This window comes from Pelecanus crispus, chromosome 3 (genome assembly GCF_030463565.1).
Source record: "Pelecanus crispus isolate bPelCri1 chromosome 3, bPelCri1.pri, whole genome shotgun sequence".
NCBI classification, from domain to species: Eukaryota; Metazoa; Chordata; class Aves; order Pelecaniformes; family Pelecanidae; genus Pelecanus; species Pelecanus crispus.
The window spans coordinates 50720404-50778336 of record NC_134645.1 but is presented as its reverse complement, the minus strand read 5'-3'; the positions used below and the strand labels follow the sequence as shown (position 1 = coordinate 50778336).

Genomic DNA, 57933 nt, shown 5'->3' with positions numbered 1-57933 from the left:
TTGATGCCCATTTTCTTTTCCAGTTTTGAAAGTTTCACCTTTTACCCCATTTTCTGAGCTACTCACTGCATTTCTGTACAATGTGCATTTAAAAAAATATTGCTAGAACTTCCCCCCTCCTTTCTTTTTTAACCAAATTTGTATTGTAGTTCAAGTACAAAATATTCAAGTAAATAATTACTAACCTGATGAAAGGTCTCATTCGAACTGCCACTTTCACACTGTCAACATTTGGCATTTTTTTAAGCTTTCATTCAGTCATGAATACTCCCAAGGAAAAAACTATCCAAGTGCATGCAACTGCTTCTCTAGAATGACCTGTTCTGAGACAGAAAAATCATGGCCCCAGAAGAAACTTCTTTTACAAGCTTAGTCTGTTATTAATACATTCATCCATTATGTACAAGGTATTAGTTAACCAATAAATTATTTCTTAGAGTAACCATAGTAGTTTTTACTAATTGAAAAGTTTAATGTCAGGTTCCACCATTCTGTAGTCTGCAAAGTTGCATCCATATATAAATTAACATACATAAAAATAACCCATTGTCTATAAGACTGCACATCAAAATAGTACTTCCATGTCTGCTTTTAAAAGAATAGGTTTTTTAATTTATTTTTACAAATTGAAGCTTTATAGGGACATTTACTCCATAACCCAAGATTATTAATGAAATAATTATTCAAAAACATGGTTTGTAACTAAGAATTCTGTACATTTCTGTACCTTTTTCAGCCTATTATGTTAGCTTTACCATCCGGTTTTCAGTGCTGTGATATGCAGGCTTCAAATATTGCAAAATATGTTTACAGACAGTAATTATTTCAATTACAGTAGCATTCCTGTTAACCTTATGAAAATAATTTTGGCTCAAATTTCAAAGTATGTGGGTAATACCCCTTTAAATTTGATATGCTATTGTAGCCATCACACCCTCTATAGAGTTAATTTTTTTGCTGACAACAAATTGTAAAAAATAGTGAAACATCTGAGGTGTGATCTAGTTTTATGCACTAAAGAGCAGCTTTGCCGAAGTTTAAGACAAATACAAAAAAAAATATTGCACAGCTTAATACACAATTGTTTACATTCTGACTTCAATACAGTACAACTTAACCATGAATGTAAGGAATTACCAGTTTGTATTGTGAGCCCAATTATTTGTGCCAGAAGGTCAAACATCATTTATAAAATTTAAACTAGTATGTTTTAGATGTTTACTTCTTATAGGAGTTCTAAGCAAACTTTTAAAAAGCTTAAAAAGCTCCTGGCCTCACTTTTCAGGGTCAGCAACTCTTGCAAACCAACGTTAAAATTTCTGAGTGATACAGGCCATTCAACCCACTATTCCCTCAAAAAGCTATCAGACAGTAAGCATATTGTGAAGTATCCATTTTTATTTAACATTCCTAAAATAAGCTGTATTTACATATTATATAAACGTATGAAGTCTTAATATAAAATAGAAAACTGCATTGACTGAGGAAATCACACTCCATATGGAGTTACTTATTGAAGACCATTTGTTTATGAAATTTTACAATAATTTATATAAATTATCTCTTCCAAATTAGATGATTTTTTCTTTTTACTAATCCACATAATTTCGATGACTTTACAAACAGTGGTGTACATTATAAACTTAGAAAACAGTTACAGCATCTTCCGGCACACAACTGGCTTTGGAAAATTAGACAGTCTTTTTTTGTTCTTTCGTAGAGTCTTCTCTGCCACATCTGCAGTTTCTTTCTGTTTGCTCTTTGTTCCATCCACCGGACTTCCAAAAGGAGAGATTAATTTTATTTCCACTGGTGGAGGTGACCAAGAACCTTCTTTTCTTGTGGTCCTGAAAAGAAAGGGAAGTATAAATTTTTTTTTTTTTTTTTTACCAGCAGTATTTAGTAGAGGGGAAAAAAAACCCCCATGTAATTACAAAATCAATGCCAAAGAATTATTTATGGGCTTTCTTTTTTCTTTTGCACCCTCAGCAAGTTTCCAGATGACACCAAGCTGAGTGGTGCCGTTGACACACCAGGAGGACAAGATGTCATCCAAAGGGACCTGGACAAGCTGGAGAGGTGGGCCTGTGTGAACCTCATGAGGTTCAACAAGGCCAAGTGCAAGGTCCTGCACCGGGGACGGGGCAACCCCCAGTATCAGTACAGGCTGGGGAATGAAGAGATTGAGAGCAGCCCTGCAGAGAAGGACTTGGGGGTACTGGTGGATGAAAAGCTGGACATGAGCCGGCAACGTGTGCTCGCAGCCCAGAAAGCCAACCGTATCCTGGGCTGCATCAAAAGCAGCGTGGCCAGCAGGTCGAGGGAGGTGATTCTGCCCCTCTGCTCTGCTCTGGTGAGACCCCACCTGGAGCACTGCGTCCAGCTCTGGGGCCCTCAGCACAAGAAGGACATGGACCTGCTGGAGCGGTCCAGAAGAGGGCCACCAAAATGATCCGAGGGCTGGAACACCTCTCCTATGACGACAGGCTGAGAGAGTTAGGGTTGTTCAGCCTGGAAAAGAGAAGGCTGCAAGGAGACCTTATTGCAACCTTCCAATACTTAAAGGGGGCCTACAGGAAAGATGGGGAGAATCTTTTTAGCAAGGCCTGTTGTGACAGGACAAGGAATAACGGATTTAAACTAAAGAAGAATAGATTAGAATAGACATTAGAAAGAAATTTTTTACAATGAGGGTGGTCAAGCACTGGAACAGGCTGCCCAGAGAGGTGGTAGAGGCCCCATCCCCGGCAACATTCAAGGTCAGGCTGGATGGGGCTCTGAGCAACCTGATCCGCTTAAAGCTGTCCCTGCTCCCTGCAGGGGGGTTGGGCTAGATGACCTCTAAAGGTCCGTTCCAACCCAAAGCATTCTATGATTCTATGATTCTTTGTAGACAGGATCAAGGCAGAAAAGGTACATAAATAATCTTCCTTTTACTTTCATTCCTTTCCAGACTGTCCCAAGCATTCTCAGTCACTATTCATATGAGGTTTTAGAACCCCCCAACCCCACCTTTTCAGAGGCAAATGTCCTCAGTTTTCCAGAAGGAACCAGAAAACATGTCCAGAAACAAGCAGCTCTCTTTACTCATTGTCTGACCCCCTCCTGCCTTGTATGGGGAACTAAAGACCATAAGGGTGTGATTTCATAAGGTGGAATAAGACAATATAAGAGCACGCCATCACTGCGAAGAGTAGTATCCACTTGCCCTTTTCTATCCACTCCCCCTTCTGTTTCCATTAGAAAACTAAACCATTAAGTGGGGAAAAGGGTGCCTATTAGGCCCGCAAGCTGGACAGGCTCGTAAAGCCAGAGCAGAACTGCACAGCCAAGTGCAGAAGAGGAATTTAGGTGGCTAACAGCTGAATCACTGCCACAATAAAGGAATGCGAATAAGTGTTCAAAAAGAACTTCATACTTGCTTGCTTTCTTCGTTTTTGATTTTGCAGTTCTACCTCTCTTCAATTTTTGCCTTCCCACAGACTCTATGGATTTGGCATCCTCTTCCTCTTTAGTTGGAAGCTCCTATGTTAAGGAAACAAAAATGTTACTCATGCACAAGTTCTTACACTTCTACAGAATACAAATGAAGGTTTCTTTTATGAAGACATCATGACAAAGTTATTTCCAAAAGCATTACAATTTCTCTCTGCAAAAACAAACCTTCCATCTCAAATTATTGTACCATCCTAAAAGTTCAAATTCTGAAATTAACAAATAACACACTGAGTAAGTTTAAAGAAAGCCACTCTGCCTTTTGTTAAAGGTAAAGCAATACTTATTAATTCTTGACTTACATAGATTCAAAATTGATTTTTGTAGCTAGTTTTTGTGAAGAAAAAAAATTCTTTAGCTGATTAATTTAAAGCTCTCTTTTTAGACATACTTTCCAGGAAAAAGGCAAAGCATTGCAAAGTATGATTTGAAAAAGCGGTACAGAGCAAAAATCAAGAACATGAGACAACTAGAGTTTTTACTTACTGGCTCTTTCACAATTCGGGAAATGCTAGATACATTTTTTCTCCTTGACCTCAAAAGAGGGGGTGAAAAGACAAATTGAGAAGACAAGTCTGGGTCTAAATCCTTAAGCTGCACAGGACTGTCTGCTTTTCCAGCTAAAAAGACAATGTATTGTTAACATGCACGTATATCATACATAAAGGACGGTGACATTAAATTACAGCTGATAATCAAGAGCACAGTAGCTTCCTGAAATAAAAGGTCAAATCAGGTTTATAAACATTCAATGTCGAGGTATTTTTCCCCTAATAACTGTCTCTTGGAATCCATTCTTTTACAGTAAATTGTGAAACAAAAATAAGCCAGTGTAGCGATTTTACCTGCACTTACATAATCAAAGATAATATTCTCAAGAGGCATTACCTGTCCTTCAACATCCAAAAAAAATTATCATGTAGTCTAATAAAAAGAACCCTATGTGCAGCAACTTCACTAACAAAGCATATGCCCACGAAAAACAATCACATAATTAAACAGCCATATAGTGTGTTGCAAGATGCAGCTCCTTTTAAGTTAAAAACTGAACAGAATTGGGAAGCATGCCTCCTTTATTTCTCCACTGTGGGGAAGGGATGGCAATCACATTATTAACAGATACCCTCCAGTTTTCCAAATTGATAGAAATTAAGCTTACGACAAAAATTCAGATTAAATTTCATTTCACTCTACTCAAATCAGCCTCCTCATCTGCTTCTACCAAAACTAGTGAGCCACTCATGTAGAGTTCAGAAAAAAAGATTAACTGCCTCTTTCCAAATTTTTTATTTTGCATGGTTACGTTCTTTAAAATACTTCAAGCCATCCTTGCAGCCTGGTTCACGTAGTTTACAAGACAGCAATAGGCCCTGTTTTGTGCATGAACACAAAGCACCTACCTTTGAATCCCTTTGTCAGCTTTGTGAGAGGAGGAGAGAAAAGGAAGGACTCACTTTCCTCAACAGACAATTTCTGATGGATGGCAGTTTTGCGGGATCTGGTTCTTGTAATTCGATCTGTTAAAGTTCTTGATATTTCCTCAGGTCCTGGTGTGTTTTTGTCTTCAAGCAGCAAAGGACTGCCACCAGGCCCTTGGGGGAAGGCCTCCTCCCCTGTGCTCTCCTCCAATACTGATCGTCTCTTTCTGCCCCGACGCCCTGTCCTTACTGTAGTCCTGGGGGTGGTTGGTTCCTCAGTTGGCTGTACAGGTGTTTGCTCACGAGTATCCATTTTTTCTGGTTTACCATGTGGAACTCTTCTTGTTCTTCTCCTAGGAGTATCAAGGATTTCCACCTTCCCACCTGAAGGTATGTCTTCCTGAGTAGAGGTAGATCCTGTGTCTGCTGAGACATGTTGTGCCCCCTTCCTAGCACTTCTTCTAGGAGTGACAGGAAGTTTAAATTCTGTTTGAGGAAGCGATGACTTACACAGATCAAGGTCAGAACTTTCAGAAACTTCTGATGAACTCATCTTTCTTCTTCTGCCTCTTTTAGTTGGCGTGGCTAACAGGACTTGGTCACTAGGCTGCACCTCTTGATCCTTGACAGTATTTTCACTGAATTGTAAATTAATGCTTTTCAGTCTTCTTGCACTTCTGCTGGGACTGACTGCCAGTTTTATCTTAGGATCACTGTCAGGCTGGCCCGTTTCCTCATCTCCTGCTGAACTTTTTCCTCCTCTAGTCCTTTTGCAAGCACCAGAAGCAATAATGCTACCTTCAGCAAGAGAAGTTTCCTCACTAGCCCCTTCCAAGAGTTCAGATGCAGCTTCCTTTGCTCTCCTTAATCCTCCTCTTCTTGGAGTAACGGCTATGGACTGCGTACTGACGGACAACGTTTGTCCATCAGAATGGCTGCTTTCTACTTTTTCTAAATTAGCCAGTTTCGGCCTCCTGCCTCTCCTAGGAGTAACGGCGATCACAGGGCTTCGCTCCTCTGAAGCACTGTCTTCTCTTTCAAGACTACGAGTCTCCGGCACTTCTTTGGTTCGCCTGGTACTTCTCCTAGGAGACAGTCCTAACAAAAGCGGCTTGTCTGTCTTCAGTAGTTGCCGATCGCCGCCCGATGGAATATTTAGACTTCTACTCGGCTGTCCCCTCGTGCGTGTTCTAGGGGTGATGACACGCTCTACTTGCTGTACGCTGGTTTCATCTTCCACTCCTTCCTCTGGCACAGTTGTTAAGGCAGCTTTTGCCTTCTGGAATCGAGTTACCTTTTTGCCTATGGTTTCGTGAATAGATTGTTCTACAACTTCAGATGTGAACTCTTTACTTCTTGTGTCTTTGATGACATCCAGTAAGTTCTCAGCAATAGCTACCTTAATGGGTTCAGGCACATACGGGAGAGACTCTGCAGTATTTTGAGATTCCTGATCACTAGTTACAGTGGACACCGAGTTTGTAACATGTTCTTGGGTTTCAGTATGTCCTAAATTGTTCACTGCTTCTTCCTCTGTTGTTGTGCCAGCCGGTTTAGAAGCTTCTACTAATGTAGGGTCTCCCACCTCCGCTTCACCTTCTTCTCCTTCCAAGACTAAAGTAAAATTACTTTGAGGTATAAAAAGCTCTCCATCTCCCTCAGCTGCATCACATTCACTCTCTCTCTTATCAGGCAAATCACATGCAAACTGTTGCTCTATAGTATCATAGCCGTATTGAAGGCTGCCTGATGGGTCTAGTTCACTATATGGTGATGTTTCAGGTGCTTCTTCTGAGGCTTCTGCCTTAACCGTGCTATCTTCAATAACCTGAAGTTAAAAAATGTCTGTTAATGCATTATTCATTACCAAACAGACTAACTTCAAACCGAGGATGCTGAAAGGCTGCTTCTCCTTTCAGATCACCACTGAATGTGAAGTTAGAAACATACAATGTACTCTCTACTACAGATAAACGTTCATGCGTTTAAGGGACAGAGAAGAGACTATTCGCTGTGTGCAATCACATGCTCCGTTTCTGCTATTTCTGTTCATGACTAACCATTTGCCACCACCCGTGAACAAAGGGAGCAGTTTTACAATACAAGCCGTATGCACAACTGGCAGTATCATCACACTGCAGTACTTTCTCGACTGACTACAAATCCACACAGAGTGACTGACTCTGCACCTAACAGGGTAAAATACAATTATGACCCCAAAGTTTAAAGTTTCACTCATGACAGTTGTGACCGCAACACTTAGTCAAGCCGGCCAGGTATCACAGCCGGCAACTCAACGCTGCACTTTTAAGAGATCACTTGGGTTGCGTGAGGCAACACATATATTCTAAATACCTCCATCTCCTGTCTTGTAGTGCCCTGTACTGAGCAATTATTCTTTCCTTCCAGAGCCACATGAGATACTCAAGCTTTTATGTCCAGAACAAAAGTAGTATCAGTTACGTAACCTGGGACAGCTGGAGAATCTCTAGTTCCCATTTTCAGTCCATATGAACAACATATTTTAAAATGAGTATTTTACAAAGTTTAGATGTTAAAAATACATGGTTTCACAAAAAAAAAAAAGTTTTAAGTAGCTGGAAATATCTTGACACCAAAATTAACTCCTTACTGGGAATTCTGTTTATGTTAATAAGGAACAAACAGTAAAGGATCTAAGCACCTAAATCATTCTGAAAATGACTTTGGTTCCCACACCATTTTGACATTTGTTAAATGGCCACCAGTATCAAAACACTGCACTCCCCAACTCTTCTTGCTGCCTTTAACATCAAAACTATTTATTTTTCATGCCAAAGAAGAAACGTTTAAGTTCTAGCAAACCAAACAAATGCATGGTTATTTTAAAAAAATAAGGTGGTTTTTTTTTTTTACTACTACAGCTCTCAAAGGCCCAAGTCTTGACAGGTTCTATTCTGTGCTATACAAACAGAAAAGACATAGGAGAAAAACACAGAATCATAGAATTGTTTAGGTTGGAAAAGACCTTTAAGAACATCCAGCCCAACCATTAACCTAACACTACCAAGTCCGCCACTAAACCAGTTAAGGGTAGAATAATAATTTCATCTTTCCTGGCTTGGTGGCTGGATTATTTTTTAATGCAAGTAAAAACTGGGAAGCATTATCTGCCCTTACGTAATGAGGTTTTAACTTGTGTTAACCAGCTAAAGAAACGGAGACATTTTTGCGTGTCTTCTAATGGTCGGTAAGACAGGACCGTGCTCAGTTTGCAAAGTGGTGTCTGTTTTGTAGAAAATGGGAAAATAGGTTACTCACATTCATTTCCTCTGTTTTACAAACACTGTTAGAAACAGCTATTTCTTCCTGCGGAAGAGGAACATTTTCGTCAACTTCAGCTGCTTCCAGGTTACATTCTTTAGGCAAATCCACCATATGCTTCCCCTCAAGGCGATTTGCTAAATGAGTACTGACCACATCCTCACTGTCAAGGATACTTATCACAGCTGGAAGAGATTGATACAATTCTAACTTAACTGCTATATAAATGACACAGGTTTAAGCAACATGAAGCAACAGAGGGAGCAGCAGCCAACAAAACAGTTCTCCATCCTGACATGTATCTTGGGCTTTCTCCAGAACTAGAAGACAGAACTACCTATCTGGAAAAGGAGGCAGCCCTACAGTTTTAAAAAAAACAAACAAACAAAACACACACCCCACAATAAAAACAACCAACCAAAAAAGAAACAAAAAAGAATGGGAAAATTGGCTGGCAAGTCCACAGAGAAGAACAACAACAGAGGAAAGGGTGGCTGGAAAGGCACACTGATAGCTAGTTGTTCTTCACAGCCCGAATACCAAGGATGCATCATCTTTTCAAAGAGTAACTCAAGCAGCAGATGCCATAGCACACAGATCAGTACCCATGTACAACAGTAAAGTAAGTACTGATCTCTCCTTCTAATGTTTTAAATTCTACCTGTTTTCTCAATAGCTTTATCAAGAACAGGGACATTCCGTATGCATTTCCCACAAGGACTTTCTTTGAGGCGGGTATTTCTCTCTACAGTTTCATGAAAGTTAGCAGTAACATGCTAGCACTACTTCAATCTGAGACACTTGTAGCGGTATGGCAAACTACACATTTTACTTCAGGAGTTCAGCTACCTTAACTCACATAACATCTCCAATATGCTGTACATACATTCACTGTCTGCCTCCGGGGATTCAGAAAGCTCTGGATTTGTTCCAACTGGTACGGCTTTTTCTTCTGATGCAGAGGACATTTTGGACTCCTGGTGGTCTGTTTCACTTCACAAACAGAAAGAGAGAAATTCACCATAAAGCTTCAAAACAAACCTTGAAGAGCTTTACAAATTACTTCTTCACTATAAAATCTTCATGTTTCAAAGCAGAAAAAAATTAAGAAAACTTCGAAATTCCTTTACCAACATATCTACATTCAATTCGTGACTCATTTTATGCAACAAATCAAGTACTTGACATTCTTCCCAGCTATCTAACACTAGATAATAATGTAACAAGAGTTGTATTAAAGAATAATGTGTCTTCTGCAGAAAGATTGCAACTGCTATGGAGGTTTAGAAAAAAATGAACAGAAGTTTGTACCAGTGCAAGTAACCACTTGAAATTATGGGTTATTTCATTGCTAACATTCTGTCTTTATCACTAAGCAGTTGCAGCTTTTAAAATATCTGTTGAGAAAACTGCTTCCCTTTCCATAAACAAATAGATGCTAATTGAGCACAGCCAGAAAATAGAAATTAAGCGTGTAAAATACTGCCTGAAAGTATTCAAACCCCAAAATAAACCTGCTAATGTAACGGGCATCTCCGGTGTAATTTTTAGCTACACAATTTTCAGACAAAAGTAGGGCTTATGTTCAGAGTAACTGATAGTAACCCTCAAACTGTAAAAAGGTTTATATAGCCTGCTGAATGAAGTCTTTCTCACCATACTTTGGGGTCTGCAATGATTTGAGAAAAAAGGCTCAAACTGACAGCTAGTCAATTTGACTTCTATTCATGCCAAATTAATTCTGTTCACAGACAGAAAGGAATAGAAAAGCAAAGAACCAACACCAGGTCAAAATCATAGTTTTCAAACACGGGAAAGCCAACAGTTACATATTGTGTGAACCCAAAGATGTACCTATTTTATAAACTTACCCTTCACTTGCAGTCCCAAAAGTAGCAGCCTCAGCAGCTTTAAATGCCAATTTACCATCCTCAGAAAGGGTAAGACATCCAGCGTTTGATTCTTCCACAAATCCTACAGAAACAGACAGGTGGATGACTTCCCTGTTGCACTTAACATCATTTCTTTTAAAATGCTAAAATGATTTTGAAGTGAGCCTTATGCATTTCATCTAGGATAGTGATCTAACAAAACAATGCTACCAAGATTTAAAATGGACAGAAGGTCTGAATTCTTCTTTCCAGTAAAACAAGAGGCCTGCTGCATAATTTTAGTCAAGAAAACAAAATGACCATTGAGAGTCTGTTTACAAACTAAGCTTGGTATGTTACTGACCTAAAACATAAACACCTCAGAAAACATCCCTCCTCCTTAAAACTGGGTAGTAAGTTTTCTTACTTCTCTATGGATACTTAGCTCATTCCAGCAATGCTTCTGTCCTTTCTTGACTCCATTTCCCCTCTTCCACAAGAATGCACCTCGGGTCTTTTCTTGTTCTTTTCTCTAGGGATTGACTGGTGCTATTGAAACCCAACTGCTTGCTAACCTGGTTTTAGCTCAACAGATTCAGTTTTAGAAACATCCTCCTTTTCTTCTTTGTTTCTACTGTCTGCTCCCTCCAGATCCAGCAACAACCTCTGCAGACACTATGCAGGACTGGGATAATTTTGCTAGCTCAACCCAAACAAGAGCTATACGGACTGCCTTCTAATGCTTCCAGAGTACTGGAATGGTACAGAACTGTTTCTACCACAGTCCAGCAATGACAAAGTTTCTTCACAAGGTTATTCTTTAATGATTACTACCTTATCATGCTTTCTAATGAAAAGCACCTTTGATTTCTTGTCCGAACACAAGGCATCTAAAATAGGACAGGCAAATGTTTTGAACCGTCTTGCTCAAAACACATCTGCAGAGTCCCTTTTACCCACGTACACGGAGTCCGTACCCGAGCACTCCTGGTTGTTAAAAAGAAAAGGAGCTGAGGAACTTCAATTGCAACACTCACTCTCCAGGATCCTCCAGAATCATCTCAGACTTAGGGCTGAATCGGGCTGCGTGGCATGCACTGATACTGGAGTACACACTCACTGCTACGAACTGTTTCAAGACCTCAGACACAGAACTCTGACACTTGCATACATATCCCAGGAACAGCAAGCTTTTTTGAGAGTTGAACGGACTGCACTCTGAACACTGACTGTAGCTGTGTTTCCACACCTTCTCCCCGCTCCTGCACTAATTTCATTCCCAGCTCTTCATCACAGAAGGCGACTATTTAACTGAGCACTAAAAAGGTGGTTAAAAAAAAAAAAAAAAAAAAAAAGAAAAACCAACCTAGTCAAAGCATGCCATACACTAAACTTGCTGTGAAAAACCGGCGGCCTACAGAAGTTCCCCTAGAACAGAACCAGAAGCCTAAGGTTTCAACTTGTATCCCCCTCCAAACTCCCACAAATCACTGCTGCCTCTCAGCTGCAATTACACACCAGCCAAAAGCAGCATACATTCATAATGTCCAGGATACCTAAAAAAGGACTCCAAACACAATCACAGTTTTAAAAGCCTAGAAGAAGTGCGTAGGACACTTGTGAACGCTCATTGTTAACTGCTGCACTCATCAGTAGTTTAACCTTTCGAAGACCTTTGAAAAATTCAGAAACATAGGTTATCACAGCATGAAACACACCAGCTTCCTTCCTTAGTTCTGATGAATCTGGTTGTTCCATCTGGAAAGGTTTATCTTCAAGCATTTCGCTGTCGTCTTCCTTCTCCAATTCTCGAGAATCGGCAGGTTCTTCAGTGGAAGAATTAGCTGGTTTAGCAGCTATAAAGATGACATCATCTTCAAAATCGCCAGGTGATTTTGCATCATGATACTCCAAAGTAGTTTGGTCTGACCTGGCAGAGAAGTTACTGCTTTCTTGGCTGACATCCATTTTCTCCAAACCGTCTCCAGGTATGCTTTCTGAAGGCTCTTCCATTTCAGCACCATCATCCTCAGGATGGCACACAGTAAACAGAGTTGTTTTATCTCTACTTTCAGGGCAAGCATCCTCCACCACTCCATGATGACGCTCAGGGGAAGCTCCAGATACTCCTTTATCATCTTCTGTTACCTTTTTTTTTTTTTTAAAGAGAAAAAAACTTCACAATCAGTAACATGTATATGCTTTTTGTCAAAGCAAGAAAAAAAAAAAAGGAAAAACATACAATGGTATTTGCAAGTTCTGTGTCACCTTAAGCAAGGCGCTACAAAATTAATTCTCATTCTAGCACTACCTGAGCTTTTAAAGCTGAGTCTAAAAATTAATCACACTGCTTACTGAGTTTCCACGACCTTGGAGAATTAAGATGAAGTGGGTCTCCTAAGTGCTTGCCTATACTGTCACCTCAAGGCCCTTCACTGGCTTCACTACTGTGTTTTCAAGAGGGAGCTTTGCATACCTTAAATCGTAACTCAAGATTTTTCTTTTCCGATCCTTGCCTTTTCAACTCGTATGCGCTACTAAAATGTTTTAGGGTTCGCTGTGCCTGTAGCATGGAACAAGTAAATTAATCTGGCCACGCTGCATTAGCAGCAAGAACTTCATCTAGGAGAGCAAGCCTCTTGTTACAGTTGAGTAGCTCTTGATAACAGGCAATAAAAGGTATTACAAAACCAGAGTACAACAACTTGTTAGTACTTGTACGGAAAACTCATACATGCAGATACCAGCACACGCCCCAGGGGTTCTGCCCCCAATTTTGGTACGTTACGTTGGCAACCACACGATGAGCTGAATCAGGGTGATTCAGACTGACAGAACAAAAGGAGGAGTACAAGGGGGCAACTTTCAGATGGACCAACTTCATTTGACAACTATACAAATGCTATTCCCGGCGCAAGGCAAGAAGCAAAACCCAGAACCGTAGGGCTGGAGAACAGACAACAGTACAGCTCTCCATCAGGAGTCTGTTTTTACCAGAATTTAAGGAAACCCAGCCTTGCAAAAAGAGAGACTGAAAGCAAACGCAGCTCATGACTTTTGTTGCTTTCCAAGGTGTTTACCTCACAAAGCTTAACGAACCCAAACAACTGGCTCAACCTATAGGCCTTACCTTCCTGCCATACCACCGTTTGAAAAGATATAGCGGGAAGCTGAACTAGCAATTTGGAACAATCACAGCTCCTACCAACACATGAGTAAAAACCACCAAGGTCACTGGCATTTATTATGAATACATTCCTGCACGCACATGATGCCGCAGAAGGTCTAATATAACCTCTTTTGAACAAATTCAAGCCTGCCACTCTGATTTGCAATTCCAATTCTCAATATAACGAGTTTTGGCAAAGTTTAACCGAAAAAAAAAACAAACCTAAATCAAATCACAGCCCACAGAGCCTTCAACTGTAAAAACCACTAACTAAAGCCCAGCTTACCCCAACAGTCCATTCGGCACTCGAGTTCTCTTCCCTGAAAGATATTCTAGGCTCCTTTGCTCGTAGAGGAGGAGTAACTGATCGTCCTGGAGATGCAGAGGGAGTTGCCAGGGGTGTGGTGCGAAGGCTGGATCTGAGAATAGACTGAGGAGTAAAGCCAGGAAAACCAGAAGCAGATGTGGCCAAAACTTTAGCTCTCTAGGAAAAGAAATTTAAAAATTTGCTTTAAAACCAGTTCAGTCTTCAAGAGAGAAGACTCCCCTTGTCAAAAGCCTTGGTTTAAATTACAAACGCAGTTTGTACCAGCAGAGAGGACAAAGCTTAGCCTCTGCACTGCTCTTTCTCCAAAGGTATGAAAATCTTAACAATAAAACCCCATGCTTTTTATGTCTCTTTTTGACTTTTTCTTTTTTAATAGCCAACATAAAATGCTATTTTTCAAATTGATTTCCTGAAGAAACAAAGATATGGCATCTTCTTGTCTGCAATCTTATCTTATCTAAGTTTTGCCATTTCTACACTGCTCTTCTAAAAGGCACACAGCCTCAAATGTTACCCCAGATACAGTGACTGAAAACTCTGCCATGCAAAATGGCAATCAGCAAAGCAACAGCAATAGCTTCTTTTTTCACTGATTAATCAATCCGCGCACTACACTAAATTAAGTGGTGCCGCTGTAAAAATACCTCCACATCTTCATCTACAAGCGTTCAGGTCCTCTTAGCTCAAAAAAGATTTTGCAGTACTGACAGGGCTTTGAAGGAGGATAATGAAACGAGCTTAACGATATGGACACTATTTAAGAAGAAGAAAAAGGCGGTAACGCCAAGAGACCACAACTATTTTGTTCAGGTAGGCAAAGGCAAAAACATCAGCACCAAGAAGACAGGTCAAATGTTATTTCCTTGCATCACAGAGTTTGACGACAGTGAACGGAAACACCGATTAAACACAAACAATTAATAACTGAAAGTACTGCAAAAAGCCATCACTGAATTTGGCAGAGACTGACATCACTTCACTGACATCGCTTAGTTGTCATTCACTTCACTGGATTAAGAAACGGAAGCATATACGTACATTCCTGCTTGTAGGTATGCACGTCAAACTATACAGAGCTATTGAGCACTTAATTAATGAGGTGGTTAAGCTACAACTTGCATCTTCCGGTATCTAAGTACATTGACATGTCCAACTTTAACTTACTTTGGTCCATACAATAAAAAAAAAAAAAAAAAAAAAAAAAAAAAGTGTATTTCACAAAGCTGTGGGACCATGTGCATACTGCAATTAACTCAGAACTAAACTTTCCCTCCTCAAGACTGTTCCCAGCGTACTGCTTCCAAAAGGACTGTATAAGCAATAACCACATGCATATTGAAAACATCCCACAACCCAAATCCAACACTCTTTGTGTTAAATACTTTGCTGGTTTCATTCTAAACAAAGTGTACAGGCTTATTGGTTTGGTTGCCTGTCCTGTTACTGGGTTTTTTTCAAAATACAAACCTTGACCACAAGAGGAGTCTCTAGTAAATTCAGCTCTGATGCTCCTGAAAAATTCTTCTGTGAGATGGAACCGTGCATATCTGATCTCAATGGGCTCAATGCCACAAATGAAGTAGAAGCCCTGCATGGCGACTGCCAGCTACCACCCTGTGCTGCAGAACATGAAGGAACAGGACGAACCACCAAATCCAGCAATCTGTTAGGATACACAATTCAAAATATGAAAACAAATAAACAAAGGGAAAAAATCATGCTGCGTTCCAGAAATCTGAGATCATACGTAAGAAAAACAATGAACAAGAAACACAGGTGAGCCCTCACTGCTGGGGTGATGCATCAGGCCCTTGAATGACTTACAGCCATCTTCTTTTTATAAATTACTTCTTTACACTTCATACTTCATTTCCTAAACCACTGCCTCTGAGGCAAGAGTAATCCAATTTGAAGGCTGTTGCACAGGTGATGTAATTCTCACATCAGAAGGAAAGTCACCTACATTGCAGTGCTGGGACCACTTCAAATTCGCCACTTACTTGTGTCCCTAAGTTGACTTTTTCTTTAACAGACACAAAACCACATGCAAACAGAACACTCTGCAAACACAGAAAAATACACACACACATGCACACACACACACATATATATAAAAGAAGCAACACCTTTTTCAGGTATTCATTGTGTAGATCTACTATACCTGGAACATTTTCGTGACAATTTTGTAACCGGTGTCCCAAAAAATGCATCGGGCAGCTCTGCGTCAGGGAGAGGATGCGTTCTGCCTGGTGGTTCTGTAGCTCTAGGACTCCAATTCAAAGGAAAATGTAAACTGACTGTCATTCCCCTGACGTCCAAACATACCCCAATTCAAGTTTATTTGACCATACCCCCTCCGTAGGAAAATCACCTGGCAACTACTAGCCTCTTTTCTGCTCTTTATAATTCTGCCTCTTCTGAAGGAAAAAAGGCAGAACCACAGCAGAAACTGGGCAGGAAGTGGTAAAAGAGTACTATTTGATCACACAAGCAAGTCTATCAAAATCTCTACACCAACAGCTTGATGGTAATCATAGTTTTAGTTTCAGCTACCTTAAATTCTGTAAACACATTTACCGTAATGTAAATATATGTATTTGCATAAACAAGATTATCACAGCAGAAAAACTCTCTCCCCAAATACTACTTACGACACAGGGATTCTTCAATGTTATACACTGTATGTGCAAAACAGCCAATCAAAGCTTTATTCAGGTGCACCTTCCCACCAAAACACTAACACAGTAATTCAAATGGATTTTTCCCCCTCTCTCTCCAAGCACGTAGCTCAAGACTAAACCTTGTTAAAAGGCTGCTTACCTATCATATTGCGAGAAACTGGTTTTCTGCTCGTTTCCTACCCATACTTCTCCAATTTTGGACAACACGTTGCTGATGAAAGTTGCTCTCGTACGCACATTTCCTGCATTAGCTTGTTTTGTTACTGTTGATAATGGCTTTGGCCTTGCAACTGTAAAGCAAGACGGACAAAATACCAACCTTGTGGAACCAAAGTGATGGCTAGCTGTCCATTCTATTTGCCCCCCTTAAAAATTACCTTCTCTTAAGACCAACGAAGGCAAATGGTAAGGCTTGGCTCTCTCTACAGCCAGCTTCCTTTGAACTCTAGGGAGGATCTTGCCATATTGGTCTAATATAGAATTTCTGGCAACTGCTCTCTCTCTCAAGCGAGGGTCACGATCATTCTGATGAATGAAAAGCATAAAGCAAGAAGTTAACTAATTGCAAGAAGTTCATTGCACAGAACTCTCCGGGCTATTCCTGATTAGTGAACACATTTCCTCTACAGAATACATCCACTGCACAGAACAGCAGCAAGTTCTACCCAGCAGCACACACCAATTTCACCCGGTATTTTTATAGCAAAGTGGAAGGAAGACTAGAATAACAACAGAACCTACAACTGTAAGGTAAAACAATTCCGGCACTCTGCAGAACCTCATTCGGATACACTTGCTATCACCTGCAGTTCTCAAATGGCTTACAAAATAGCAGGCTTTCCCTTCTTGTTCCTGAAACACCAATGTCCGCAACAACTGAATATACCGCCCAACTGCAAATTACCTTGGACAAATGACGTGACTATTAAAACGAGTAAGAGAGGGCAACCTACACACACCTTCCCGCTGGATGGAAGTTTTCAAATGCAGGACCCAAAACTTCCAAAACCACCTTATACGTTTGATTCACTGGAAAACTGTGGTTCCGGAAAACAGCAAATGCATCACAGATCCGTAACACAAGTTCACAGAACACAAAATTTCACCTGGCTATTTTGAGAAACAGAACTTAGGGAAGAATTTCTGCCATAAAGTGGTAAAATGAAAGTCGGGGAATTCTAGAGCTTGCGCTATAACTTAAGGAAATTTAAGAAAAAAAAAAACAAAACCAAACAAACCACCCACCACACAAACTTTACTTCGTGGATCGGCATCCAGGCTGCTCTCAGCTAGCAACACGACGTTGTGTGCAAAACACAAGAGATGACACAAAATAATACATTCGATAATACATACATAACACATGTATCTGAATAACTGAATTGTAAGAGTGGTTGATAGATGCAAACAAACCATTTTAAGTGGAGTCAACAATGACCTGTCACATTTAATTTATAACTTCACAGAGTAGCTTTGGAGTGGTGAAATACTTTGTTCAACTTTTAGGTTCAGCTGTAACCCAAGGGGTAGAAACTTATCCCTCCTATTTCAAAGAATGGTATAAAAAACAAAGCAGGATTTTTACGGCGTACCATCAAACACAGTTAGTAACACCTGGCAAAAACCTGCGCACCCGAGAGAACTTTTACGCTTACCGTAAGATTAACCTTCATTGACTGATGCAACTGTAGTGCTGAGATATAGTTGGAACGCTGCAGGTGGTGGACTAAAAGAATTTCGTGATTCTGAGCACCAGCATTGGTCTGTAAAAACTTCTCCAAACACTCCTGTGAGAAATAACACATTCCAAAAATCTATTATGATTCCGCCGCTTCTCTTTTCAACGAGACGATTAAGATGGGTTTCTTGTCCACACTTACTTGTTCGGTGGCTGTGAAAGGTAGCTTCAGCAAGTCTTCCATTAGTCCCATCTCCTGACAGATTTCATACATGTGCTTTAACAGCTCTTCTATGTTTAACTTAGTGGTGTGTTGCTGCAACAGACCCCAAGCCTCCACCACGCACCTGTAATTCATTTTTTTGAGATGCAAACCAGTATTAACTAGTATAACCAAAAAGATGCCCTCAAATTACTGCATTCCAAGTCTAAAGGAAATTTAGGCAATGGCCATTTGTATTATATATTCTCCACCTTTCACAACATCTGAATGCCAAAACGGTGGGTGGGATATATTTCTTTACCTATTGGACAACAACACAGTGAGGAAAAGCCGCACTTCACTACTGCTTGACACCGATGGCTTCATCATCTGTATGTATCTGAGGGCTCGCCTGTGCTCGCCTTGGCACATAAGGGATTCAACAATTCTCATATGCTGCCATGACACAGTCCTGATTGTAGCTGGATGAAAGAGCAGGGCCAGTGAATTCTGTAGAAATTAGAGATCAGCTTTATTAAGATACACAGATACTCTCATGCAACAAAAATATTCAAAAGTTTCTTAAGTACGGGCGAATGGGTGTTAAATAAACTTACACGACTAACTAATGAAATACTCGATGAGGGACATATAAATAAAAACTCCTAACTATCTGCAGAAGAAAAATTCACTTAGCCATACCGAACAAAGCGAGTGCTTTAAAAGGAGTCATTCGCACTCTTCTAGGTTAACCAAATCTCGGCGTACAAACACCACTTTTTTATAAATACATTACGAAAAAATAAGCTGTTCTCCCCGACAAACAGATGACACTAACATCGTGACAGGTAAACAACAACCTTCAGCATCAGAAAGAACGCAAATTAGGTTGAAAAGTCACTTTTGCACTCTTCTAGCTCACATCTTGCTGCTATGATCACAGTTTTAACATGTAAAGTACCTAAAACACTGATTTTGAGAAAGTGCTCGACTGGTCTGCTGAAAACAACCTAAAAGGGATGGCTTTCAAAATTCAAGTATCAAGCATTATTAAAGGTCATTGTTTCTTTGATAATCAATTTCCTGTCCGAGTAATTAAAACAAAAGTTCAAGTCAGAATCCATTGCTGGAGATGTCATAGCAGTATTACACAAAAGCTTCTAATGTTCTATCGTCTGTTATTAGCTAAGCACCAATTTTTAAAAATCGTTTTATAGATTACAGCTTTGTCCTGCAATGTACGTCTAAACTAAACTGTAACATACTTACTTCATAATCATTGTGATCTAGAAGCCAAAAACCTTGAATAAGCTTCACAAGCCCCCAAGGGATAGCAAAGGCAGTTGGGAAGGAGTCAATTGAAGTTTCTGTTTTATTCGGAAGGGAATGCATGATATCTAGCAGCAAGTAAACTGTCTGATGTCAAGTATCTCATTAAGGCCAATACATTTGCAAGACCAAACATTTATCACGTTACATTTAGGAAAAACATAATGAAGTCAGAATACAGAAGTGGCAGAAAGCAGGAAAAAGACGAGTAGTACTCTTGCCATTTTAAGCTCTTATAACCTGAAGACAGTCAGCTCCTACCCACAAAACTGCATTCTCAATAAGGAACCAGAGAGAAAGTCTCTTTGATTCCTGTAAGGCATGCCAAAAGGTTAACTTTCGCTATTGAAATTACTTCCTTTACAAACTCAGGCTCCCTCTTTAGTCACCAGAGCTACCAGCTGGACATTCAAAACATCTGAACACCCAAGGCTTAATTACTAAGTTCTTAATTACAAGTTCTGCAGTTGTTTTTTCCCCTCATTTCCAAAGTACGTAAAGCAATGTAAATTACAATGTCCTTACACTACAACTTCGCTCTGAATGATTAAAACTGCCTTTAAACCAGTATGCGAGTCACTCCTCAGTAGCGTCATTTTCTCTTTCTGACACCCGTTTTTTGGAACATACCCTAATAAGACAGCTCTGGGGCACAACAGCTTTTCAACCCCTTGCTCTCTCGGCTCCCCTCTCAGGTTAGGCAACAAACAACAAAAGCAATTCTGTGTATTTCAGCAGCTGAAAAACTAAGTTTCTGCGCAGTGACTTTGCTCTTCTCTCTGTTGATTATTCTGGGCGCCTGCACTTTTAACAGAACAAAAGCAAGCACCGTTAGCTGTGCTGGAAAACGGATCATTTCCGCAACCATCGGGTACTGCTAAACCACCCTTAGAAATCCCTTTGCTCACCATGTTTTAGTCCATCATTCTAGTAAGTAGGCATTTGCTACACATCTGAGGGCTTCAAAAGAATTAAACTCGGTGTTAAATTTGGAGAAAAAACAAGGGAGGGTTTTATCTTTAACTTTTCTTAGTCAACCTGGTTTCTCATACCAGAAAAGGCTTTGACACAAAACATTGGGCGGGGGGGGGGGGGGGGGGGGGGGGGGGCGGCGGGGGCGGGGGGGGCAACCCACACATAAAAAATCCACAGTACAAAGAGAAAAAACAATGCTTCTGCCTACGACTTCATTCTAAACTACATGTTTTCACTTGCATTGTGTCTGAAGCATAAATTAAGACACGTTATTAAACACGTGGCTGACAAACATTTAAGAACATTTATGGGCACATACTGAAGGTCTACTAAAAATAACTAGAAAGGATACAATTGCGTGTTTGTAGCTTTCTTCAATGCTTTCTAGCAAATAGAGATCCAGCAGTGCCTAAAAGGAAAAAGGAAAACGTAAAAGTTTTTTTAACAACTCCTGTCTTTCATGAATTGTTGGCTTTTCGGTGGGTGTTTTGGGTGGGGGGGGCGTTATTGTTTTCAGCGAACATAACACTCACATGTAAACTAGCAGGTGGATATTTCCCAGTTCCTCCTTCATCCCTCCGCCACAACTTCTCAACTTGGTCCCCTAACTGGGAAACCATTCCATCAATCATCAAGCAGTCAGAATCCCATTTCCCTCTGGAACAAAAGGTAGCAAGGATTTGCACACAGTAAAACACTAATTCCAGCCTCTCACTGTAACACATTTCCTCCAGGCAAAACAAAACAAAACAAAAAAGCTCCCACCATTCAAAGAAAGTAACAAACATACAAAGGCATGCTTATGACTTGAAATGGACATGAAAGAAATTGCCGAGTCAGAGGAGAGATGTTTCTTAGATCATACTGAATTAGTAGAGGAGCTCAAAACACAAATCCTAAATGCTCCCTTATTTAAAGGAAAAGTTGCAATAACCTTTTGGTTTGCAAGTTTTCTTTTTTGTTCTATTACTTGCAATACATAGGAAGCGTCAACAAAGTTTTTCAAGGGCCAGAAATAACCACTCTCATACTGTCTAACAGAGGAAACCTAACGGTATCAAAAAACACAAACCTAATGCCTCAAACTGCACTGTTCCAATACACAGCTGTGAGACAACAGAATGGAAATTTCAGATTTTGTTCCCAGCATCTCACTTTGGTTACGGAAAACAAGTTCCTTTCAGAAAGCTGAGCATACAGGTCAATTGAAGTATCAACTTAAGCAGCACTTCTGTTTCTACACACATACCACTACAATTACGGATGGCTGAACTTTTAAAAACTGCGTTCTTCAAAAGTCCATCACAGTCTGCCGCTGGCTGCAATGCTACCCTTTAATTTCCCAACAACAAAAAGCAAAAAAAACCACCCTAGAGCTTGTATGCTTCTAAGGAGCACGGCAGCCTGTATGCAAGTTACTTGAGAAGTAAGCTAAGCCAGATGAACTTTACAGTCAATACCTAATGCACTGCAGCTCCCACCCTAACTCATCTCACAGCATCTTGTTCACAGTGCCACAGCCTGTCAGCTTCTTTAGGTCTTTATGTAATCTTCAGTGCAGCTTCCAAACAAAAATGTATTAGCATCTAATCCAAGGCATGTCACCTATATGCTAGTAAGCTAGTCCAGGAAAGAGAGCTGACATTAGGAAGTGACTTTTATCCAACAGGCAGCAGAGTGCTAAGTGTGCCGACTACATGGAACTGACTAAATCTTACCAAATCACACAAATGTACTTGTACTTGTGGGTAGGAGATTTAGGCCAATACAACCATTATCATCTATCACTAGTCAGTAAGGGAGAGGATTTTTTTTTTAAAAAAAACAAAACATGCTTTCTTCTGCGTCCAAAACAATTGTTCTGTCAACGCCATGCTTTGCTGAACTGGAGATGACTGATCCGATCTTAATCACGTGACAGGCAGTAACAAATTCTACACATGAGCCAATGAATTAAGTACGCTACAAAAAAACAACGACAGCAACAAATGGTACTAAGCAGAGGTACAGATCAACATTTTAACACAGGAAACTGACCTCTGTGTTCAACAGAACACATGCATCACTCAAGTCAAGAGTATTGCCAGCAAATGCATGAAGCATAGCAAATACAACTGTCGATATAAAAGCCATCCACTGCCATGTCTGAATTTGCAGTGGAAGAGTTCTAGAGTTTTCCTCTAAGTCTTACCTTGATAAACGCTCAAGTTTCTGTCGATGACCAGTGTAGTAGCTCTGAATCAGAGCATAATTGTAGAAGGGTCTAGACAAATGCATATCCTCATCTACAGGCAATAAAGTAAAAGCAAGTTAAAGAAGTAATACCCCATTTTTAAACTAAAATTTTTGACTAGAGACACAGAAGGTCATACAAGCTAAGCATCAAGAAGCACAGGCAAGCCTCCACCTTTGCAAGAAGCCAATCCTGTTTCTGCCTTTGCTAAGAGAGATGGAAGGCACAAGACTCAATTCCCTCTTGCCTCAAGTGCCCTTTCAAGTTTACAGTTGATGTAGCATTCAGAACACGTAGCATTCAGAACATGTAGCGGAAGCAGAGTTCACTACAGAAAAAACAATTCTCAAAGGGAATGGCTTTTTACACATGTCATGTGAGCATCTGTAGGACAATTAAGGCTGACAATAGAATTTGTAACCCAGGCAAATAAAGAAGTATTGCCAAGGCCTATTCTTTCCCCAAGCAATAAATAAAAAGTTCAAGACAGGCAGGTAATGCTTTTACTGTAAAAACAAGTGTTCCAGTAGTTGTTAAGTTTAACAGTACGTTGTTTAAAATCCCAAGTATTTCAAGCTGTGGACACAAGCAACTCCCTGAAGTCAGAGCCTTACTGCTATTTCTAAAATACATCCAGGAAAGAAACTGCTTGCATTACTCTATGCTATGTGTTCGAAAAAACAGCAAAATCTCCATTTCACCAACACAACTTCAGCAGACACTGTCAGTCAACGAACCAACACGACTTGTTAGTGACAAAACAGTTACAAAACCATGGCTAAGCACGTGTTCATAGGACTCACTCACTCAATAGTCTCCTTGGTACAAACGTATTACAGGTTATGCTTACCTAAACCCTCTGGAAGGAGACTGGATCGACAGAACCAGATGACCACTTGCGCGTACAAAGAAATGAGGCTCGTTACCCGCTGCTTATTTGTCAAGTCTGCAAAACCTGAAAAAAGGCATAAGATGATTTTTGTTATGCAGCTCCTTTCATTTTTGCAAAACTCCCTGCATCATACCAAATAGGAAGTATAAAAACAACAGGGCGGAAATCTTTGTCTTTGCATTTTTCACTCCGCAACACTTTCTTCCGTGAAGAAAAAACCCACAATCCCCACCAAAACAAAAGCAACCCCCACAAACAAGCAGACTCACTAAAGGGATATTCTTTTTTTTTCCCTCAATATGCACAGAACAATTTAGAATATGAAAAGCTATAGAAACTCAAGGAACTTACTTTACATGTTCCTCATTCATGCTTCCTTTATATTTTTAGTAATTTGCCATACAATATTTGCACACAATTATAAATGGCTAGCTAAGAATTAAAAAGAATAATTTTCTGCATCACCACATTCAGTTGCTGTCATTCCAACCCAGTTGCTTGCATAGCTTCCTGCTGAATGTAACCTCCCCTACCCACTTGCGTGAACTCCACAACAAACTATCTCCCTGAACTCAATGCCTATTAAGTGGTGGTCCCAACTTCTCAGATTTAAGCCCCTTCTCCCACCTACGTTTGACTGCCTTCCAACCAACAACAGCCAACAAAAGCTCATGTTTCCACAATTGCAACCCTAGCAGAATTCCAGATCTTAATAAAACACACCAAAGACCTAGTAAGACTACCACAAACCTTTGTCTGTAAGTTCTTGCGCTTCTGCTAGAAAACAGTTTAAGACGGTGCTAAGGTTCCTCAAAAGCAACTGGCAGTGCTGAAGAGACTGTAATGTCTGTGGGTCAATGAAGTTGCAAGAGCCATCAAACAGCGGAACACCTTTTCAAGAATAAATATTACGTCGTTAGCCTACAGAGCAATTCCAGAGCTTCAAAGTACACTTCAAGAACCACGCCCAGTATCATATACCAGCAGGTTACTCAGCAAGCTCCATTAGAAAGAATCATTTTATGTGCGCAGAATGACTACACTAGTACTCACAGATTTGGTCAAATTCATCTTTTGCGTAGATCACTTTGTTCCACGTCCACTCAAGAACAAACCGTAAATTAGCAGCAGAACTTGGCTGCTCTTTAAACAGAAGAGAACACAAAAGAAATTAATCCACAATTTCAAACTAAAAAACATACAACATAAAAACAACAGAAGAACTATTACCTTCACATGTCCAATGTTTAATGCACCCAGTCAGAAGTTCTAAAGAACCTGTCTGCACAGCAGCTGACAGGATCGCTTCTAACTGCTCCTCCTAAACGTAAAAGACAAAATAAGATGAGAATCTTACATACTTTCAACATCTGAGCCATCAACAGGAAATGCTTCTTTCTAACTGGATACTCATTCACACATCACAAAGTCAAGTACTACACATGCAACTCATTCCACATGCTTTCTCGTAATTCTAGCCACAGCCTGGACTGCTTGCCGGTCTGAGGAACACGGTAAACTTTTCCTCTGACATTTCAACTTACTGAAGGATGTATTGGCACGCCTCTGCATTACAGTCTCAATTACTGGGTTCCAGTTCACTATTTCCAGTAACATCCTCCGCTAATACCCATCACGCATTTCGTGCGTGTAACTTTGCCATCAGGAATGCATGAAGGGGACAGACCAAATAGAACTATGCAACGTTTGCATGGAAACACCCAAGCTAAGGTCAAGCAGCTTTCTAGACTATGAAGACACGAAGCAGCTCGGACACCCAAAACATTAAGGTAGCATCTTCTGAAGTGACAGAAAAGAAGTGAAGCAGTTACATTCTCATCGGTTTAAATTTTAGGCTGTATTACAATGTAGTGGTAAGCCTTTAGAAGGATAATGCACAGCTATGCACAGACACGAGATAGGAAGTAGTAGCTTACTGCAGCTGGTGTTCTGACACTCCTTTCAGGTGAAATGAGCCTTCATAAAACTCAACTTTGGTTGGTTGGTTGGTTGGTTTTTTGTTTGCTTGCTTGTTTTTTTTTTTTAAACACATTCAAAAGTATCTTTCCCTTCTAGGTAAAATCATTACATTCAGATCAATTTCTAGACATTAGAATACACGCGTGGCATTTCCATCTTTCTCTGAAAACTGGTTTCAGGCAAGGAAACACACCAAATACTCCTTACGGTGGCAAACAAGACTCCAAACCAAGCTGCTTGACCCTAATTCTGAAGTTTGTCTTACTAACGTTCCAAAGAAATCCCTGCTCAAATGCCTAACAAGTCTCTCAACAATACACTCACAAGTCACCAAAGGTTATTAAAACATTTCTTCATTTCCCAAGTTATTTCCAAGCTGGAGTTGACATCAGAACATCTGACTGGAATCTAAGAGTCTACATCAGGCTTGCAAAATCCACAGTCTATGGGCTAGGTCAACCTGCCAAGAAATCTGTTTTAGCTGCCACACTGCGCAGAAGCGTTACCTGCCCTAACATGCTTCCACAAATCTGGCGAAGCATCCAGTAGACGGGAAAATGAGGGCAGCGGGAAGACTGCTCTCCCCTCCCTGCTAATTGCTCCACTCTGTGATGACTAGCCAGCTGATCACGTAGCTTAGATCCTGCCTGGGTGAAGAGCGGCTGTTCATCACAAAGGCTGCGTCTCTCATGAAACTCTTCACGTGGGAGAGAAAGGTTGGTGCGCTGCAAATGCAAAACCTACGCAAGAGCAGGGTGAAGTCACTATGGGGGGATAAAGCAGAGAGAAGGTAGGGAGACAAAGGTGATGAAGGTGTCGCAGCAACAAGAGGGCAGTCTAAGAGGACTGCATTGGGCTACTGGAGCACAAGGCAAAGGCTACAGAGCTACAAAAGCTACTGCTTTGAGAGGATGCAGAAAAGCCTACTGACAAAGGGAAAATGAGGGCAAGCGGTGATGAAATTGTCCCGTACAGCTGGCAACACTAATTGTTTACCACAGCCCACCTCCTTGGAGGCAAATGATCACCTATAGTGATCACGTGAGGTACAGCAAGCTGGTGTTTGCAAGAGCTCACATCCGACTGAGACTCTCCCATCGTCAGCTACTTGCACTGAACCTAATGCTTTGAGAAACGGACAGGGACGAAGGCTGTTCTGAGGGAAAGATGCTTTCTCTTGCGCATGACCAGCCCTGACCGCACGCCTTCTTGTGCGTGTCTCTGGCACAGAATTCATAGGTGGGTCTCTAAAGACAGATCTATTAGGGCTGCTCCCAAACTCAGCAGTCTGGATCGAAGAATGCTATTACTTCTGCTAACTAAAGTCCACACCTGCATTTCAGGGCAACTCGCAAAGAATATGAACAGCAGATTATCACGTCTGGTAGCCTCCACAGCCCTGTCAGACAAGGTGCATGTTTCCCCCTTGATTCCCTGATATGCACTCACCTGACTCAAACTGGATGGCTGGACATCAACTAGTCTTGGAGACAGCAAGCCAGCTACGAGACACCTAGTGTAGCTATCATGAATGGCTTCACTTATTGAAGGACCAGATTTCTTTAAAAAATTCAGGGTCTGAAACATCAATCAAAACCAACAGATTAAGACACCATTATTATTCACTCACTAACATTCTGGATAACCACTACGAGGAAGAATATAAACGTTCACTTAAGCTGTCAGGAAGCTTGCATCAGCCGTATGCTTTAGGTTAGCAATACGAGTAAACATTACTATGTCGAGTCTTAAAGACAGCGGCCAAACCAACACTTACAGTTTATAAAACAAATCCTGTAAAACAAACTATCAGCCTTTGCCATGCTTAAGTAAGTATTCTCTAGCTTCTCTGTCAATACACAGGCCTTTCTTTTTTTCCCTGGACACTGACACAAAACACATTCTGTACAAGCAAAAACTAACACACAACTTGAAATCACACTTTGGGAGACCCTTTCTATGCTGCTTTCTGCAGAAGCTGATTCATGTTGAAAATACTCAGTGACCTGAAACTTATTTCAACATTATTTGTTACCATCTCTGCAGTGGCTCGGATGTTATCATTTGGCCAAGTTTGGGAGGAAAAAAATTCATTTCTTCTTAAACAGGTAACTAAATTTTCATTTTCTCCATTCTGTCCTCCTTTTTCAAGTTAATCGGGGAGCACAACCCTAACTCAAGACTATGCATGCAGTTCGACTGATGAGTAACAAAGAAGTTAACAGCTCTCCCCAGCTTCCACAACATCTTTGTTCGTGCTCCTAAAGCAACGTTGTATTCCCTTCTAGACATTCAATCCCCGATGGTGCTTCAAGAGCAGACATTGCCAGTTTTACAGTCCCAAGAGCCGACCTAAAACATTACCATTTGCATAAAACTGGCAGGACACAAGTGCAATCATGCGTGTGGATGGGCAAGACGCACATAAAATGGTCTCCGAGACTGAAAGCAGTGCAACAGAAAACTTAGAATCTAAGGTACACCTCTTGACGTTCTCAATAAAGATACAGTAAAAGATCACCTCTTTCTGGAAGCCGGTGCAAGTCATATGAACAACTCCGGACTGCAGCAAGCACGTGCCATCTGCAGAAACAATGAATCTTTGACAACATTCCATACTCTCACAGTGATGTTACAACCAGTGCACATTCTTTAAATAGCAATGCCTGGAAAGATATAATCGAGCACCCATCTTCTTCACCAGACCACTTACAAACTTTTTTAAAAAAAAATAATTACTGTGCATAGAAATTTTATCTCTAGTGCTATCGAGGTGCTGTGCTTTGAGCTTCGTTCAAACTCAGGTCATTTTATAACCATCACCGCTTCACAGGCTACGTTGCAAAAGCACCAAAACCCAAAGCTCAGCACACTGTCAGATACACTTCACAATATTAAATACTTTGTTAGTACAACATAATGAGCACTGGGTTTGCGGGGGGTGGGGGTGGGGTGGGGTTTTTTGGTTTCGTTTTTGAGTGACAAACAAGGAACAAGAGAACCAATAAATGGCATCTGACCTTTAGCTTATCACTATTAGAAGCAGTGAGATACCTACCAAAATTATAGGTGCTTGGATTAAAAAACTGCTCAGGTGGTGGGTAAGAAGGAGGAACTCCCCGACTTAGACTCCGCTCATGTACCAGAATATCCAAAATGAGGTTTGGAGAAGTCATGCTTGTTACAGCATCCAGCGACCACAATGCAAAATAGGGGCAATCATGAAGGAATTCTTCTGGCCTGAAAGAAAACAAGTGCATAAGCTAAACGCCGACTTTCAAATGAATTAGTTGTAGGGATATTGAAAACAGCTTCATAAAGACCTACCTTAGCGAATCTGGCATTTGAGCATGATACCAGCGATTAATGTCAAATACACCCAAGTAAGTAGATGGTTTTCCCTGACCATATGTATTCACTTGCCAGCTGAAGATCGATACACTGCTGTCAGGAGATATTACTGTAAAAGACAAGACGTTGTTTCTTATTTGTAAAAAATACAACATATCCGATATTTTTAACACACCACTTTCTGTTTTGCCTTAATTCCGTTATATCACTCATGAAACACTATGCTTATGAAGAATAATTAAAAAAAATTTACAGAATACCAAACACCTCTGTGATGGGTTTCAGTCATATTGCCCCTTTTTCTTCCTCAAATTGTTCTAAGCCAAATCAAATGCACAATTTTTAGCCAATTCAAGTTTTCCATACAGTAAGAGTTGATCAAGACATTTAGCTAGATAAATAGTTTAGCAAAAAACAGCAAGCCAGGAACACACACATTGCTACTTTTAGAAAGCATACAAGTAATCATCGTATATACTTGTATCACTCAGCTGGCACTATTCATTTCCAGATTTGACTCCAGCACAAGATTTAAGAATAGCTCCTTTCCAGCATATTCAGAACAAAAGAACACAATTAGCACACAAAATAACTAAATAAATAACACCCCCAAACAGGAATGCATCCTCTAGATGCAAGCAAAGTATGTAACGTATCACGTACCCTAACAGAGTAAGGAACAAGACGACAGTTTCTTTGGCAAAATGTTTCTCTGTTCCCTGCTCAATTTGTCATTACCATTTAGGGATCCTCACACACCTTACTGTGTTTCAGTGTTTTTCACTGTTCACAACTTGCGTGCCATTTGTTTTGTTAGCTGCTCAAACTGCCTTTAAAGATATCAATTATTTTCATAATTCAGAAGACAGCTTCATTGCTAGCGTCAACCCACATCCAACAGAAGCTCATGTGTGCCTACAACCTATCTAGAATGCATTCTGGATAAAAGCTAATTAGACACCGTCAGAAAAGTTACAGGTATTTCTCTATGCCTCGTATGTCATAAAAAGGAGACAGGAAGGGGGTTTTTTGTTGTTGTTTTGTTTTTTGGGTTTGGGTTTTTTTTTTTTTGGGGGGGGGGGGGGGGGGTGGTACTGTTTTTTTTTTTAAGAAGTTTTTAGGAGGAACTCTCTTCAGAAACATGACACAAGTGGAGAAAATCCAGAGGCATTTTTCTTGGATTTTTGACATGCTGTTCCCTCAGCCACTCCTCATAAGACTTGTTCTCTAGACCCTTCACCAGCTCTGTTGCCCTTCTCTGGACACGCTCCAGCACCTCAATGTCTTTCTTGTATTGAGGGGCCCAAAACTGGACACAGTATTCGAGGAGCAGCCTCACCAGTGCTGAGCACAGGGGCATGATCTCTTCCCTGCTGCTGCTCGCTACACTAATCCTGAGACAAGCCAGGATTGCTGCTGGCCACCAGGGCACACTGCTGGCTCATGTTCAGCCAGATCTCGACCAGCACCCCCAGGTCCTTTTCAGCCAGGCAGCTTTCCAGCCACTCTTCCCCAAGCCCGTAGCACTGCATGGGGTTGTTGTGACCCAAGTGCAGGACCCGACGCTTGGCCTTGTGAAACCTCATACAGTTGGCCTCGACCCATCGATCCAGCCTGTCCAGGTCCCTCTGCAGGGCCATCCTACCCTCCAGCAGATCGACACTCCCACCCAACTTGGTGTCGCCTGCAAACTTACTGAGGGTGCACTCGATCCCCTCATCCAGGTCACTGATAAAGATATTAAACCCAACTGGCCCCAACACTGAGCCCTGGGGAACACCACTTGTGACTGACTGCCAGCTGGATGCAGGTGCAGGCACAGGTTTGAACAGGGGAAAAAAATGTTCAGGTAACATTCCTAAGCAATGGAGAGAATGATCTTACTGTTCAAAGACAACAGCTGGAGGAATAAAATGACTGACAAGCATTATACATGACCCCACCGTACATCACTTTAGCATGTCAGCAAGCATAAAATAAAACCTATTTTTTCACTTAAAGACATCCCACATAACTTAAGCATCCAATTTCTCTTTTTAAATAAGCCCAACAAGCTAGTCTATGCAGATATTTAAGACTTTCAGACTGTGGGTACAGAACAGCATTCATTGCTCAGATTCCAAACCCATTTATTTTACAATAGCCAAACACAGACATCAGAACAAACCTTCATTAACACTATCCTCTCTGTCAACATGGTTGCGAAATTTTTCTACGGTCTGACAGCTGAGTAATTTGGTATTGCTGGTCTGCCCTCTCAAGGGAAAGACTCCACCCGTGAGATCCAAACTGTACCTTTCATCACAATATTCCAAACCCTGCAGAGAAAAAAAAACAAACAAACAAAAAAAAAAACCAAAAAAAGAAAAGACAGAAAAGGACATTTTGAGATAAAAACATAGAGTGAAAGCACATCTCTCTGTAGTAGGTGTGAGACCTTCTTACTGATTAACAATCTTCTCTCAAACCGTGTAAGCTCTTACCAGCTCCTCCTCTAATCTTGTCAGAGACTAATGGCTGAAATATCCCTCAGTTCCTTCACCAAGCACAGCCAAGAGCAAAAGGGGAAAACAGAGAAGATGTGGGAAGCACATGGATAACGTCTTTAGGATCACGAATTGCTACAGGCTCAGCAAACTACTCTGAGATAATCAGAAACCCTGGCAGGATTGTGTTGAATCTCCGACACCACCATTTTCTAAGTAAGCATTAACTGAAATACTGTCTTTCCAAATAGAGCATTCCTTCAAACTGTCTACCATACAACATGTGAATGTGTGTACTGTGGACAAATAGCAGCTCTACAATTTAAAAAAAAAAACCAAAACCCAAAAAACACCACCAAAAAAAAACCAACCCGAAAATCGATCATACCACATTCTACCCATGTTTCCTAAACTTTCAGAGCTCTAAAATGAACTGGCACAACACAATACATTCTCACATGATCTCATGCGATACATCCAATTCACCTACTCTGAGAAGAGACAAACTTTCTCTTAAAGGTTCTAGGATATGCTACTAATAAATATCAAGGCTGTCTAAAAAGAAATAATAATAATTTTTAAAAAAATTAAGTCTTTCATTACTAAAAAGAAAATGGTAAAATTTGCTCTGAAGCACGCACAGTTCACTCTGTTTTATCAAGTAACTTGGGAAATAACAGACACATGCAGAGTAGACAAGAAAAATCTAAATTATCTCTTGGAGAAACTAACAGGAAGCCAAAGCAAAGAAACTAATTTTTGTTGTAGAATGAATAATCACTAAAAACAGTTTTAATAAAAGATCTTGTTCTGAATGAGATCATTTCATCAGATAAAGTACTAAAACTCCATAAACCTGTTAGGGATGAGTTTTAACAGCTAGAAATTTCAACTTTTAGTCACATATGCAGAGCCACGCCCCCCCAAAGTTGGGGCAGAGGGGAAGGGCAAAATAGTGTCAAACAACTCCTGCCTAAGACCACTTCTGAAGCAAAGCAGTGTATTTTAAATTTTCCACACTGGGGCAAGCAAATCTAACTTAAGGAACTCCACTGTATGGAAGATCCTAAGCAATGACTTTATCGGCCAGTAACATATGAAGACACTTTTCACATGAAATGCACTGGTCAGACTCTGCTACGAACGTAGAGACCGTACACTCTGTTCATCCCCAAGTATTGTGTAGGACAAGGTACAGATGTGCTCCATGATCATGATTGGATGCACTCGATTTAGCAACTGCTGACATAGTATAAGAAAGATCTTTGAAAGCAGAACTTAAACATACCTTTACGTTCAGTTACTTGAGCAGATTTAAAGCAGCCTTGAAGGCAATGGAGGCACAAGTTTGACACACATCTGTAAAAAGACAGTGCCACACATTCCAAAAGTCCTATTTGTGACTTTTTACCACGATATAAAGTCAAAGACGTGCCGTTTCATAGCCTCAGGTCTGATTCCTGGAAAGTAAAGCACTGCTATAGCAGACAAGACTTTCAAGCTCCTGTGAACTCTGTTCAACGAACAAGGATCAACAGCAGATTCCTCCTTGTTTACTCAAACTTGGCCTGGCAAATAGGAACAACCCTTAAATTTTCTGCCACAGGAGATGGACAAGAAACTTGACTTGGCCAGTCACAGAGGCAGACAGCCATGTAGTACTGACCAATCTGTGACTACAAGGAAGAGTTCTGAGACTGGAAGTGTCCACTGCAGAGCACAGATCCTGTCCCAGTGCATCTTTCGGGGTTTTGGGTGTTCTTTTGGGTCTTTTTTTGGCAGTAGGTGTTATCAGGTCTTGGTATGAAGCTACATGTGTAAGCGGCTCATCTGGACGCTAGCTGAAGCAGCTGTCTTTTCTCCCCAGAGGGTCCAGCTGTTTAGTTCTCTCTTCAACTACCCTCTAAGATCGGTTCCCATTCCAATCTTCCACAATACTCATCACAGTGAAGCAGACACAGCAGAGGAGTAAAATATCGCAAATCTGGTGAGACTGGTGACTGACACCTCTTACAAGCCTTACCTCACAATGTATTACTGGTTGCGCACTCTGCAGAGGGTTAAAAAGTCTGACGTTAACTACACCACAGCTTTCTCACGTCACAAACACAACTTTATCTAATCCCTTTGTGTGCTTTTTTAAAAGAGTGGCAACTGGAAATTTCTAGCAGACCCATTTTTAAAGGCTGATGAAACAGTTCAACCCTCTGAGGTGAAAAATGACACTCGTCACATCTTATTCAGGAAAATAAGATGACCAAGACAAAGAACTGACAAACAGTAAAAGGTCCCACATTTTAACATTAAATATTGAGACACAACAAAGTAGCCGCAAGAGAAAGGATATAGACAACTGGGTTTTCTTCCAAAGCAGCACACACTACAAGGTATTGCCTTTGCCACTGCTAAGACTGTAGCTACAAAAAACTTTTAGCAGAGGATAAAACAAAGCAGAAGTTCAAAAATTAAACTGGAGAAAGATTAAAGAAACTCTACTCTCAACCTGCCAAAGTGCTTAGAGCACCACAAGACATGCAGAAGGGAACTGCAATGAAAGCCCTTTTAAAGTTTAAAAAAACTATCAGGGTGCTCTGGTCCTCTAGAGCACTGTGTATTTATGTCATCAGAAAATTGCACATCAAGATAAAGAGGTGACATCCGTACTTAGAACACGCCAAATCACTTGAAGATACTTCTACCTTGTCACTGTGATAGATAATAGCCTTTTATAGAAACACCACCTTTTCCAAACACCTAACCTTTACCTCTTCAAAAGTAACATTTACAGGCAACAAAGGACCTTCCCCACATAGAAGGAACAAGGTCTAAATTTAAACTCATTCAGAAAAATCAAAATGCACACTCCCTATAAAAACAGAGGACCACGATGCAAGAATCACCCCTACTTCATTCCATACCTACTGAGAATATGCAAGAGAAAATATCAAAATAGGAGGAAAGAAATGCGCTGGATTAAGATTATTTTCCCCTCAAAAAGATTGGGAAGAGTTTCAACCATACTACTGAACAGAATCATACATTCGACACATGCGTCTTATACCTGTTCGGTAGATGAGATAGAATGACACCTCACCTACATTTTAAACACACCATCTTTGGAGCCAGTTCTAAAAACTTATGTATACTCTTTTCACCAAATCATACCACTGTTTACTGTGTGTACAGATTTTGATGGCTTTAAGAGCAGATTTCACAGGTAACCCAGCCAAAAAGTTGAAAGAGTTATCTTTACACCTCCTAAGTTTCACAATCAACACTTAAGAGACCCTGGAGGCACAGTTCGTTTCAAGCCCTGATGACAGAGCTCAAAAGAAAAACATGACTACCAAACCCAAGATCAGAAAAGAATAAAGCTCTATGACCGTATTTTAAGAGAGGGAGACAGACACAAGCTTATTCAAGTCTGCAGTTTGGTTAAACAAAGCTATTCAAAGCCCTCTCTTCCCCTCCTACGTGCCATTAATTTGGTGTTTACACCAAAAGAGTTAATTTTATTTGTAGAAGCTGCTTCCTCTTCAGGAACTGAATTTAGACGGGCTCTCTGCAGATCAATCCAGTCGGAACACACAACATCGAGTATCCAGCGGTATGACTTGCTTTCAAAAAGGGCAGACAAAGGCCATGCCCAAGAAGACTCACAGCAAAGGATTATATTTTTCAGTCATCTCTGAATTTTGATGGTAAATATTACCTCTGCCAACTTAACTGATACTCACTTAAGAGAAAATTACTCTATTCGTCCTTTCACGTACATGCATGTCTTACCTCATACATGACTTGTCCTGATGCCAAGCGTTTTCTGTCACCAAATGCTAGCTGCAACAGGTGTAAACTCACAACATCACCTTCACTGAAAAGGGCATAAATTATGAAATTTGATTACAAAGCTGCTTTATAGTCCTCGTTATCATTTAATTAGATCTAGACTACTGAAGTTTTCTTAATAGCATGCTCTTGCTGAGAAGAAAAACAGCACTTCCTCAAACACAGCAGTTGGCCACATTTAGCCGCTAAAGCATAAAGGAGGAAATTTTGACACTGACAGCTGCAGAGGCAAACGCTAACCAGACAATGTGAAAGCTTTAAGATGTTGTATGGACCAGAGATTGTTGGAAATAGCTCTTCACAGTCAACAGTTCTCGAGCAAAACTGCTCTGAAGTCAAACTTAAGAAGACTGACACTCTACAAACAGCTGAGCTGATTAAATAGCTTGCTGATGCTGAGAGAGAGATCTTTCTCCCCTCCCCTTACCACCAAAGTTCCAGTCCCTCTCTTGCATACACTGCACCCTTCCACGCACTGATCTGATTCAGTAGCCCAGCAGGAAACCACTGACTTTGCTGCTCAACAGTGACTGTCCTCTGCCAGGTGAGCTCAACTGGTTCATCAAGGCTCCCTCCACAGACTGCTAAAGCTGGCACAAGGTAATCAGCAACACTGTCACCTCCCTCCTTTAGGGGCAGCAGGCTGTTACATGGGCACGCTCAGGGTTCTAGATCTGCAGCCTCAACTAGAAGTAGTTGAGTGGTATTTTAATACCACGGTGCGAATATCAAACAAATCATGAAGCAGTCATCAAGAAACAGAGGAAGGCATTTAAGAATGCAAGCACAAAAACATAGCCACTGTTGCTTTGCCTTCTGGCAGAAGGTAGGAACTAGTAGGCCCCTCTTCACATCTGTTACAATGCCATAAAAATTGCATTGTAAGCTTAATACTTTCCATACCTGAAAGAGACTCCTGCACAGCTGAATAAACAAAACAAATATACATGCATCTGCTGTATGCGAACAAATATTTAAAAAAAAAACAAAAACACCTCCGTGGCTTATAGTTAGTTTTTATTCACCTTTCCTGTGTAGACTGAACAGCCCACAAGTAGCAACAATTACGAGGATCGTTCTCAGGCTCTTGAAAAGTAACAGCATACACAGGAATCCTTCCTCCTTCAAGCTGAGAGTGGTGCCTACAGGTTGAAAAGAAAAAAAAAAAAAAAAAAGGAAAAGAAAAAAGGTGAGCCTACTGACCCTAACTGTTTGTAGAAGGGTAGAAGCATCTTCCAAGAAAAGAGCACCTTACATGCTTATCCTCAAAGTAGAGAGGATCATACTTCCACCTCAAACATGCAAGTCAAGGAAGCGACTACTTTTTAATGCAACAGTCAAGAGCTGAGGAAATTACTGTCCATCAAACGCAATAACCTGGGTTTATCTCCTCCTCTGCCTGAGGAGGAGGACGACAAACATAAATGATTACTGCAGCTGCCAGGCAAAAGACTGTTCCTGCTGTTGTAGCCTACTTCAATATTGAACTTAAAATGCAGCGTGTCTTCTGAAAAATTTCAGACAATGCCAAACAGAAGTAGTTTCTCCTTTCTTTACTTGGATTATGTAAAGCATTTTTCTTCCGGACTTCGGAACCTTATTTGTACCTGCACAATCTATTCTTCCCACCTCATTATTCCTCCACTGTCTGTTGATGCCTCCAACAGTTTCTGCTGGGTCACTGCAGATTTGCTTAAGTGGATCTCAATTGGGTCAAATATTTCAAGTGAGACTGCTCTTTGGCAGTTAAAATCGCCTCTTAATTTCTCTACTACTTCCAAAGCTACACGTCCCTTATTTTCAGCCCCAAGTGTTCCAAGCAAACTTTCATTTGCATGCATCATTGCCTTGGAATGGCTCAATCCCTTATTTCGGTCAAGGCGGAAACGTAGGAAAGAATGTATTTTCAGGCACAGATCAGCTACTGATTTTTCATGTCTCACTACTTCCATCCCAGACACTTGAAAGAATATTAGCACCAAAATCACATCAACAACACACTTAAGCCTTTCGGTGTATGCCCTAATTGCAGGAACTGGCTCTGAAAAGTAATTTTTAAAATCTCTTTCATCGAAATGACACACATTTCCTGCTTTCACGGAATACTACCGATAGAAAAAACTGTCCTATAGAATCAGCTCTATCGCACCCTAACTGCCTGACAGAACCCAAAGAAGCATGTTTTCCACACTTCCTCAAGCCACACGCACAATAAGCAAAAACAATCCCAGCCCGCCGGGGAGAAAGCGGTCCACTTAAGCTGTGTATGGCTCAAGAGTTCTTTCACAAGAGGATTTCTAAACATTCCAAGATTAGACCCAGAATTTCAGTCCCTGAAAAAGCTCTCCTGACACTAACATACTTCCGCCTTAAGCAAAACATTGAGACCCCTGCACCTCCAGGCACGGCCAAGTGCCAAGGCCTACTTACTCCCTCTTCAAAGCTTTCATATTCCATAGGGACAGGTAGCCGTCTGAAAAACCCACAACAAGCTGGTTGCTTCTGCTTATGTAGCACAGGGTTGATATTGCTGCTCCTGAAGGATCTTGTAATTGAAAGCAGAGATGTCTCCCTTCTCTGGTCACGCTTTCTCTTCTTTGTGGAACTTCAGCAGGAATTCTAGTGGCAACTTCTAGATCTACACACACAAAACCACACAAGAAATTAAAACGGTATGCCATTTATGTTGCATTTGGAACACCCACGCGACAGCGCGTATCCTCTCATTCTACCGTCCCAGGAAAAATACCCATTTATGCAACACTTTTTTTTTTGACAGTTCCATTTCGTACGTATTCAAAGAACATAAGATCTCTCTAACCAGACAGGTGCTCCCACTCCTATTTCAAAACCAGGTAAAACTGCAACCTTCACAGACAAATTCTTCTTGGCACTCTGTAGATCAGGACTTTGGGCCTCATCATGAGGCTATATGAAGCGATACCAACTCCTGAAGCCGCTGCTGTAATAGCCAAAACAGCGTATGCCATCTGAACACACAAATGAGACATTGCATTCATCCAAACGCACGACTTCTCCTAAGTCGCATTTATTTTAAAAAACAAGCCTAAAAAGTGCCCCAAGTCCATTAACAGAAGCAGAAGAACATTCCCAAGAAATAGGGCACCTCTGGCACAACTTCCGATCAGGCAGCTGCACCGACTCAGATGGTAAAACTCCTACACCGCGCTGGCAAGAATCATAGTGACAGAGGCATCCTGCTGGGAGGGGGCCATTTCTAACATTACAAGGCCTATCAGCCACTCCCATTTTTAACCCGTTCAGGGCTAGACGATGTCAAACCACCATCTGTAATCCACAGTCATAAATGCCTGCACACTAGTATCTTCAAAGCGCGATGCATACCGTTTATTTGAAAGACACACGTTTTCTTACCTTTAAATTCAAGTTTAAAAACTGCAAGCTTACCCGATGCTTCTATTTCATTCTGACTGCAAGACACATCATCCAAACAAAGGTCAACCAGAAGTAGATGACCAACATCTGTAGCCACTGCTGCCACTCCAAAGAGCCATCGCAGACTCTGATGTAGGTGCCGAGTGCTCACGTTGGCTCCTCCGTGATTAGTTATGGGTTCCACAGCAGTCACCTACAGGAAAACTACAAGTTAATATTTAAGCTGTTTGACAAGCTAAAAAGCAGCAATCATTCAAAAGTGAAGCCAGAATGACCCCATCACAAACAAGAAACTAAATACTCCCGTATTTAGTTTTTAAGTCGTAAGACTTAAAAACAAAGCATTGTTTCCAACTACATCAAGGGGAGGAAAGAAAAAAAACCAACCACCCACCTGTGCAAAAACCCATCGCTGCTTTCCATTTACTAGCTTCCCTACAGTTATTTAACAGAATCAACTTCAGCGGTGCATTCTACTATCACAGCTTACCCATTTCCATTTTCTACTTAGAAGTAATTAACTCACACAGAAACACAGAAAATCTGTTTGTTATATGCAAGAAACTTTATCCTATTCAAGGGACGTGAGAAAGACAAAACTAAATCTAGCTCTCCTGCCACTCACAGCCCAGCGGCACTGTGATACCGTCTGCGCCTTCTTTGCCAAAGAGGTATTAGGATAAATCACAGCTCCAAGTCAGATGAGGCAGCGGTCAAGTTGCATGGCAGACACTCCATTTCCATGGCACTGAAACATTTGCCCAAAGTGTCGAAGGGAGATACTAGCTTAGTCAAATTTACACTAGTCCTCATTTAGAATTAAAATAACAACCAGATAAAGTCAAGAAAGTCTTAAAAGCGCACCTACGCTTCTAGTAATGTTAACACAACTTTAAAAAGCCAGCCTAAAACAACAGCCAAAAGAACAGCAGCTTGTTAGATAAAAAGCTACTCCAACTAAAGAAGCAGCCCACGCTGCTCTTTAGCACACAAAGCGGTCTGCGTGCAACTTCACTGCAAGGTCTTTATTCAGGCAGACCTGGCGGCACCTGCAACGCATCCCAGGGCAATACTGACCCATACAGCAGACACACAACCACAGGAAGACTCCTGCACTAAAGCTACACAACAAAAGAACACGGGCTATCCTTTAGCCTTCTTACAAAATGCAACACAATCAAAGCAGAAAGCTTTACGTCAACAACAAAGTTCTACGTGAAAAGAAAACAACAAAGTCGGTGACCATCACAAGGTAGTCCAGGTTTTTTTATCCCCACCACCACCCGAGGTGGGGAAAACTAAGCAAACCCCCGAGCCCCAAAGTTTTCTCCTCGCCCGTGTCAGGCTCTTGCTATGACTACACTGCCTGGCAATCTACTACAGAATTTACCTTTCATCTTGGTCACAAGAATTCTCATCTTAGAAGTACTTACAGTAATTTAGACAACTTTATTTTGTTTCAGATTTCCTATAAATCGAATTAAATCTCCCATATTCTCTGCTACTCGAAGGACTATCCAAAGGGTTTTGATTATTCGAGTTCTTGCTGCTCCAAGTTTGACTCTTGTGAGGAAAGCAGAAATACTGTACGTATCTTGCTGCACAATTAGCCAAAGTTCAGGTGTTGCTTCTAACTTCTTTTTCTTTCAAGATTTTTTTTTCATTGTACAACTGGCTCCAAATGAATCTTTTCCATTTTTGCATACAGTCTTCCAAAAATGTTTCCCCATTTTAACACTTCAATTTTCCATGTAGAAGCTCCTGAAACTGCGTATTTTTCCACTGCACTATGCGCTGGCTTTTCATATTCTCCTACACTGCTGCCAACTCATTCTGGGAATGAACAAAGAAAACTTTTCTCAGCTCACTGACTCTGAATGCTACCCTTCTGCTTCACAGAAACCAGGAACATTTGTGAAAATACCTTTCAATGGTTCTGAAATATACAACAATTATAAACTAATTTAATATAATTAATGTTTTAAATTCAGATTTGCTTTTACAAGCATCCGATTCAAATAATACTCCACTAACATTTTCAGTTTCCTGCTGCACTTCACATGTATATCCAGAGGGCAATTAAAGATGCTCCCACAAAAAAAAATTATGCTAGAATTCTTTCCATGCTTTTGAGTTTGGTTTTTTAACCTAATTCCTTTACTCTCTGAATGACTACACATCTACTCTTACACTAAAAGGTAGTCATACAGTCACTATAAATACCCTGTATTAATACACTAACGGCTTGACACCTTGGCCAGAGTTAACTCTAAGTTAGCATTAATCTGTACAACAGTTGTCCACAGAAGATCCCACATGGAAAATGGTCCAGAAATTACGGTGCTCACTAAAACCTTGAAACAGTATGACAAAAACTGCAGGAAGTGATGTTAATAATAGATCTGCATTTTACTTTTAAAAATAATCACTGTGAAAATCAGAGAAACATTCAGGCAGATTAAAAACTCCTATTATGTAATCTATAATTTGGAAGTATGAGGTACAGAATAAATTCAAAACATATGGACAGTGGCCAAGTGCCAGTTTTATCTATGTGTTTTTGCTTACCCATACGCCCACTCACAACTTCAAAGTTAACAGTCCAACTAACAATACCTGTGTCCTGTCTGTGCTGATCTGACTAATTTAATAGCAAAAAGATAAGACGCAAAATGAAACCAACAGACCAAACAGGCTTGTAATCAAGAGCATTCAGGGCATAAGAGCAAAAATTCAGGTAAACTTTGGCTTTATTCCAAAATTCATAACCCTTATCACACAACAGCCAACTTTCCCCTCAAGGCTTCTTCATATTTTCTCCTGAACCCCTTTGTTGTGGTGTAGGAAACCTCCCTACTACAACTGACAGTTATAACTACATTCTATTTCAAATCACTTCTGTAGACATAGATTCAATGCGTGAGGTGATCCTTCTTAACCTTTCCTTTACAAATGCTTACTACTAGTGATGACACTGTAGCAGTACCGACAAACAAAACTCCACCTGTATTCTAGCAAGTCAAACCAAACCACGTTATGGAAAGCCGAGTAATAAAGAAGGATTTACTTGTTGCAGATTCTACAATTATAAAAATATAGTGAATCTTGATGTTCTATTAACTTCTGCTGATTCTTGTTTACATTCAGATAATGAGACTTAGGGGACATTCCATCCTTTGAGTTTACAGGTTACAGAAGGCAGAAAAAATTGGCAACATTACACCAGTGTATCCCATCTACACAAACACAATATTCAATAAGCAGAGATTCAACGACTTCAGACTGAAAGGCAATCTTTCAACAATCTGTCTGATAACTCAGTAAAGGCTCTTCTTCCCTCTCCTATGTCAACACAAAAATGTGTTTGGCTCTCAAGTCACCCGCTTGCTAGACACATTCCCATGAATCTCACACTAAGTCATTTACAGCACTATGGAAATCTGAGATATTTGAAAGACGGTATTATGACAGAAAGTAACCATTTCGGAAATGTATATTACAGACACTTTAATGAGTGTTTTGTTTTTGTTTTGTTTTTTTCTTTTTCACTCTGGCCAAAAAAAAGAGAGTTTTCAATGCCTTTTTGTGGAAGTGGGGAATTATGTAACTACATCCTCTACAATAAAACCAGAAAACTTGGGTTCATCTTTATCAGTAAACTCAATCTTTATCAGTAAACTCAAAAGATAATGGTACCGTTAAGCCCAAGATTTTACATCAAGGCTCTCTTGACTGGATACTCTGAAGAGAGAGTATGTTAATGCAATATAGAAAAAATACGTCCTACAAAGAGACGCTCCAAAGCTTTTCCTGAAACAGGATTATGCAGCACCTAACAACATAAAAAGCTTCATTTCTCCGATTCAGAAGTACGTACCCTTCCTGGAAGAACAACTGCTTTAACCACTCTTGATATTCCAAGGTCGTACAAACATAGAACACTTCCCTCTGCTTCTTCCAAGCCAACCAGCAGTCCAGTTCTCTTCTGCCAGGAAAACTCCTTTACCACACGAACAGTGGGAGGCTGTTCATTTACTCCACTGAAACGGTATGCAGAGAGCCGCTCTCCTGTCACAGAGTTCACTACCTCAAGCTGAGGACCGCACGCCAACCATGCCAGGCCATTTCTCCCTGTAAGAGAAAAGGAAGCTGACTAAAGCAAGTTTCCAACAGGAGACTGAAAACAACTGGGGGGGCGGGGGGGGGGGGGGGCGGAAATCACAGTCACTGGCCCTTTCCTTCAATAAAAGTACCTAACAGAGGAAGACTGACTTACCTAATTCTGGTCAATTCTTTAACATCACCCATTGAAATCCCCAAGCAATACATCTTAAAATTAACCACCTTATAATTTTGCATTTTTACTTGTCATTCCTGCACTGAAGAATTTTGATTGTTTGGGATAAAGATTACAATATACTCGTCTACACTCTTTATACCATATTTGGCTTGCTTTTGCTCTAAATCATCTAAATACATACAGGAATACAAGTCTTAAAGCATACTTCAGATATAACAAACCTAAACCAATTCATTTTAGTTTATGAATTTGACTTGACACGTGCCTACTTTGAGCAGGGATTAGGACTTCACCAAGAACTTATCTCAAAATGGGCAGTGCATGAGTAAATTCAAACTTTTACACATACTGATCACAGCAAGAATTTAACACATTTTGTTTCACTGAACTACTTCAAACTCAAAGGAAGTATTAACTCAATTACTGCACTTACACTCAGGTACAGAAATTCTACCTGATTCTACAGAAGCCTAAACATCCAGCTAGGCAGCCAGCTGTACTTTCAGATCACCTAGAAAGTCACCTGCCTAATCTGCTTAGCCACTTTCAGCACCTCTCACTGGGTACTCATCTGCATCCTATTAAGCACTATGGAAATATGGCTGCAGTGCTTCACAGCGGTATCCTCTTCCTTCTGTTTTCATTCAGACTAGAAAAGAAAAAGCAGGGGGTTCTGCCTCTGTAACGCTATAGAAGAACTATTTCTGCACGTGATGTTATGATGGTCATAGAGCTTGAGCTGGTACAAATAAATACAGCCCAAAACAACACTATTACTTTTTGGAAAACTGCCTTCTATTTAATTAGAAATGAAGGAGGGCTCACTGACTCCACAAGTTTAAGTAAATTAATTTTAAGTAAATTAAATCATAGAATCATAGAATCATTTAGGTTGGAAAAGACCTTTAAGATCATCCAGTCCAACCATTAACCTACACTACCAAGTCTACTCTAAGCCAATCAAGGGTAGACTAGACTAAACCATGTCCCAAAGTGCCACATCTACCCGTTTTTTGAACACTTCCAGGGATGGGGACTCCACCACCTCTCTGGGCAGCCTGTTCCAATGCTTGACCACCCTTTCCGTAAAGACATTTTTCCTAATTTCCAACCTAAACCTCCCCTGGCACAGCTTAAGCCCATTTCCTCTAATCCTATCACTAACTACTTGGGAGAAGACACCAACACCCACCTCACTACAACCTCCTTTCAGGTAGTTGTAGAAAGCGATAAGGTCTCCCCTCAGCCTTCTCTTCTCCAGGCTAAACAACCCCAGTTCCCTCAGCCGCTCCTCATAAGGCCTGTGCTCCAGACCCTTCACCAGCTTCGTTGCCCTTTTCTGGACATGCTCCAGCACCTCAATGTCTTTCTTGTAGTGAGGGGCCCAAAACTGGACACAGGATTCCAGGTGCGGCCTCACCAGCGCCGAGTACAGGGGGACAATCACCTCCCTGCTCCTGCTGGCCACACTATTCCTGAGACAAGCCAGGATGCTGTTGGCCTTCCTGGCCACCTGGGCACCCTGCTGGCTCATGTTCAGCCAGATCTCGACCAGCACCCCCAGGTCCTTTTCAGCCAGGCAGCCTTCCAGCCACTCTTCCCCAAGCCTGTAGCGCTGCATGGGGTTGTTGTGACCCAAGTGCAGGACCCGACGCTTGGCCTCGTGAAACCTCATACAGTTGACCTCAGCCCATCGGTCCAGCCTGTCCAGGTCCCTCTGCAGGGCCATCCTACCCTCCAGCAGATCGACACTCCCACCCAATTTGGCGTCATCTGCAAACTTACTGAGGGTGCACTCAATCCCCTCATCCAGATCATTGATAAAGATATTGAACAAGGCTGGCCCCAAAACAGAGCCCTGGGGAACACCGCTCGTGACCGGATGCCAACTGGACTTAACTCCATTTACAACTACTCTCTGGGCTCAACCACCCAACCAGTTTTTTACCCAGCAAAGACTATGCCCATCCAAGCCATGAGCTGCCAGCTTCCCAAGGAGAATATTATGGGAGACGGTGTCAAAAGCTTTGCTAAAGTCCAGGTAAATGACATCCACAGCCTTTCCATCATCTACCAGGCGGGTCACCAGGTCATAAAAGGAGATCAGGTTGGTCAAGCAGGACCTGCCTTTCATTAACCCATGCTGGCTGGGCCTGATCCCCTGGATGACCTGCACTTACCTGTTGAGTTCACTCAATATGAACCTCTCCATAATCTTCCCCGGCACCGAGGTCAGGCTGACAGGCCTGTAGTTCCCCGGGTCCTCCTTCCGGCCCTTCTTGTAGATGGGCGTCATGTTGGCAAGCCTCCAGTCATCAGGGACCTCCCCTGTTAACCAGGACTGCTGATAGATGATGGCAAGTGGCTTGAAAAGCTCCTCTGCCAGCTCCCTCAGTATTCTTGGGTGGATCCCATCTGGCCCCATAGACTTGTGAGCGTCTAGGTGGCATAGCAGGTCATTAACTGCTTCCTCCTGGACTATGTGGGCTCCATTCTGGTCCCCATCCCTATCCTCTAGCTCAGGGGCCTGAGTACCCTGGGGATGACCGGTCTGGCTGTTAAACACAGAGGCAAAGATGCGCAAGATTGGTGCAGGTTGTTCTAATTTCAAAGTTTAACTATGCTAATGTCTTCACATTACCATTTCTAATAGTTAAAGCCTCCTTTTTGTTCTCTCAAAACCTGATGCATCTTAACAGCACCAACCTGACACAGTTGATCCTATGACCCTATGCTTCGAGTAACCTCCAGGCAATAACAGCTTTATGCCAAGACCCCATTTAAAGGAGAACACTCACCTCCAGAAAACTTCCCGCACAGTGGAGAATCTAGGGTTATCTCATCTTCCCCCAGTGCCTGAATAGTCACCTCTGGGAACTGCAGCAGACTGCTTGTTACCTGAGCCGTTAGGTCTCGCATTCTTCACTGTAAATAAAGACAAAAATGCAAAAGTAGACTCATGTCACCCATAAGTATTTTTCAGACTGACAACAGTTTCATCAGTATGCAGTGAATAATCGCCTATCCATCTCCTGTAGCTCTTTTCCTTCAAAAAATGGCACTCAAGACAGTTCTTGATCTCACAGCAGAGCAAAAGGAGAATCCTTTGCTTTTCTGATGCCTATGAGATCACCAACAAAAAGGGACGCAGAGGTGTTGACAAGATAAAGAACAGGGAAAAACCCAATATGCTGAGTTCGAGTCTACTCACATAGATCAGTAAGATGCAGTCTGAGAAAAATCATATTTCACCGAGCTTCTCAGCGATGGGTATAAGTTTCCATTTGTCCTTTCCCTTGATTTTTTAATTTATTATTTATTGTCAATTGTTTTCTAGTAGATTTCACGCATCATTTATGTCTTGTTCTCTTTTTGCATGCTTATTTTGAACATTAAAGAACACTAAGCTCTTAACTACCTTCATTCTCAAATTTTTCCACAAAAGCTACTGTTGATATTTTCACATGACAAGCAATACAGACTTTCACAGCTCATCAGTCAGATAGGAGCTTTCCAGACACTTACGACGTAAACGTAACACAGCGCTTTAAAGCACTGATTTTTTTCTATACTTAAAGCCTCACATTCCTTACTCCGGTCCTTTCCTTCCTATTGCATGTCCTTACCACATCTCGGCAGTATTTCACAAAAGTTTCTAAGCCTTTCAGACAGTTTCCACACTGCTGTAGGTGCTCCACAGAGTTCACATTTCAGTATGTCAAGGTAGATTTTTTCATGGAAAAACTTAAAAGCTGAAGTGATTTACATGATGAAGTAGGAGGCTTACCTGCCTCCCCCACCTCCCTCCACCTGCTGGCAACACTCCTCCTCACGCAGCCCAGGATACCGTCAGCCGCTTTTGCCGCAAGGGCGCGTTGCTGGCTCACGGTCAACTTGGTGTCCACCAGGACACCCAGGGTCTTTACTGCCAAGCTGCTTTCCAGCTGGGCAGCCCCCAGTATATACCGGCGCACGGGGCTGTTCCTCCCCAGGTGCAGGACTTCGCGCTTCCCCTTGCTGAACTGCACGAGGTGCCTGTCAGCCCATTTCTCCAGCCTGTCAAAGTCCCTCTCGATGGCAGCATCACCCGCCGGTGTATCACCACTCTTCCCAGCTCTGTACCATCAGCCAGCCTGTTGAGGGTATGCTCTGCCCCATCGTCCAGATCAGTAGTGACAACACTGAACAACCAAGCCCCCCCCGCCCCCTGCCAAAGTAGCCTATTTTAAAATATTCAGCTGGTCAATCCTGCTTTAAGGGAGAACATTGGCTATGACAACATATATTAAGGAATTTTAGAAAACAGCGCAAAATTCCAAAAGGAACGTATGCGATTGCAGTGACTAAAAAAAACTAAATCTTTTTTGTAAATAAGCATGGACATGCCTAAAAAACAAGTCTGCGTGGTAAGTACTTCATGATTACTAACAGAATATATTCTACTAGTAGCAAGATAGTTTTAAGAAAAAGAGCAAACAAGTATCTTCCGGTAGGGCAGGTAACAGCATTCAAGAAAAATTCCCAACTGCATGCTCTCCGTGAGTCACCCTGAGTCACCCTGCCCTTGCCACTGCCTACCTGGACAGGCCAAGAGCACACAGCTTTGTGTGGCCAAACTGGAAATCAAATTTTAAGATACTCTACTGGGGAGATTCGCGTTTAAAAACAAACCACTCACCTCCCCAAACTCCCCACCAAATCAGAAAGAATTCTCTGGTGGAAGCTCACACCTTGACACAGCACAGGCCTGTCTACAGCACACATCAAATGTGCTTAGCACTCCAACAGAACTATCAAATAAGTAACACCCCAGCACCTGAACCATTCATGTAACTTTAAATTTAACCATGCTGCAGTTATTAACTGCGTATAAAAGCACGTGAAAATGCTGGAGCATCAGGCGTGCCCAAGTTTCCTCTGGTAAGCCAACGGGCATTCTAAATATTTTTTTTCTAGACATCTGGCTTGGCATTATGGAACTAGGAAGGTAAAATCCATAATGAATTATGAACAATAGATATAGTGATCCAGTTACTAGGACATTTTGCTTGCATCAGTCTGCTAAGTTAAACCAAGGATTACTGGGAAATCAAAACAGTGGGAAAATAGTTAGAGAGGTTAAAGGCATGAAGCTTCTCCTTTGAGAGAGATAGCCAACACTAACTGCATTTCTGCTCTCTTTGAAAACAATTACCACAATCACTTTCCTATTTCTGTCTGGTAGGAATCAGATTAGCGTAAAACGCCACAGGCTTACTCCATGTTCAGGAGTAAACCAGAATCCAGCCTGCCAGCTGTATCCTATACCAAAGTGGTCTGTATACAGGTTGCCTAGATTACCATTCTTCTTCACTCCAGGTACTTATGATTCCCAAACAGCATGAACTATTTCCAAAGAAATGAACATGCCACAACTCATAGACTGATGAGAGATTTTTGGATTAATGAGCTCCAGGGGGAAAAAAAAACCCAAAAAACTACAACACACAAAACCGAAAAAAACCCAGATGAAGAGAAATTACACATTCAAGCAGAATCACACCCAGCCAAGTCAGAGTTCTGGGATGTCAGTTTTGACTGACGCAGTACATGAAAATCAGTTTCAAAGGCCAACGTTATGGGCTCACTGAAGAAAAAGTGAAAAATATGGTCAGTCACAGCTGAAGAGATGACATCACAAAACATGTTGACTTCCCTGCCACCAAAAGAGAGGCCTTGCTCCTGCCTCCCATCTCTCCACCTGCTCCTTCATTCTACTGCTGTATTCCTGTGGCTTACCTTGCGCTGACTTGAATACTTTCTAGAGCACTTCATGAGCCAAGTTAACTCCCTAAGCAGGCCGGAAACCAACCCAGAAAAATAGATCGTTTTCCACCAGGTTAGAGAGTTAAACTGGCTTGCAGAGAGAACTAGCAAGCATAAAAGTCGGCACAAGGAAGGAGGCAGGACAGTGCACTGGGAAGAAGGAGAGGGAACTTGTCCATCTCCATTTTGTCGCAGTAAGCCGTTATGCTAGCTCATGCACGTGTGAAACTACACGCTTGGTTTGCAAGGAGAGCTAAAAAACCCTTTACTTTTAGAATGGACAGCACCCAGGACACACTCGGTCAACTTTTAACTCCCTCTTGCACGTAGAGGCTCACTATCTCACTGAGAAAGCCTGCAGCTGACAGGCATCATTCTTTCATTCAGCCAGCTGTGGAAGCTAGAGTGATTTCAGGGAAGTGTTACTTGGCGACCAGAGAACGGACAACACTGGGCGACACTATTCAGATCACATTTGCTAAGCAAACAGGACAAAGAGTGGGAAGAAGCCAAAGAAGAAGAAATGGAAGGAAAACCAAGTTCTCTTAAGAAAAATGGCATCAACTTTGTTGAGTAACAGGTAAAGATGACAACTACAGAATTTTTTGAATTATTATTATTATTATTATTAATGACTGGTTCAGTGACATTTTCCCCAGAAAAACGGGAAGCAACTCACAAGCACTGGAGGAGCAGTAGATGGAAAAGACACTTTCTGCACCTTAGTAGTCAGGTTCAGTGAATTTGCACTTTGCCATATTTTACTCCTGCAGAAAGAGGGTTTAGCAAGTGAGTTAGCGGGTGATTTAGTGAGTACCACTGTGTCATTTCTTTCCCACTTAGGCAGAAACCCCCCCCCCCCCCCGATGTTTCAGGCAAAACCCCTACATTTAATCCAAACCCTAAGTTTTAGTCTGAAAAGCCACTAGAATAACAGAGACAATACATAAACATACTTTTACAAACAGCAACCTGACAAGCTGAACTGCAACAATGTTTGCAACACATGCAAGCGGCCTCGGTTTTTGGTGACTCTTTCCTACCAATCTAAGTATTCTCTCCACCGCACAAGTAAAACAGCACCACACCAGCAAAGGCTTGTCACCATTGTTTCTCTAAAACTATAGCCAACAGCTTCCTCAGTAGAAGACACAAAATTAATACAAGCCCGACTGAGTTCATTTCACTGTCTTCAAAAAGCAAACCCCAGGCAAATCAATGCAGGAAGACAAGTTGATGCAGTAAGCGAACGAGGAGCTGTCCTCAGCAGAGCGGGATACAGCACTGCCTGCCCAGACACATGTGGCAGCTGCCAGCCACGACCAATGCAATCATCCAGACCGATACAATCATCCAGACCGATACAATCATCCAGACCGATACAACCATCCAGACTGACGGGCCTACGGTGGCACCTGAACTACCACGTTTAGCCACACACCCTAAACGGGGTTCAGCATTCCCCAGAGAATGAAGTCCCTACATTTCCCATAATTTTACCAAACATGATCAGGAAGCAATTACTAGACCTGAAAGGACCTGAAAGACTGACACCACGCTTCTTGCTGTTGGCAGAAGCTCCAGACCTGCAGTCACGGTTTATTGAGGAAGAAATCAAGCACTTTTGTTGAAGCCAGCAACTTTGCCGCGTGACGCATGCTTCATGCAAAAAATCAAGAGACACCCCCCCCCCCCCCCCCCCAAAAAAAAAGCGCTGGATTGCTGTAAAGCTGCGCTCTCCCCATTACACCCAGACCTCTTCCCGCGATCGCCGCTCTACGCAGCCAGCCAAGTTCCCGCCTCCTCCTGGAAAACGACACCGAAGGAGGGGAGGCAAAGAAAATTGGAAGAAAGAAAAGAAAGACCTTCCAAAAAGTAACCGGAGGAGCGAGAGGCGGGGGCGTGCGCGGGGCGGCCGGGCAGGAGGGAAAGCAAGCTCCCGGCGGCAGCCGCCGCCGCATCTCCCACGCCCCCCCGGCTCCGCCGCTCGCCTCCCGGCTGCGGGGCCTCGCACACCGCCGCCGCCCCCCATGTGCGCTGCCCAGGCCGCGCCGCCGGCCGCCCCGGCCTCCCCCGCCGCCGCCGGGCCACGTGTGGCGGGCAGGGCACCGCAGCCCCGCGGTCACTTACATAAGGGGCCGGGCGGCGGCGGCCGGGCCCGCCCAGGGCCCCCGCCGGGCCCGCGCTGCGCCAGCGGCGGCGGTGCTGGCCTAGCCGCCTCGGGAGCAGCCGGTGCCCGCGGCTGCGGGGGACGGAGGGAAGGAAGGAAGGAAGGAAGGAAGGAAGGAAGGAAGGAAGGAAGCAAGCTGGGCGGGCGGGCACCGCCGCCGCCACCTCCGCCTTCTTCTCCCCGCGCCGTTCCCTCCTGCCCGCCCCCCCTCCCCCCCCAGCCCGTTTTTTCCCCCGTACGTGCCGATGAGGGCGGCGGCATCTCCCGCAGCGGCTGTCGCGGCCTCCGCCTGCCCCGGGCCTGCCCGGCCGCGCCACGCTCGGCTCCCGCACAACCGCGCGAGCCCGCTCCGCCCTCGCTCCCCGCGCTACAGCGCGCGCCGCTCCCCTCCCCCCTACCCCCTCGCGCGCGCGCGCGCGCGCGGGGCACCCACCTCGCTCGCTCACCCGCCGCGCGGGGGGCGGGGCGGGGTGGGGCGGGGGGCGGAGTTCTCGCGAGAGCTGCAGCTGCCACCGCGGGAATTTTCAAATTGGCGGGCACGGCCCCGGGCGGAGGCCGCCGCCGGACTCCGTGTCCCAGGGTGCCGCGCCGCCAGCCGCTTCCGCTCCCCGCCCCGGCTTCCTTCCGGTGCGGGCCGGCTTCGCGCGGTGCTCGCCGGGAACTGTAGTTCCTGGCCTACCACCGCGCGTGTCTTCCGATGGGGGTGTAGGCGAGGCAGCGTTTTACCTCGGGCCCCCGCGGCCACCTCAGCCGGCGGGGATCCGGAAGGGGGGCGACCCCCGAGCCCACGGGGAGCACTCCCACTCACGGCAAAGCCACACGCTCCGGCAGAGCCTGCTCTTGGCCCACAGCATCTCACCCCTGGGGCTGGGCCTGCCCCCTGTCCTGCCAAGAGGGAGCCCGCCATGGCGGGGAGATGGGCTGCGAGGGCAAGCCCTGCCAACGCGTGTCCCCCTCATTGCAGGGGCCGCCTGTCCTCCCTGGGGCGCTTGGTTGCTGCTGAAAATGGGTTTCAGAGGAGCTCAGCCCTCCCCAGGTGCGAGGCCCCGCTGGCAGGGTCAGCACCCCTCACCATTGGGCTCCACTCCTGGCAAGCTTAGGCTGGAAATCGAACTCCTCGCTAGCAGTTCGCAGGCTTGGTTTGTGGTTTTTTACATCTCATCACAGACTCTTCCCAGCACAGCTGTTTCAGCAACAACTACAATCTTGGCAGTGTAGGTGAAAACTCAGGAGAAGATGCAACCGTAATTCAGTGAAGCTTAAGCCTGGTACCAGTGTGTGAGGTGTCTGTAAAGGCAGCGGTTCTGTATTAACGTCCTTCAGCAGTCCGAATGGGGTTTATGCCAGGAGTATTTGCTCATAAAATATGCTAAGTGCCAATGAGAAGAGGACTTCGTACATTTTGTAAAGAAACGGGTTTCCAGGCATGCTTGAGTCCTGTTCTCTAGTTTATTGCAGTTGTTCCTACTTGACTGCAAAGGTATAAACAGCAAGGAAGCAGGAACATAGCTGGACTTTAATGAAATAGTACTGGCAATTAAAAATACTTACAGTAGATTAGCTCTAGACATTAGATAAAATTTTAGACTAAAAAAATACCCATATGGCCGCATAAATAAGCATTTCTTTACTAACAGAAACCATGACTATTGCATGCATTCGCTACTGAAGAGAGGACAGCTGGAGGTACTTACCTGTAAAAAACTATTCTTTACAACCATCGTGATGATAGTTCTTCGTGTCGATTTGCCAAACTGAGTTGTGACCTTCTTTCCATTTACTTTACAACACAAGGTACATGTCACCAGTACCTTGGCAAGATACTTACCCTTTCAGGTTTTGCCTCTTGGAAGTAGAACATCAGCAATGTTAGGAGACAGAAGTATTGCTGTACTTGTGAATTACTGTTTGTTGAATCCTAGTTCATGACTTTTGATGTTCTGGATGTTGTGTCAGGATGAGATGGTGATAACAGACTGATGTATCTCTTGTGCAACACCGTTTGTACAAAGAATGAGCAAAGTCCCACTTTCTTGTACTGAGCAAGAATTAGATGAGAGAAGATATTTCCAACACCCTTTTCACCTAACAACTGCCACTAGGACCCCATCTTTTTCTCCAGGTAGCCAAGGCCTAGGTGTTTTGTTCTTTTTTATCATGTGTATTCAAATCTACATCAACATGCAGAAGACAGTTTCTAATCAATCTGCACATGCCTGTTCAGAATATGGTACTCCTTTTATTTCAGCTACCAAAAGAGCTCCATTTTTTTTATACTTATCTTAAGTGAAAGAAATCCATTAGCCCTCCCAGCTTCAACAGAGCATAATGCAGTCCCTAACATACTTAAATGGCAGCCAACTAATTTCTTTTACATGAGTGTTTCGCTGTTGTCACAAGTGAAGTAAAGCTCACTGAACTTACAATAGTGCCCGCAGCATAATTTCTTTTCATCCCTCCATTTAAACTAAGGGACTAAGTCTTCTGTTTTCAACTTTAAAAACAAAAGGAGAGTATTTTGGTCTTCGGCATTTTAACAGAATTTTCACTTTCATGCTGTTTTTTCTCCAACCCACATAGTATCCTTCACAAAGAGATTCATTGCACATCACAATGAAGATAATTTTCATTACAATTTACAAATTGTCCAGAAAATACCAGAGCTATTAAGTGTCACTCCAGCAGTTTAATACCTACCTTCTCTCTTACACTCCCACATGTATGTCCTAAAATACCCTAAGAACGGTAAGAGTGAAAATCAGAATACAAGCCAGTTCTTGCATTCCAGACCTCTTCAGCACATCCATAATGAGTTTAACTGATTTTAGAGCAAAGCAGCTAAACTTTGAGATGAATGTTTAAACCCGCAACACAGTAATGCATGCTCAAAAAGGTTTAGTGAAAAAAAAATGAACCAACTAATAACACTAAATGATCCTACTTGAGATTCCTGTATACTGTTTCAGAACAATAGCTTCTTGTAAGTAAGGACTAATCTGTTTCCCATCACAGCAAGGACTCCCTGTTAGACTCGGAGTTTCTTTCAGGACACAAATTTATTCAACACAAAATTCAGAAGAAAAAACCCTCCAAATAAAACATTTCCACTGAACAATCTAGAATATAGTCTATGCAAACCATCTAAGGCGCATGACTCAAAGACGACTAGCAGACACCCACCTCTTTCTTCACCTCTTTCCCAGGAGAGGAAGCCCCTGTCAATATCCCACCTTGTCTGATAACTGCTCCCCCCTCCCCACCCTGCCAGTCCCTCTGGATTTTAAAGGGGTAGGTTATTTAGCTGCAGTTTTCATCTTTTTTTTTAAATAAGAAAGCATATGTCAAAAACCCACACAGCTAACATAAAATTAAGGTTACACCGCTAGTCACTGGAAGGAGATAAAGTAAGTATGAACTGAAAAGTGTAAGTCTAATGCTACCCCTCTGAGCATATGTATTGTAACATGGTCAAAACACTCTTTGACTTTAAAACAGACATTTTCAGATATTAATAAACAAACCTGCAATGCTTCTAAGTGGCAGGATCATCGAAGGAGTGACAAATACATTCAGTTTCTCCCAGCACTATTAACAGCATACATTATCACTAAATTACAGCTGTGCCTCTTAAGGTTAAGTCTACCATTCCGTATATTATTATGCAGGTGCTGATGATGAGTCAGTGGCTGCTGTTGCCATTTTAGATCTATTAATTTGTAGCACATAAGAGCACCGGTCATGGACATGGAGCCCACCGTGCCAGGTAATGAAGTCGCATGGTACAGACTGGCTCCTGACCTAACAGGGGAGGTTGTGCACATGGTCACGAGGCATCTGTGAGACAGTATTTGCCTGCACAAAAGGAAGCCTAATTCTTGTCAAGTGTTTCTTGTGAGCAAAAGGGGAATTTAGAAGGTGTGTTAGTTTTGCATCTGTGTGCAGGCAGCTCTTCCCAGACAAGCTGGGCAGTGTGACACCCGCAGGGCTGCATACGAGAACGTACTGCGTGGGTGATACCACCAGCTGATGGGTGATGGCAGGCTGTGCCTGAGACAGGCAGAGCTGGGGTGGACCACGGAAGATCTTGAAAGTGAGGACAAGCAGCTCTCATCTGATGTGACAGAGAGTAGGGAGCTAGGGGAGAAATGCAAAGATAGGGCATGGCAGCACCAGAGGACCAGCTAGACCCATATCCTTTGCCGAGGCATTTACAGTGATTATGTGCAGGACAGGGTTGCATTTGTTAAGGGCAGGACAAGCACTTCGGCAGTAAGCACAATTCAAAGTGGCAACAGCTTGGATGAGAGCCTTAGCTGTATGGATGGAGACAGAAAGCCTTCGTGTCAGGAATTATTTATAAAACAAACCTTGCAAGGCTCAGACGTAGCCTGAATAAGGACACAGGGAGAGGTCTGGGCCAAAGATGTCCACCCAGTTGTAGGCATATGTGGACATTGGCCTAAACAGCAACTGAGGAGCAGCATGATGAAGTGGTCTGGTTTAGCCAAGTTTGAGCTTGAACTGACAGCGAGGGTTATCTGAGCAGGCATCAGAGAGGTGGGCAAGGCTGTGTTTGGAAAGAAGGTCTGCGATTCATCTTGCCCAGTTTTAAGCATCTACGCTGCAGTCATCAGCATCAGAGCCACTCAGCTGGGCTCCCTTTTTAGGTAGGGGAGGGAAACAGGTTTTTCCTGGGTGCCATTCATCTGACCTGCTTTAGATACCTCCTACAGGATCAGCTGTAAAGGAGTCTAGATGACGTTGCAGGTGGAGACACCTACACTGTACCCTTTTTTTTTGGTCAGGTTGATCTCACCTTGAGAGACTGATCTGAAGAGAGCACTGGATCTTTAAGTTGCTCAGCAGCTGAATTTGTGTTTATGGTTGGGATTACCCAGAGATAAGGCATAGAAGAGAAAGAAGACAAGGACAGAGCTTTATACCACCCGTGCTGGAGTCTGGAGAGTGAGGTAAAGATGAACCTCCAAAAGCCACCCTGGTTGAGTGAGGGAAGGGAAAGGGGAGGGCAGAGCTGCACAAGACAGAGGGAATAACCTCTCAGGGAGAGAAGCTCAGCTGGCTTGTGGCAAGTGCCTGACAGGCAAACGGAGATGTAGGGGAGAGGTGGGGCTGCCTAAGAGGAGGTCATTCAAGGCTCCCACAAAAGCAATGCTGACTGAATGTGGGGGCAGAGGCCAGGTGAGGGAGAAGGAGCCGCAGGAGGACCCCAGGCTTTCACTGAGCTTACAAAACAAAGAGAACTGAGGTGCATGTTTGTGTGGGGTTTGCGTGGCAAGGTTTCAGTAGTGGGGGGGCTACAGGGGTGGCTTCTGTGAGAAGCTGCTAGAAGCTGCCCCTGTGTCTGATAGAGCCAATGCCAGCCGGCTACAGGACGGACCTGCCGCTGGCCAAGGCCGAGCCCATCAGTGACAATGGTAGCGCCTCTGGGACAACACATTTAAGAAGAGGGAAAAAAACCCTGTGCAATTGCAGCTGGAGAGAGGGGTGAGAATATGTGAGAGAAACAACTCTGCAGACACCAAGGTCAGTGAAGAAGGAGGGGGAGGAGGTGCTCCAGGTGCCGGAGCAGAGATTCCCCTGCTGCCCGTGGTGAAGACCATGGTGAGGCAGCTGTGCCCCTGCAGCCCATGGAGGTCCACGGTGGAGCAGATATCCACCTGCAGCCCCGGGAGGACCCCATGCCGGAGCAGGTGGATGTGCCCGAAGGAGGCTGTGACCCTGTGGGAAGCCCACGCTGGAGCTGGCTCCTGGCAGGACCTGTGGACCCGTGGAGAGAGAGGAGCCCATGCTGGAGCAGGTTTGCTGGCAGGACCTGTGACCCTGCAGGGGACCCATGCTGGAGCAGTCTGCTCCTGAAGGACTGCACCCCGTGACAGGGACCAACACTGGAGCAGTTTGTGAAGAACTGCAGCCCGTGGGAAGGACTGATGTTGGAGAAGACCGTGGAGAACTGTCTCCCATGGGAGGGTCCCCACACTGGAGCAGGGGAAGAGTATGAGGAGTCCTCCCCTGAGGAGGAAGGAGCGGCAGAGACAACGTGTGATGAACTGACCACAGTCCCCGTTCCCTGTCCCCCTGCGCTGCTCAGGGGGAGGAGGTAGAGAAAATCAGGAGTGAAGTAGAGCCCAGAAGGAGGGAGGGGTGGGGGGAAGGTGTTTTAAGATTTATTTTTTATTTCTCATTATCCTGCTCTGATTTGATTGGTAATAAATTAATTATCCCTGAGTCAAGTCTGTTTTGCCCATGACAGTAATTGGTGAATGATCTCTCCCTGCCCTTATCTCGACCCATGAGCCTTTCTATATTTTCTCTCTCCTCTCCAGCTGAGGAGGGGAGTGATAGAGCGGCTTTCGTGGGCATCTGGTGTCCAGATGGGGTCAACCCACCACAATGTTGTTTAGAAGAAAGAGAAATGTATAAAAAGTAGTTGGTGGGGGGAGGTTGGCTGTTTGTAAACAATAAGAGGATTAACAGATGCATTTATTGAAATGATAGAGCCAGAGAAAGGTGAGCAATTAAAGAGATAATATGAGAGTGAGGCAATAAAGGAGATGAGAGAAGGTGGAACCAGGAGCAAGCAGAGGAGCAAGAGGACAAAAGCAAGGGAGAGAACTCTGTGTCTGTGGCACCAGCAAAGAACTGAAGAGAGATAAGTGGAAGTGGATGTGAGACAGTGCAGGGGGGTCCAAAGTCAAAACACTGGAAGAGAGCAGTGAGATCCTGTGCAAATAGAGAAGAAGGAAGGAAGGAAGATGCAGTTGAAGAGGGGAGATGCTGCAACTGAAATTGTATGCAAATCGAAAATGTTCAGATAAGCTGGAAAAATCAGGCTGCTTGGTGTACAAGATGTTGTCAGGTTTCACGCAGTTAAGATTGTTGAAAACCTAGCGGACAAGCTATATTTGAAAGCTGATGTTCTTATTTAGATAAGTTAACAATTTGCCAGATCTCATTGTTAGGGCTGGGTAAGGAACAAGCGGAGT

The 57933-nt window shown here is 42.7% G+C and overlaps 1 protein-coding gene across 3 annotated transcripts; it reads right to left on the bottom strand.

Annotated features, from left to right (window-relative positions):
* Positions 1–494: 494 nt before the first annotated feature.
* LOC142593160 (protein ELYS-like) lies at positions 495–51400 on the bottom strand. 3 transcript variants are annotated; one of them, XM_075706689.1, is made up of 36 exons: positions 51363–51400; positions 45753–45879; positions 42532–42785; positions 38667–38847; positions 37668–37875; positions 36263–36379; positions 35178–35262; positions 31073–31223; positions 28882–29014; positions 28613–28794; positions 28076–28137; positions 27004–27132; positions 24805–24895; positions 24628–24717; positions 24325–24465; positions 23533–23637; positions 22641–22734; positions 20983–21106; positions 20802–20858; positions 19415–19561; positions 18468–18655; positions 18146–18290; positions 17921–18052; positions 16643–16790; positions 16405–16555; positions 15746–15853; positions 15052–15247; positions 13543–13740; positions 11806–12235; positions 10088–10190; positions 9103–9209; positions 8214–8401; positions 4896–6741; positions 3982–4115; positions 3419–3525; positions 495–1847 (listed from the first exon to the last, which is right to left on the bottom strand). In XM_075706689.1, the coding sequence occupies exons 2-36, from the start codon at positions 45871–45873 to the stop codon at positions 1655–1657; spliced, it is 6846 nt and encodes a 2281-aa protein (XP_075562804.1). In that variant the 5' UTR covers positions 45874–45879; positions 51363–51400; the 3' UTR covers positions 495–1654. The 3 variants fall into 3 exon arrangements, with proteins under 3 accessions (XP_075562804.1, XP_075562805.1, XP_075562803.1); XM_075706690.1 differs by lacking the exon at positions 51363–51400 and adding an exon at positions 49439–49475; XM_075706688.1 differs by lacking the exon at positions 51363–51400 and adding an exon at positions 46166–46202.
* Positions 51401–57933: the final 6533 nt, after the last annotated feature.

Bases quoted from the DNA above. Each gene is read 5' to 3' on its own strand.
- LOC142593160 (XM_075706689.1), bottom strand. From the start codon at position 45,873: ATGCGAGACCTAACGGCTCAGGTAACAAGCAGTCTGCTGCAGTTCCCA. The intron at 42,786-45,752 runs GTGAGTGTTCTC...TTTCTCTTACAG, and splicing joins GTGCGGGAAGTTTTCTGGAG to GGAGAAATGGCCTGGCATGG. The intron at 24,896-27,003 runs GTGAGTGCATAT...TTTTACGTTTAG, and splicing joins AGCCATCCAGTTTGAGTCAG to GAGGAGCAGTTAGAAGCGAT.